Source organism: Martes martes (assembly GCF_963455335.1).
Source record: "Martes martes genome assembly, chromosome: 11".
Lineage (NCBI taxonomy): Eukaryota > Metazoa > Chordata > Mammalia > Carnivora > Mustelidae > Martes > Martes martes.
In genome coordinates this window covers 1,264,504-1,330,081 of record NC_137899.1, presented here as the reverse complement: position 1 = coordinate 1,330,081, position 65,578 = coordinate 1,264,504, and the positions used below count along the sequence as shown (strand labels likewise).

At 57.0% G+C, this 65,578-nt stretch overlaps 1 protein-coding gene across 2 annotated transcripts; it reads right to left on the bottom strand.

The window, feature by feature from the left end:
* Positions 1-5,264: 5,264 nt before the first annotated feature.
* Positions 5,265-57,855, bottom strand: OGDH (oxoglutarate dehydrogenase). 2 transcript variants are annotated; one of them, XM_080819038.1, is made up of 23 exons: positions 57,779-57,855; positions 47,556-47,804; positions 37,385-37,576; positions 35,758-35,860; positions 22,148-22,263; positions 17,870-18,024; positions 17,617-17,763; positions 17,446-17,536; positions 16,963-17,142; positions 15,132-15,260; positions 13,216-13,395; positions 12,707-12,859; positions 12,386-12,488; positions 12,160-12,288; positions 11,884-12,034; positions 11,537-11,664; positions 11,255-11,433; positions 10,815-10,886; positions 10,293-10,421; positions 9,813-9,885; positions 6,719-6,882; positions 6,454-6,608; positions 5,265-6,321 (listed from the first exon to the last, which is right to left on the bottom strand). In XM_080819038.1, exons 2-23 carry the CDS (start codon positions 47,775-47,777, stop codon positions 6,201-6,203), a joined length of 3,072 nt encoding a protein of 1,023 aa, XP_080675164.1. In that variant the 5' UTR covers positions 47,778-47,804; positions 57,779-57,855; the 3' UTR covers positions 5,265-6,200. The 2 variants fall into 2 exon arrangements, with proteins under 2 accessions (XP_080675164.1, XP_080675165.1); XM_080819039.1 differs by lacking the exons at positions 35,758-35,860; positions 37,385-37,576; positions 47,556-47,804; positions 57,779-57,855 and adding an exon at positions 35,979-35,988.
* Between the last annotated feature and the right edge of the window lie 7,723 nt (positions 57,856-65,578).

Genomic DNA, 65,578 nt, shown 5'->3' with positions numbered 1-65,578 from the left:
GCTTCAGGTTCCGGGAGGCCGCGCTCGGCCGGTGTGGTCTCTGGTCTCGGGCGCGGGACGGGGCGCGTCTCGGGCGCACCGGGGCCGCGGCACCGGCCGCCCTCACCGCCGTCTGGGTCGCGGGCAGACGCCGCCGGCGCCGCGCCTCGGGCCTGTGCCTTCGGGCTCGGCTCCCAGCCGGGGGTCCCGCGGCGCTCGTCCTGGGACGGCCCGTGTCCTCGAGGTCCGCGCACGTGCGGCGGGGCCGGGGCTGCGTCCTCCTCCAGGCCGCCGACACTGCCCTGCGGGTGGGCCGCACCTGCTGCTTCCGCTGTCCTTTCGGGGCCCGCCAGGGTTTTCCATGCTGCGGACATGTCTCCCCTAAGGCCGGCTGGACCGGTGCTCTGTTGCCCCGAGAGCCGTCCGCTCGTGGGTATGGGGGCCTGCTGTGTGCCAGGCTCTGGTCTGGGCTCTGAGCCCTGCTCTGGGCCTCGGCCCCAGCGGAGGCACCAGAAGTTGCAGTTTGTCCTTGGGGGACAGGGTTAGGACGACAAAGAAAGCAAGGCCGGAGGGTGGGGCGGGTGTAGGCTGGGGGAAGGCGCTATGGGGAGCTGGCCCGCATGAAGGGGGGAGCGGGTACCGCGGGACCCTGACGCTCTTCTGCCTCCGGGAGGCCAGGAGTGGGTTCGTGAGGTTCCAGGGCCTGGGACTGGCAGGCGGCTCTGCCCTCTCCCCAGTGTGATGGCCACCCCAGTGACCCTCCGAGATGCTGTTTGGTGTCAGCCTCTTCTACAGTATTTTCATCTTTGACCACACGGACTGTTAGAAAAGTCTCCCCTATTTACTGGGGAAATATGCCTTCCTAAAGCCTTTCTTCTAGGACTGCACAGAATGGGGATCCTCCCTTTGCTATCTGACAGCTGCTTCTGCAAGCACCCTTTGAACCGCCCGCTGGAGACACACGGGCCACTCCCTTAAGTGCCAACAGACGCGTGAGCACGGGACCCTGTTCCAGTAGGCCATTTCCTGGTGCACGGCAGCGGGACAAAATCCTTTTTTTTTTTTTTTTTTTAGATTTTATTTACTTATTTGACAGAGAGAGAGATCACAAGTAGGCAGAGAGGCAGACACAGAGAGAGGGGGGAAGCAGGCTCCCCGCTGAGCAGAGAGCTCGATCCCGGGACCCTGGGATCATGACCTGAGCCGAAGGCAGAGGCTTTAACCAGCGGAGCCACCCAGGCGCCCCCAAAATCCTTTTTAAAATGTGACACCAGAGGGGACATGATACTCTGAACGTGACCAAAACCTGCACTTGGTTGTCACCTCAGACGCTCAGTTATTACGAATGGCTGCTAAGCACCCAGTTTTCTCGCTTCTTGACTTGCAAAACTAGCTTGGGAAAGAGAAAGCTGCCGCTTCTCTGCCTACAGGTGTTCTTCTGTGGAAAATATGGAGGAACTTTCATAATCAGTCACGACCTTTCATTATCCAAGTGTTCAGTGTTAATGCCTGTGTTTGTTCCTTCAAACTCTTTGTCGAGCTTCTGCCAGATACTGTTGTCTGGAAAACACGGCAGCCGGCAAAACAGCACAGAAGTCCTGGCGGCCCAGAGCTTCACCAGTAGCTCCTAGCTCGACCCTCGTGGGTAACACACCAGTCACACACCTCCGCAGGCTGGAAGGCCAGTCAGATCGCGTCTGGGGAGGTATTTAATGGTATGAGAAGACTTTCCCCACTTGCTAAGTGAAAAGCAGGATACAAAGTTGCATGATGCCAACATAGTTTCTTTTTTTAAAAAAATATTTTATTTATTTGAGAGAAATCATGAGAGAGAGAGATGATGAGCTGGGGAGAGGGGCAGGGAGGGGGAAGCAGGTCCCCCTCTGAGCAGGGAGCCCGACGTGGGGCTCAATCCCAGGACCCTGAGATCATGACCTGAGCCGAAGGCAGAGGCTTTAGCCCACGGAGCCCCCCAGGCGCCCCACAATGTAAAATTCTTTGCAACACTGTAGGTCATCGCCTCCTTCACAGGCGTGTTATGATCCACGCTGTAGGCGACAGGGAGCCCAGCAGGGCCTTCACGGGCCTGCAAGGCTGTGCCCAGGGGCCACGCCAGGAGCCCCTGTCAGATGCAAGCTGACCCACCCCAGGCCCCACCCACCCAGGCCTCACCCCAGACCCTACCCCCAGGTTTAGTAAATTGTATTAGCTCTTATTTTTATTTTTAAAAAGCTTTTATTTATTTATTTGAGAGAGACAGAGAGAGAGAAAGCGTGAGTGGGGAGGAGGGGCAGAGGGAGAGGGATGCTGACCTGAGCCAAAGGCAGTAGCTTAACTGACCGAGCCATCCAGGTGCCCCTGTATTAGTTTTTATTTTTATTTTTTTAAAAGATTTTATTTATTTATTTGACAGAGAGAGACACAGCGAGAGCGGGAACACAAGCAGGGGAGTGGGAGAGGGGGAAGCAGGCTTCTACTGAGCAGGGGGCCCAACTCGGGGCTCAATCCCAGGACCCTGAGATCATGACCCGAGCCCAAGGCAGACGCTTCACCGACGGAGCCACCCGGGCGTCCCTGTGTTAATTTTTGAATAAGGAGTGTAAATGACGGGTCCAACTTCATTTTTTCTTACTGTTATCAGTTGTCCCAGCACCATTCGTTGAAAACACTCTTCTTCCCTCCTTGAATGGTCTTGATGCCCAGCGGAAAATCACTGGAGCGACAAGCAAAGGTGTATTTCTGGGCTGTCAGTCCTATTCCATCGGTCTCCGTGTCGGTCCTCACGCCGGCACGCACTGACCTCACTGTTGCTGCACTGTAGGTTTTGAAACGGGGAAATGTGAGCCTCCAACTGTGTTTTCCTTCCGCAAGGTTGGTTTGGGTATTCTGGATCTCTTGAAGTTCTGTGTGAATTTTAGAATCAACTTGCCAGTTTTTACAGAAAAGTGTGGGACTTTGATGGGGGTTATGTTGAATCTGTAGATCAGGTTTTTTTTTTTTTTTTTTTAGAGATTTTATTCATTTATTTGACAGAGATCACAAGTAGGCAGGCAGAGAGAGAGTGGGGGAAGCAGGCTCCCCGCTCAGCAGAGAGCCCGATGTGGGGCTCGATCCCAGGACCCAGAGATCATGACCTGAGCCGAAGGCAGAGGCTTAACCCACTGAGCCACCCAGGCACCCCCTGTAGATGTTTTGAGAGTGATGCCGTGTTAACGATATTAAGCCTCCTGATCCATGAACGTGGGATGTCTTTCACGTGATTAGGTGTTCTTTGTCTTCAACAATAGTAGTTTTCAGAGTATACGTTTCACAGGTTGTTGGTAATTACTGTGGAGCACTTTCTCTGACGCTGTTGTACGTGGAATCTTAACTTCGTTTTCATTCTGTCTGTTGCCACGGTCTAGAAATACATAGATTCATACATAATGACCTTGTACACTGCAACCCAGCTTGCTTCATTTTGTAATTCTAATAGTTTTGAAAATCTATTCTGTAGGATATTTTTTTAATAAAGATTTTTATTTATTTATTTGACAGACAGAGATCACAAGTGGGCAGAGAGGCAGGCAGAGAGAGAGGGGGAAGCAGGCTCCCTGCCGAGCAGAGAGCCCGATGCGGGGCTCCATCCCAGGACCCTGGAATCATGACCCGAGCCAAAAGCAGAGATTCAACCCGTTGAGCCACCCAAGCGCCCCTGTAGGATTTTCTTTGTATGAGATGGTATCATCTGCAGATGGAGGTAGTTTTACTTTTCCCCTTCCCATCTGGCTGTCTTTCATTTTCTTGCCCAGTCACCCTGGCTAGGACTCCCACACAGTGCTGGGCGGAAGTGGTGACCAGTGCCTCGCCGGGCGAGGGTCACCCATCCTTGCCTCTCCCTCCCTGGGCCAGCAGAGGGCGCCCTTTGAAGCGTTGCTCAGCGTGGGATGCACCACTTCTCAGAGCCCATGGACGCATGCTCTGCCCAGGGAACCCCCACCTTCACCTCGGGGACTCTCCGTGCTCGGCCCATGCTGGGCCACCTGCTGACCCCCAAACCTCTCCAACTCCTTGTCTTTTCACACCTTTGCTCCCTTCCCAGATTTCCACATGACTTTTCCCTTATTTCCTTTGGGTCGGTGGCTCCCACGTTTTGGGCTCAGGACAAGTCTGTACTCTTAGTGATGGAGACCCCACGTCTGGCAAGATGGGGGAGATATACTCTTCTTATTCGTCCTGCTAAGCACAACCCAAACCTTAGATGTTATATATAAATACAACGTAAGAAGTCTCTGGAGACCGGGCACCTGGGCAGCTCAGAAGTTAAGCCTCTGCCTTCGGCTCAGGTCATGATCCCAGGATCCTGGGATCGAGCCCCGCATCGGGCTCTCTGCTCAGCGGGGAGCCTGCTTCCCCCTCTCTCTCTGCCTGCCTCTCTGCCTACTTGTGATCTCTGTCTGTCAAACAAATAAATAAAATCTTTTTTCTTTTTAAAGATTTTCTCTGTCAAACAAATAAAAATCTTTTTTTTAAAGATTTTCTCTGTCAAATATATAAATAAAATCTTTTTTTAAAAAAAGATTTTATTTATTTGTTTGACAGACAGAGATCACAAGTGGGCAGAGAGGCAGGCAGAGAGAGAGGGGGAAGCAGGCTCCCTGCCGAGCAGAGAGCCCGATGCGGGGCTCGATCCCAGGACCCCGAGATCATGACCTGAGCCGAAGGCAGAGGCTTAACCCGCTGAGCCACCCAGGCGCCCCAATAAATAGAATCTTAAATAAAATACTGAGGCGTGAGCCTGGGTGGTCCCCATGCCCAGCTCCGCCTGTGCATGGCCATCGTCCTACCAGAGCTGGAGGACCCCTGGGTAAGCTGCAGGGAGCACGAAGAACATAACAGAGATTCCAAACAGGCTCCAAGGACAAGGGATCCAGGTGTGGCCTAGAGGATGAGGTGGTCGCCAGCCCCTATGTCCACACCCAGGCCTTTCCCTGAGCGTCCCCCCAGGCCAAGGATGGTGTGCTGCGGGCCCAAGATGGCGAGGCTCGTCAAGAGGGGACACTGGGCCCCCAGGGGCCCTGCTGGCATGGCTGGTGCCTGGCAGAGTCCGAGGAGCTGTGTGGGCTTCCGGGGGCGCAGAGCGACCGGGGAGCAGGGCAGCTCAGGACTGGGGTGCACCAGACACCACCCGCACCCATGGCACAGGGCCGAGCAGCAAGGGGCGGCCTCCCAGACAGGGTGGGGAGGCCTGGGCCAGCTCCTCCGGGGGGACAGGGGCGGGGTGGGCAGAAAGAAGGACGCGCAGACAAGCCTGAGGGTAACTTCGTTTATGGGTCAAGCCAAATGCAACGCACAGTTGTTTTTGTTCTTTTTTTAACCAAAATAAATAAATCAGATCTGTCCCTGTGATGGGTGAGGGAAGGACCCCTCTCCTCCGGCTGCCCCTCAGCCCAGCCCTCCTCTCCCGCTCCTGCCGGCTGCGGCACGGCGGCACAGAGAAGAGCGCTTCTCTCTCCACAGTGTCGGGGTGGGAGGAATGGGCAGGTGGGAGGCAGGCCATGAGCCCCGAGCCCCACACACCCTGTGGCTCCGGTGCCGCCCGGCCCCAGGTGGGTGAAGCGGGCACGGCCCCCACACGTGGCCCGGGACCCTCTCGAGCGGCGGGAGTGGACACCGCAGAGAGCGGACCTGCCCTCTCTGTGCCGGGCCGGGTGCAGGCCCCCTCCTGCCAGCTGCCCCAAGCACTGCCACGGTTCCCCGCGCAGGGAGAGCCCCACCGGAGCCCAGCCCACCCCACGAAGTCTGGACAGCAACGGCTCCCTCTGAGGGGCCTGGGGCTCAGGGTGGGAAGAGGCGGCCACCTTGTCCAGATGCAGCAGCCGCCATGTTGGGTGACCAGGACGGCTGGTACCTGCGAGGCCACGTGAGGCTGGTCCTATGGGGGCAGCGGGAGGGCGGGGGCACAGCTGACCCTCCCAGGACACCTGCAGGGGCCTCCTTTCCTCCTCCTGCTCCCCGTGGCCTCCACGAAGGATGCCCAGCTGGATGGAGGTCACAGCGCTGGGGGGCCTCTGGCCTCGGGGGGCAGCCAAGCACACGGGGACAGCAGCCTAACTGGTAAGCGAGAGAGGGGGAGCGTGGTGCAGCGGACGGGCAGAGGCGTGGGCAGCGCTGAGGCACTATTCTTTAGTTGAGAAGCGAGGGGTGGCCGTGGCTGTGGAGGGCAGTGGCCCACGCGGCGTCTACGAGAAGTTCTTGAAGGCGTCCAGGTCGAAGGCTGTGTCCAGGAGGCGCTGCAGCTCCGTGAGGTGCGTCTTCTTGTTGCCAGTGGCCGGAGCGGCAGCGGGGTCCCGGCCAGCATACCTAAGGGTGAGAGCAGGTGAGGGCCTAGCCATGGAGGGCCCGGCCCCGCGGCTCTCCCGGCTCCCGTGGCTCTCCCGGGCCCCGCGGCTTTCCCAGCCCTGCTGCTCTCCCGGCCACCCCGGGCGCACGCACCACACGGGCTTGGCGCGGCTGATGGTGGTGCGCAGCCTGGGCTTCACGTAGTCGTAGTAGCCCTGGTTCTTGTGCTCCTCCTGGCACCAGGCCAGCTCGGCGTTGGGGTACTTCTGCACCTCCCGCAGCAGGAGGTCGAAGGGGAATGGAGACAGCTGCGGAGAGAGCCAAGGCTGCGGTCAGGAGGGGTGTGCAGGGAGCCCGGGAGGAGGCCCCGGAAGCGGAGGGGTGTCGGGGGCCTGCGCCGCGCCCCGCCCAGCCTCACCTGCTCGATGCGCGTGATGGCCACCTGCTCCGCCATGCCCCGCGCCTTCCGTTCCCGGGTGAGGTCGTAGTACACCTTGCCCGTACAGAACAGAAGCCGCTTGACGTTTTCCGGGTTCTGGGCGGCAAGGCCGTCTTCTGGGATGACCCGCTGGAAGTGTGTTCCTGCGAGACAATCCCCGCGGCCGGGGCTTCACTCAGGACTTGGCGGAGGACACCCAGGGCCCTCCCGCTGCTGCCGTGCACGGGCAGGGCCCCCGAGGCAGGGCTGGGACCCGGGCTGATGCCATGACATGCAGCTGCCCGTGCGCACCAGCCCCAGATGCCCTCGAATCCGCCCAGACCAAGAGCCTGGAGAAGCACATCGTGCACAGTGCAGAGCAGGCCAGGCCAGCCTTGGACCGCAAGTGGCACCAGTTCCTTCCTCCCCAACAGCTCATCCCGGAAGGCCCGGCCGCCGACCACTCAGACTCCCCACGAGTTCGCAAACACCGACGCCTTCCGCACAGCCAGACAAGTACTTGAGTCCTGCCATCGGGGCCGGGCCCCGCGAGGGGAACAAGCTGCATTCCACAAGTGACACCCGGGAAAGGGTCTCCCTGGTGATGGGTGCGCACACGCACGTCTGTGCCGCGGAGGGACCCTGCCCCCACGGGATGAGGGCCAGATACGCAGGCCCCAGCGGATGTCCTACTCAGCGGCTGAGCTTCTCCCCTAGGATCGGCAGAGACGGGGAGGCCCCCATCACCGCCCCCATCCAGCCTCGTACTGGAAGTCCCAGCCGGAGCCGCTGGGGGAGAAGACAAAAGGCCTCTGAATTGGAAAGGAAGAGATAAAATTATCTGTGTGTGGATGACATGATGTAGTGTGTAGAAACCCCCCAAATTAGAATAAACGAACTCAGCAAAGTTGCGAGATAGAGAAGTCAACACTCAGAGATCAGACACATTCCCGTGCGCCGGCAAAGACCGACCCGAACACAAGTAAGGAACTCCACTTGCCGCAGTGTCGGAAGGAACAAATGCCGAAGAATAAATGAAGACAGGGGAGACCCCGTTCCCGCCGCCCGGTGGCGCTGAAGAAATGAAAGACACGAGCACAGAGAGCGGCGTCTGTGCTCCCCCTGCGGCAGCCACGACGTCCGCTGCGCCCAGAGCGAGCTGGGGATTCAGTCTGACCCAAAGCCCAGTGACGTATCGTGCAGACACAGAGAAATCCACCCTAAAATGTGTGGAATCTCGAAGAACCCGGAACAGCCAGAGCGGTCCTAGAACACGAGAGTGAAGCTGCGGGCCTGGTTCCGGACTTCAGAACCCGGCCCGGAGCCACAGCGCCTGCGGCCACGAGGCGCCAGCACCGAGACATGCAGACCGCGGACACGGGGCCCAGGCCCCTCGGTGGGGAAGGAGGGAGACCTTCCTGTGAATGCTGGGAAACCTGGACGTCCATCTGCAGAGGAGGGACCCTCACACCACACAGAAATTAACCCAACATGTGCTAACGACTCCAACACACGAGCTGCCATGCTCAAACGCTTAGAAGAAAATACGGCAAACGCGTTGTGACAGTGGAAGTCGCGGCGATTTCCTGGAAGTGATGCCGATGGCACCAGCAACAAAAGAGAAAAGTAGATTTCAGGAAATTTTAAACATTTCGTGCACCAAAAAGACAACACAGGGGTTGTGGGAAGGCACCCGGTGGCTCAGAAGGTGAAGCCTCTGCCTTTGGCTCAGGTCATGGTCCCAGAGGTCCTGGGATCGAGTCCCGCATCAGGCTCCCTGCTCGCCAGGAAGCCTGTTTTTCCCTCTCCCTCTGCCTTTCCCTGTCACTCGGTCTCTCTCATAAAGCAAGGAAAGGAGCCGGCACACAGAATGGGAGAAAGCAGCTGCAAGTCATCCACCCGATGTCAGGTTCGGATCCGGCATATAGAAAGAACTCCTAAAACTCAACAACAACGCAAACAACCTGGCTGAAAATCAGGCAAAGGACTAACAGACACTTCTCCAAAGCAGACTCAGGAGAAGAGGCTCCCCAGCGCTCGTCAGCAGGTAAACACAAATCGAAACCCCCGCAAGGTATGATTTCTGAGGCAGGAGGACGGCCGTTAGAAACAAAAACCAAGCGCCGACACGGACATGGAGCTGGAACCCTCGTGAGTGCAGGTGGGGAGACAGAAAGGCACGGCTGCTGGGGAAAATACTACAGAAGTTCATCAAAACCCTAAACCCAGAATCACCACACGAGCCCGCAGGTCCACCTCTGGGCGTCCACCCGAACGAACCGAATGTGGCTTCTCGAAGGGACGCCGCGCACCCACGCTCACAGCAGCAGCGTTCACCGGCCCAAAGTGGAGGTGACCAACGTCCTCCGACGGACACAGACACAAGCGGCTCATCCGCACGCTGGACTCTGGTTCAGGCTTAAAGTAGGAGGGCGTCCTGACAGCTGCTGTGACGTGGGTGGCCCTGGAGGACGTGATGTGGCTGCATGAGCAGACCCGGGGACACCTGCTGCACGTACACCTGGGACCTCGGAGCACAGAGAGTGGGAGCTCTGGAGACGGCCGCACAGCTGTGTGGGCACGCGTCACGCGCACGGGCTGCACACGCAGAAACACTGACGTTTTAATTTTCTGTGATTCGACCACAATAACGATAAACCAACCAAGGAGCGCTTCACTGTGACTGATGACTAAGGGGGCTCCATGGCCGGGAGGAGGTGGGTTCCCCTGGCCCAGGGAGCCCAGGGACGTAGGGCCGCTCCGTGCCATGTCCGCTGCCCGCCGTCCAGGTGGGGTCTCAACGCTGCGGGCCTCAGGGAATGCCCTCTGGGAGCAGCGGCCGGGCAGCCGGGGCACCCTGAGCTCAGGCTGGCTTCCCTGCCTCTAAACGAGGCCTGGGGCATGCCCGGGTGAAGGCTGCAGAGCCACGGGGGCACAAGACGCAGCTTCTGAGCAACTCATAAGCAAGCCCCGACTTGTGAGCCGTGGTGTTCACTGGTCTTCACCCAGTGACCAGGAAGGCGGCAAGAGCCACGGTGAGACCCTCGGGTGCAGGCCCTGAGCCCCACGGAGTGGCAGCCTGCCCCACACCCACCTGAGAGCATCTCGTCGAAGCTGGTTCTGGCCTCGGGGTGCCGCAGCAAGGACTTGGGGGTGAAGATGATCAGCTGGAACGAAGAAGCACAGGCCCGCGATGGACCCGGAGACCCAACAGCACGGCGAGGACGGCCCCTGCGCGTGTCCAGGCTGGGGACCTGGTACTGTGCCTCCAGCTCCGCGGGCGGGAGGGGCCCGAACGACACTGCTTCCCGCTCGGCTGCACGCGCACTCCTCCAGGACACGTCCCAGGCCGCGGAGCCCCGGGGCCCCTACCCTGTGCCCGGGAGAGAGCCCGCAGCCTCTCCGTGGGGTCCCCACCCAGGGCCAGGACCCTTCACACAGCGTCCTACTCACCACTCAACACCCTGCCCGGGAGCCTACTGGCCGGGACCCTGAGCGCCCCTCCTCGTGACCGGAGCGCCACCACCCACCACCCGCTCCCGTCCCCCGCGGGGCAGGGGCGCCCCACACTGACCGGCTTCCGGAAGGGCAGGAGGATCTGGCGCCGCAGCACGTGGAAGAAGTTGCCCGGGGTGGAGCAGTTGACCACCACCCAGTTGCAGTCGTACAGCTGGTTGATGTCGAAGTTGGCCTCCTCCAGGTTCTATGGCTCGAGGGAGGGGCCGGAGGCCGGCACACTGAGCCCCTGCCGCGGGGCTACCCCGGGGACCCTGCCAGGAGCTCACGCGCCGGGTTCTCTGTCCCATTCCATCCCGCCCCTTCTCGGCAGGCCGGGGCCACACCTGCACCCGGGTTCTACCACGGGCCAGTCGGATTTGCTATAGAAACAGATCCCCAATCGCTGTGCCCAGTCGTACAGCTCCACCGACACCAGCCCAGTCCTGCTCGAGCGCCTTCCTCTAAGGCGTCTGCCTGAACCCAGCGCAGACACCTGCTCGTCACGCGGCGGCAGGAGGGGGACTCTCACTTCGGGGGCCGGCAGGAGCCACCCACATGTCACCCTGAGGCCCAGGGGCACTGCCGCCACCCCGCTCACCGGTAGGACGTCCGGATCGTCATTGCACATCTGCAGGAACCGCTCTGGCCGGGCGGAGGAATGTTCTGGGCCCTGGAACCACACACAAAAATTACGTCTCGGGAGCTCTGCAGAATGGGAGCTGCACTTGCCACGTCTCTTCCTTAACGGACTCGGGTCACTTCTGGTCTGAAAAACTCTTACACTGACCCGCTGGCTCCTCCACCCCGTCCCCTCCCCCAGAGCACGGAGGGGCCCACACCCCGGCTCTGCAGGGTTTCCAACGCCTTGTTCTGGGATGGTCTCCCACAGGGCCTCCACAGTGAGGAGAGCAGGGGCATGGGAGCCGGCACCCCTGCTTCTCGGCAGAGGTGCAGCAGGACCTGACACTGGCCCTCAGGGACGGGGCGCACCGCAACGGCCACGCCAGCTTCCGGGACCCGCGGGGCGGGGGGGCTCACCATGCCCTCCATGCCGTGCGGCAGCAGTAGCACGATGCCGTTCTGCCGCACCCACTTGGCCTGTCCTGGGCAGATGAACTGGTCGATGATGCACTGGGCCGTGTTGTGGAAGTCACCAAACTGGGCCTCCCAGAGGACCAGGGCGTTAGGGCTGGCCATGGCAAAGCCCAGCTCAAAGCCTGCAGAGCGAGGCGGCGGGATGAGAGCAGACTAAGTCGGGGGAGGGGGGGACAGGCTGCGGGCAGGGTGGCGGGAGGAGGGCCCGCGGGCCGGGGCACTCACCCAGGACCCCGTACTCAGACAGTGAACTGTTGCACACGGTGTAGGGAGCCTGGTTGGGCCAGAGGTGGTTCATGGGGATGCAGGTCTTCTTGTCCACGTTCTGGTCGTGGAGCACGTGGTGGCGGTGGCTGAGGCACGACAGAGATTGGGGGGCAGTGCGGCTGTGCCCCGCCCCGACATGCAGACCCAAAATGTGGCCACGTGCCCCACAGAAGGGCCCGCGTCAGAGCAGGGGAAGGCTGCTTCCGGGCCAACAGGAGTTTCTTCCCGAGAAACCCCGGAGCCCTCCTTTCCGTCTGCCGCACTCAGCGCTGCCACGGGAACCCCGAGGGGGTTAAGGGTGTTACCTGAAGGTGCCGCGCTCCACGTCCTGGCCGCTCAGGCGGATGTGGATGCCCTCCTTCAGGAGCGAGCCGAAGGCCATGTACTCCGCCAGAGCCCAGTCCACGGTCCTGTTCTTCACCAGCTCCCCACGGGTCTTGAGGATCCGGCTCAGCCCTGCGCAGGCGCGGCGCTCACCAGCCGCCCTTTTGCGACCACAGCAGCACTGCCGGCGGCCCGGCCGGCCACCCCGTCCTCCCCGGCAGGGCCCAACACCTCCGCGGGTCAGTGGGCATCCTCACCTCCGTGAATGGTGAAGTTCTCCACGGGCACGGAACTGGCCACGTTCCCGATGTGCGTCAGGATGTCCTCCGTCAGGCCCGTGGACGGGCAGGTCATGCTCCTCGGCTGCCCGTCCAGGGTGAAAAAGCCTAGGACAGGGGGTGAGCTGACACATGGCTGCCACGTGGGGCCCACGGGCTGGCAGTGGGGGCGGGGAGAGGGGCACAGGTGAGGCCCCTCGCTCACCGGGCCAGGGGGAGTCCAGCCAGTGCTTGATGTGCAAGATCTTCTCGTCCTTGGACCTGGTGAAGGCCTCCTCGCAGATCTTGTCGTATTTGGAGATCTCCTCCTGGAGGGTCAGGCACGGCGCAGCCGTCAGGGGAGCCCTGCATAGCGCCCCCATGTGCACGACAGCTCCGAGACCCGGGAACAGCCTGCCGTGTCACTGTCTTTGGCCCGGGCGGCTGCGTCTGCCAGCCGTGGTCCTGCTCGGAGTCAGAGCCCCGTCCCCGCTAGCCTGTCCCCACCCCCACCCCCCACCCCCGGTGAGCCAGAGCCGGGGCACACCTCGTACTCGGGCTGGTTGACCACGCCCTGCGACACCAGCAGCTCGGCGTACTTCTGCAGCACGGGCTTCTGCTTGCGGATCTGCTTATACATGAGCGGCTGCGTGAACATGGGCTCGTCCATCTCGTTGTGGCCGTTCCGCCGGTAACACACCTGCACACGGCGCAGACACGCCGGCATCAGCGGCCCGCCGGCACCTGGCCGCTCTCCTGCACGGCGCCCCAGCATACCTCCCCTACAGTCTAGACTTTCACAGCGGAGTCGCTGTCACAGATGAAACGAGGTACCCGGGGACACCCGGCACAAGACCCCAGCTTCCTTCTTTCCCGGCCCAGCTCACCAAGGCTGGGGCCTCAGGAGGCCTGGGGAAGGGCGGCCAGGGGACCGCAGGAAGGCCCTTGGATGCTGGCAGGTCCGTGGCGTGTGGGAGCCCATGTGGGGAGCAGCACAGTGAGTCAGCCTGCAGGAGGCCGCCCCTCTTCTCCCGCACATAGACAGAGGCCGCTCACCAGGTCCACCACCACGTCCTTGTGGAAGGTGCTCCGCCACTCGGCCGCCACCTTGCACACGTACATGACGGCCTCCGGGTCATCCGAGTTCACGTGGAAAATGGGGGCATTCACGACGCGGGCCACGTCAGTCGGGTAGGGCGAGGAGCGGGCCATGCGTGGGTCTGTGGTGAAGCCGATCTGCAAAGGACACATGCTGGGTAGGGCTGGGTGCAGCGCCACTAGCTGGCGGCCACTTGGCCGTGCCTGCCCTCCTGAGTCCCCAAGCGGCCATTCGGGTCTTTGTTCTTGTATTGTTTTGTTGTTTCCTATTCTGCAAACAAACTTCATACACGTCCAACCCACAGTTTGGGAGTATAAAAAAATTATAATTTAGGGGCGCCTGGGTGGCTCAGTGGGTTACGCCTCCGCCTCGGCTCAGGTCATGATCTCAGGGTCCTGGGATTGAGCCCCGTATCGGGCTCTCTGCTCAGTGGGGAGCCTGCTTCCCCCCCACCTCTGCCTCTCTGCCTGCTTGTGATCTGTTAAATAAATAAATAAAATCTTTTAAAAAACTGTAATTTAAACAAAGTTACGTATCTTTCTGCCAGCTGCAGCGTAAATATTTTGATGTTTTCTTTGCCCATGTACATGTAACACATATTTAAAACTTCCGACGCCCTTCGTAACTCAGCAGTTTGCTCACTTAACGTGAGGAGCTAACGTTACGAGCACCGTTTCTTAGAAAGGAAAAGTTAAAGCCTTCACAATAGTCCTTCCTTTGCCAAGGTACTACAAATTCTGTATTCATAATTTAATAACCTGCACTTCCTACCGACTTCTATGAAACGCCTCAGACACACGCAGTGTGATAATACCACAGCGGTCATGCCTGAGCTCCACGAACGTGACCCCCTCTTCTACAGCGGGGCCTTCCCAGCCTGGACAATACCCACTGTCTTCTCACGCTTGTCCCCACTTCACAGTGTTGGTTTAAAAAAAAAAAAAAAATTATTTATTTATTTATTTATTTGACAGAGAGAGATCACAAGTAGGCAGAGAGGCAGGCAGAGAGAGAGGGGGAAGCAGGCTCCCCGCTGAGCAGAGAGCCCGATGCGGGGCTCGATCCCAGGACCCCAGGACCATGACCTGAGCCGAAGGCAGAGGCTTAACCCACTGAGCCACCCAGGCGCCCCTAAAATTAGTATTTTAAGGTGCATCTGGGGGGCTCAGTCGGTGAAGCGTCTGCCTTTGGCTCAGGCCATGATCTCAGGGTCCTGGGATCGAGCCCCGCTGCTTCTCTGTCGGGCCCCCAGACCCGTTCATGTGCATGTGCACGCACTCTCCCTCAGATAAAGAAAAATATATATATAATCTTTAAATTTAGTATTTTAAGAGCATATAAGGCCCTGAGAAAATAACGAGAGGAGTAAAAAACAGGTAGAACACGGTGTATAAGACCAGGGTTCCTTAAAGAAGGACAGCCACCTCTTCGCTTGTGGGGCTGGAAGACAACACACCAAGGTCACATCGCTGTCTCAGTAACACGGTCAAAATCTCTCTTCTGTTTTATGTTTTTTAAAATATTTATTTATTTGAGAGAGAGAGAGAGAGACAGAGATCACAAGTAGGCAGAGAGGCAGGTAGAGAGAGGGGGAAGCAGGCTCCCCGCTGAGCAGAGAGCCCGATGTGGGGCTCCATCCAGGACCCTGAGATCATGACCTGAGCCGAAGGCAGAGGTTTGACCCACTGAGCCACCCAGGTGCCCCCAAATCTCTCCTTTTTAAAAACACATTTCTGGCGCTGTCCCCGTTTTTTATAAAAGAGGCACTTTTAGAGCCCGAGAACTGTCCTAAATAACTGAGACGCGTCAGACGGCCGCAGAGCACAGAGTCCTCAGGAGGTCTGCGGCCCCCTGGCCCCGGGGCCCCCGTTACCTGGTTGTTGACGACCACGTGGACAGTGCCGTGAGTCGTGTAGGAGGGCAGGTCACTCAGGTGGAAGGTCTCATACACGATGCCCTGGCCAGCAAAGGCGGCGTCTCCGTGCAGAAGGATGGACATGACCTGCGGGCACGCGAAGGAGCCCCCAGATGCAACACAGCCCGGCTCACCACGGCCACAAGGCACACTGAAGCTGAGTCACAATTTGCTTTTCCAAAAGTAACGCATTTTGAGATCACTTCCAACTTATAAATAATAACGAAGTGGCAGGAAAACACAAGACCCCCCCGGCCCCGCCCGGGCCCTGCCCCGCTTCCGCGGCACACCGGCCCGTCCACCACCGTCTGCTGCGGAGCCCACGGATGCCGCGCCGGGCACAGCCCGTGGGACCCTCCCAGCAGGAGAGCAGCGCTGGCCGGGCTCCAACCAGGAGCAGCTCATTCCCTCTCCTGCCTCCACGGCCCGGACAGGCCTTCGTGACCAGACTCAGGAAAGGTGCGCTCCACACCGGGAGACGCCCAGCTGGCCTGCCCCTTGCTGGCGGGCATCCCTGTGCTCGCCTGGACAATGTCCCCCTTCCACTCACTGTTCCCCCTCGGTCATGAGAACCTCTGGGTCCCACTCCTCACTGACCCCTGCTCGGTGGCCGCAGCAGCCTCTCCTGGGCACTGCCAGGTGTCCCTCCTACGTGGATCTGCTGGCGTTCTGCCAGAGCCTGCCCCTCTCGCCTGTTACTCGAACTCCCGTGTGCTCGCGCTCCCATCTCATTCACCCCCCCGGACCTGACTCTCATCACTGTGCGGCTCCCACTGTCCCACGGTCGGCGCGCAGGCCCCCGCACAGCCTGGAAGGAGTCGGTTCTCCAGGAGCCTGGTGCCCCCAGCAGGGAAGGCCGGGGCTGCTCAGCGTCTGCGTTTGCGGGAGGACTCAATGCTGCCGTGTGCAACCCGACTCTGTGCCGTGCCGTCCTCCCTCCATGTGCACAGGCACATCCTAGACCGCGAGACCCCGCTCCCGCAGCCCCTGCTAGGAGGAGAAAGCCTCCCCTGTCCTCTCCAGGGACAGAACCTGGATCTCGTGAACGGAACCCTGCGTGTCCTGCCTCTGGCTGCGGGGATGCGCCCTGGGACGGGTGTGCGCAGGGGCCTCCACGGAGGGGTGGGTAGGAACGCCACGAGAGTCCTGCCAGAGCCGCCTCCGCACACGCTCGGCCTCCTGCTGTCGGGCGCTCCGGGGAGCCTCCCGCCTGGATCGCCCGGGGAAGCCACACTGGGGCCCTCGCCAGGCAGCACGGCCGTCCCCGAGGCTCCCTCAGTGCGGTACTGGGTGCCGACACCACAGGGCCCGGCGCTCCTTGCGTCTCATGGCGCCGCAGTGGGCTGACCGTCCTGCTGCACCGGGGCTGCTTCCCCACAAACACCCCAGAGCCCACCTGGGTCAGGCCCTGTCTTCTCCCAGGTCCCAGAACCAACCCGGTCACGTGCACAGAGGGAACACAAGCTTCCTGAGATGCGGAAGGTCGTGGAACAGACTCCAGCTCCCTGAGCTCTGGGCTGAGCAGAAACCAGCTAACTGCCGGGCTTCTGGACGAGCGGTGAGGACAGGCATGAAGGGTCTGGATCCACGGCGGGGGGCGGGCGAGGGTCGGGGCGGCTCCCACACAGAGCTGGGCGCTCAAGGGGCGGGCTGTCTGCACCGAGCAAGAGCCCTCCCAGAAACACGAGCCTGACGAGCACGCGGGCTCCCCGGCCTCTCCTGGCCACACGTCTCACGGCAGGCCCGAGGGCTGCCACCATCTGGAGGGTTCAGTGTCCTTGGACCTTACCTTCTTCCCCTCGGTGTCCCCGCAGTAGAACTGCTCGGCCTTCGTCTTGCCCATCACCACGGGGTCGGCGGCCTCCAGGTGGGACGGGTTCGCCACCAGCGACAGGGTGATGTTCCTGTCGGTCACGCGGTTGATCCGCCGGTGGTACATGCCCAGGTGGTACTTCACGTCCCCAGAGCCCTGGCACACAAACACGGGGCTTTACTCTCAGGGGGAGGGGGACGCTCCGGCCTTCGACCCCTCTGCTCTGTGCTATTTCTATTCCCAGATCCCCCACTCCTGAAGGGTTCTCCCCGGGGCTCCCACCCATGGCCCCAGGAGAAGGGCCTTGCCCCCAGCGGGAGGACCGGGACCCGGGGGCCGCCACCCATGTGACGGAGTGGAGGCAGCCAGCTCCTGCCGGGGGGCGGCTGTCCTGAGTAACGGTGGGGCTGAGGGTCTTGGTGGGGGGGGGGGTCCTTGAGAAGAAACCGGGTGCCTCACCTCGTCAGCGGCTTCCAGCTTGGAATCGAACTGGCAGAAGATCTGCTCCAGCTCCTTCCGGATGACGTTGGCAAGCACGTTGAGCCGCCCCCTGGGACACAGAGACGGGTGAGCCCGAGGCCAGGGTGCTGGGGGCCGGCAGGCACGGTCACCGGGGCGGCGGGCGCGCACCTGTGGGGCATCCCCATGATCACGTAGTCCACCCCATTCTCGCTGGACTTGTCGATGATGGTCTTGAGCGCGGGGATCAGCACCTCGCACCCTTCCAGACCGAAGCGCTTCTCGGACGACCACTTCCGCTGCAGGAAATCCTCAAACCTGGCCAGGGACCGCCATGTCACCTGGGCCGGCGCCGCTGCCCGCCCTTCCGGGGAGAGACCGAACAGCGCACGGCCCAGCCCCGCCCTGCGCGCGCCGCCCGCACCTGGTGGACCGCACGAGCCGGGCCAGCAGGGTCCGCTTCTCCTCGTTGGTGAACTGCATGATGCCGGGCGTCTCGAACTTCTGCCGGATCCACTGGCACTGCTCCAGGTCGTTGATGAACATGAACTCCACCCCGATGTGCTGACAGTAGGCCATCTGCGCGACACACACCCCTCCCCGTCAAGGGCTGCTCGCTCCGGGGTGTTGTCTGCCCACCCAGCCCAAAAGCTGGCGGGAACAGCGTCCTCCCTTCCAAAGGCAACGGGGCCAGCTGTGGCCCAGGTCACAGCCTAGGTCCTGCGGGTCATGCTGAGCCCGGCGAGCAGGGAGGGGACGGTAAGAACCGTGGGGCCAAGGTTTTCTTTTGTGGCAGGAAGATGGAGGCACCAGCCAGAGGATGGACGATCTGGGAGGCCAGCTTCCTTGACCTCAAGGTTAGACCGTGGCCAACGCCACAACCCGGAAGGGACCCGTGCTGCCCGCAGTTCACAGAACCCAATGGCCACTCAAGATTCCCAGGTGTTTAGATTTTAAATTCTGCTTTTAATAAGTGGCCCCTCCTGGGAGGCCTGGGTCCCACAGAAGTGTGAGTGCACCCATTACAAAACAGAGGACCCTGAGCAGGGCAGCTGTGTCCCACCCATGGCGCTCGCGTGACAGCTGGGAAGGCGGCCGCGTGTCCTGTGGGACGCGTGGGCTCAGTGCAAAGGAAGCCGGAGTGGGAGAGGACAGGAAGGCCACAGGAGCGCCCGGCCTCAGGGTGGGGCCTTCGCAGGGGCCCGCGCCTTCCTGAGACAGGTGACCGGGGCCCCTTGCCCTCCTTCACCCACAGCGGTCCAGGGTGACAGCAAACCCCACATCAGCTCCGGAGTTAAAGAAGGACACACCCTGGTGTGGCAGAGGGAGGCTTTAGAGACTCCCCAAACCATCTCCGGCAGCCGCACGGTCCGTGCACTCAGACCACCAGGCTCTGCTCGGAGGGTGCGTCTGTACTCCGCTGGTTTTCACAACAGACGTGGAGCCGGCTCGCCAGGTGCAGGACGGGGATGTGCCCCGGACCCCTCACTCGGGTCTTCGGAGAAGGGGCGGGCATCTCTGCAGGTGGCTCCATGATTGTGAAACAAAGGAAGGTCTGCCTGAGCTCACAGTACCCACCGAGCACTATACGCGCCAGCATCCCGGCCAAGAGAGGACGATCGCGTCTAAGGATGACGAGAAGTGGGGCTGGGAAGGGCCCTGGTGCCTCTCTGAAGACATCTCGGTGACAAACCGGGAGTGCAGGAAGCCTGGGGGCCTGTGGGCTGTCCTCCCTGACTTCCTGACTTCCCAGTCAGCACCAGCTCCTGCTGCCAGAGCTTCACGGTCCCATGTCCACTGGGCCACAGGGCAAGTCACACGGCCCAGCCAGAGGGCCTGTGAACAGGAACCCTCCTCCTCTGCCAGCCCGAAAAGGTTTTCCTGGGGCCCAACTCTGCGCTGCAGGATGGAGGGGAGTGGAGGGGATTGAGAGGAGGAAGCAGAGGGAGCTGGAGGGAGGGAGGGTCGGAGGGGGAAGGAAAGAGAAAGAGAGGAGGAAAGGTAGGGGGAGAGAAGGGGAGGGGAATGGGGAGGGAAGGAGGAGGAGAAGGGGGATGGAGAGATGAAGGGGGAAGGGGAGAGAGGCAAGGGGATGGGGGGGAGGAGCGTGGGGTGGGGGTGCAGGGTGCAGGGGATGGAGGGGAAAAGCAGAGGACAGGGGAGGGGAGGCAGGGAGGGAAGAGAATGGGTGAGGGAAGGGGGGGGAGGAAGGGAAGGGAGCAGAGGGAAAGGAAGCGAGAGGACAGGGAGAGGGAGGGAAAGGTGAGGAAGGGGAGGAGGGAAGGGAGAGGCCAGCCAGGGAAGGAGGAAAGAAGACATGGGGGAGGGAGAGGACAGGGGGAGGGAGGGAGGGAAGATGGGGGAGGGAGGGAAGTAGGGAAGAGGGGAGGGAGGGGAAAGGACGGGGGAGGGAGGGAGGGGAGGATGGGGCAGGGAGAGAAGTAGGGAAGAGGGGAGGGAGGGGAGGTCTCTGCAGACAAATGGGGAGGGAGAAGAGGGCTGCTTGCACCCCAGGGGCCGGACTTCCCCGACGTGAACAACTTAGGGGATGGCAGGAAACTAGGAGGTAGAAGGTGCGTCCACCACCAGGAGCATGAGTTTAGCTGTTGCCCTGGACTCGCGGTTACAGGGCCCTGGGTCACGTGTTGTTTTTCTTGTTCTTGGCTCAGTCCCCAGGAGAAAAGGCCGTGCCTTTCCAGGGGCGGACACTTAGCTTCTCTGTCTAGCGAGACACAGCGTGAGGGCAACACGAAGCCGCACCTGCCCCAGCTAGGCTCCCAGTGGCCCGAGCCGGCCCGCGGTCCCAGCGGCTCACACCAGCAACCTGGTGTGCACACACGTGTGTTAACGCACACACCACGGTCAGCAACTTTGCCCAAATACCTGGAAGCCGTGAGCATAGCACACGGGCTGGGACGCGGGCACCCTGGGGTCGGGGGAGCTACGGCCAAGGTCCCCCAGCCAGAGCCCGACTCCTGGGCTGAAAGTGAGAGCCATCGGGCTCTGGCCCTCCAAACGCCGGGCTCGGGGCCACGGGGACCAAGGCCGAGGAGGTCAAGCACGGGGCTCTGCACAGCCCCGCTCCACTCTGCGGGAAGGAAGGTGCTGAAGGTGCCCGAGGAGGGGGCCAGAATGCCCACAAGGTTTCTGGCTTGGGAGAAGGGCTGAGCTCCCCACTGGAGACCGTGCAGGGGTAGGGAAGGAGGGGCAAGCGCACTGTGCCAGCTCTCATGCAGACCAGTCCAAGCTCTGCTTTCCACACAACACCAGCCCCAGATGCCTGGGACACCGTGGGTGGGACTTAGACCCCTGGGAACGTGACACAGACAGGCTCATCCGGAGAAGGACTGGTCTACAAGGGGTGCCATTTCTGGGGTCCAGACGAGGGGAACCCGTAGTTCATTACTGTCCCAGGGAAACGACATGACCATGGGGGGAGTTTACATTTTTCTAATATGAATGAACGAACTCTCAGACTGTATTTGGTCAATGTATCAAAACATTCTCTCTCTGGTACTTAACTCACTCGGATATTCTGCATGCTTCCAGAACTCAGCGGCCCCACGGGGCTGCTGGCCACGCTGGACAGAGCGGGTCTAGACACTGCTGTCAGTGGTGAGGCCAGCACAAAAGGAGGAAAAGGATGACGCTGGTCCTGGGTAGGTCCACTGGGTAATCCTGCCCACCCCTCTCCAGCCCTTCCCAAAGTCGACACCCTTCCCTGGCCCTCCCCCACACCCCCACTCCTCCCCATCCCTCCCCGAGGCCCACCCCTCCCCATGTCCACACCCTCATGTTGGCATGAGGTCTCCGAGTGTCCTCATTTCCCCAATAGCCCGTGGGGAAGTGATGAGGGCCAAGCTGAAATACTGACACCATGGGACGTCTTGTCACAAGTTAAAGACAATGTCCCCAACAGACACTCAGACTTTTCTAGGCCACCACAGCCACGAGCGACGCCAGCAATGGGGGCATTCTGACCTGACCCCACTGGCTGCAGCAGGTCCCCCTTCATCAACCCCCAAGTCCCGGATTGGGGTGTGAGCAGCAGTGCTGGTGCCCGCCTCGGAGAGCCCCACTACTGGGAGTCGTGCAGCTGGGGCTTGCCAGGAACGCCAGGCGCGGCCCGCGATCCAGAGTGTGGGTGCCCCGCAGCGCGCCGGGCGACGGCACGATCCCTTCTGGGGAGCCCCGTCCCAGAGTTCTTGTTTCCTCCGTGTGTGTTACTGGGCAGCGTGGGCACCAAACCCCCACCCTCTACGGACGAGGGGCCGGACAAGGTGGCCGGCAACGGAGCCCCGTGACACGGCTCCACGCAAACCAGGTCCCGAAAGGAGAAGGGAAAGAAGAAAACAGCGGAAGGACGGGCGAGCAGACAGACCTTTGTCTGGAGTGGGGAGCCCCGCTCCAGCCGCGGCCCAAGGCGCCCGGTCCCGGCTGGCAGAGCACGGGCGCCGGGAACCTCCAAGCCAGAAATAAGCTCCCACGGGACCCAAACGCACAGAGACATGTTTCCTCCTCTGTGGTGGATGGTAAAAATAAAAAGCATGAACGTTTAACTACAAGAGAGCAAAAAAGCTTCCCTTTCGTACACTTTCAAACGAGAGAGTCCCAAGAGAAATGACCACCCCGTTGGGAGGCCCCGTCAACACCAGGCTCCAGCAAGCGCACGCCACCGCCGTGCACGCCGCCGCGTGCTCACCTCTAGCCGCCGGATGATCTCCCGCAGAGGAAGCGCCGACTCCTGCCCCCCGATGAACGTGGTGGTGGGCAGGTGGAAAACCTTGTCCAGGTCGGACTCGTCCAGGCCGTAGAACCCTGCAGGGGGGAGGAGAGACGGGCACAGCCACACGGAGGCCACAGTTTATGGAAAGGGCAAGGGATTCCCCAGAGGAGAGAAAAGAGAAGAGAAAAAAATGCATAAAAATCTCTGATATACGAAAATAAGTAATAGTTTACAGCCAGAAACACACACTTGAACAACAAACAGAAGCTGAGAATATTGCCAGCACCGTAGCTAAACAAGAGTAAATCCGTGTTACGCGTGTGTCAGTCCTGAGCACCGCAATCCTAATTCAGAAACAGATGCACCGCGAGGTCCCAGACACACGGATTCGACTTGGAAGGCGCTGGTAAGTGGATCGGAAAGCAAAGGAGAAGTAGTTCAGGAAGGAGCGCAGGCAGAGACAGCAGCTGGCGTGGGGGAGCCCTGCGTCCTGTGTGAGGACGGGACAGCAGCCGGGGGACGGAGGCAGGGGTGACGGCCGCCCCCTCTCCCAGCTGCCCATCTGCACCCGTCCTGCACGGGGTACTCGGCAGGCCCCCCGGCCCCCGCGAACACACATCCACGGACTAGTCACCAGCATTTCCTACGGTGCCCGCTACGCAGGCACCTCCTCGGACAGCGGATCTTGAACTGACCCAAACGTGGGCGAAGGGCTCCTTCTCGGGCACGATGGTTTTGTTTCCTGTCACGGTGACTGTCACGGGGAAGAGGCTTAGAGGACTGCCGGGCGACAGAGCAGACTGGGCTCCCGCCAACCCTGAGAGCTCATGCCGGCGGGGGTCACACCAATGTGCCGGGCGCCAGCAGGCCGCGGCCCGGGACATCCAGCTGCCAAGGTCACACTCTGTCCTGGTTTTGGCCTAAAAGGCGATGGCACAGAAGGGCCGGAGCCGGCCTCAGGCTGTGGCAGACAGAACCCAGGAGGTCTGGTATCTGCAGGCCCCACCCCCGGGCTGACACCCCTATCAAGGTCACTGGTCACAGGGGGACCAGGAAAGTCCAGGTGTTCCCATCCAAGCTGCCATGGGGACCACAGCCCTAAGGCATTTAACACTTTAGCACACATTTCTTAGGTCTTAAAAGCAAATTCTATTTCCCAAACCCTTTTGGCTTTCTTGAAACAAATGCAACCCGGCTGGCTTTTTCACGTGGGGGCAGTGTCAGCAGCAGTGGCTTGGGGAAAGGCACGCACCCCTTTCCTGTTATTCTATCCAGAATGAGGACAGGCCGCCACACAGGTCTGCTGAGGCTCCGGGCGCTCACTGGCCGGCTGGCGGTATTTACAGAGGACAGCCAGGATCACGTGGGGGGCATTTTTCCCAGATGATGAGAACAGGCACGCATATTCTGTTGGGAATGCGCTGATCCAGAGAGCCTCAGCGTGGCAGGAACCCCCCCAGCATGTGCGTGGCTCCCTGCCCTGTCGGTCTGCACTGACCAGTCCCGGGCTGTCCCGGTGAGGCTCTGAACGGCCAGCCCTGCGGCTACGTTCTTCAGTCACAGAAGAAACTGACTTTTGGACACCTGCTTTCGGGAAGGTGGAGCAGACGTACCCCTAACTGTGCCCCCCGAACTGCAACTACAAAGCCCAGACACGAGGTAAAGCAAACACGGTGCAGAAGAAGGCTGACCAGCCGACGAGGCCCCCAGATCTCCTTCTGGGCTCCCAGACCCCAAACTTGGGGCAAAGAACAAGCAACCTGAGAACTCTTCCAGATACAGACAAAAAGAGCCCCGGTGAAAGCCACTCTCTCTAAAGGGTCAGGAGAGGGGCAGCCGAGCCGAGCAGGGCCGAGAATTCAGAAAATGACCGCTCTATTCTGCCCAAACGCGCGGTACACGCTGCAGCCCAGTCACACCCCTGCAGGCTGCAAGGTGCTCCGGCGTGCAGCTCCATCCCGGGGTTCCAGGGAAGACCCGACAGGGAGCCCAGACTTTGCTCCCTCCAGGAGGGGACACACCAGCCCACTCCCCCATCCCAGCATCAGCGGCGTCTGTGGGCGCCGGGGCCCCTCGCTGCCATGGCAGTGTTTAGACGGGCCCTGCTGTAACAGACATCGGGGTACGATTCCAAGTCTGATAATACCCAAACATCCCGGTTTCCATAAAAGAATCCCTCACAACAAGAACCAGGAATCACTCAGACTGAATGGGGGAAAACGACCAACAGACCCAGCCCCCAGCAGCACGGGCACCGGAACGACCCGCTCGGGGCCCTCCAGGAGCCGTCCTCAGACACTTCCATGAGCACTCAGAACGCGACAGGAACAGCGGGCAACCGAGTATCTACAAAACCCGAAGATGCAGAAAGGACCAAATGGGAAAGTCTGAAACTGCAAAACGTAATCACCCGAATTAAAGCGGGCAGGTGGGGTCGAGGGCAGAGGCAGGGGTCAGAGGACCAAGGACCCTGAAGACAGAACAAGAGAGATGAACCAATCTGAACAACAGAGAGAAATGAAGAAAGCCTTGGGGAATGGAACGTAAAACAAAAGCCTTCATGTTCGTGCACAAGAATCCCAGAAGGGGAGGAGGGAGAGGGAAGATGAAAAAAGGGACCTGGAAAATAATGGCTGAAATGCCTAAAATATGGCTGGAGACTTCAACCCACAGATCAAAGCAGCAGGGTGAACCCCCAGGAGAAACCCAAAGAAAACCACGCCAAAACACGGCATAATTACACTGCTCAAAACGAAAGACAAAGAAAAAATCTTGAAAGCAGCGGGAGTACAAGGAGGGAGAACCCACTTGAAGGCAGAGGGTTTCTCATCAGGAGCCGGGGTGCAGGGGAACACGGGGGCGCACTTCTCCAGAGCCCCGGGTCCGGAGATGATGCCCTTTAGGAACGAAGGGGACATGGAGGCGTTCTCGGTTGCAGGGAATGGAAAGAGTCTGTCACTTACAGGATTGGCCACAGGAAATTCTCTACAGAGAAAGGAAGTGACATCAAAAGGGATCTTAGACATTAGGGAGGAGGAATATGGAATAAGAAGGACAGGGTACTGAAGCGGACTTCCCTCCCTCCTGGGTCTTCGAATGTAGGGCTGCTGGTTGAGGCCAAACTTGTGCCACTGTCTGATGTGGTTCTAAACATGTAGAAAAAATATTGAAGACATTTCTATTTTAAATGAAGACAGTAAAGGGATAGAGAGGGAGGTACACTGTCTACACTTCATTTGAACTCATAAAACAGCGATACCAGTAGATTGTGATGAAATGTAGATAAAGAATATCATACCTAGACAAGCACAAGAAAGGCTGAAAACAACTACTAAAAACACAAAAATATGACCAAAAATACTATATAAAAATAAAAATGAAAGGGCGCCTGGGTGGCGCAGTGGGTTAAGCCTCTGCCTTCGGCCCAGGTCACGATCTCAGGGTCCTGGGATTGAGCCCCACATCAGGCTCTCTGCTCAGCGGGAGCCTGCTTCCCCCTCTCTCTCTGCCTGCCTCTCTGCCTACTTGTCATCTCTCTCTCTCAAATAAATAAATAAATAAATAAAAGAAAAAGAAATTCTAAAATATAGGCTTAAAAACCCCATCTAAAGTCAGGAAAAGAGGGCAGAAAAATGAAAAAGAGAATAAACAGAAAATAAAGAACAAGATGTTAGACTTAAGCCCCAGCATATCAATAATTACATTAAATATAAGTGATCTAAATATACCAACTAGAAGACAAAGACTGGCAAAATGGATTAAAAAAAATTAAAAAGGACCCCACTAGATGCTTGTCTACAAGAAACCCACTTCAAATATAATGACATAGACAGATTAAAAGTAAAATAGAAAAAAATAAAAATGTAAACACAACCAAAAGCAGAGGTAGCTGTATTATTATCAGATACAGTAGACAACAGAGCAAAGAAAATTACTAAACACAGGGAATAGCATTACAGGACGACAGGTCAATCCACCCGGAAAACAAGAATCCTAGCTGTGCATGCACCCAATGATGGAACTACAAATGACATGAACCAAAAACTGAGGACAGGAAGGAGAAACACACGGGGGTGCCTGGGGGGCTCAGATGGTTAAGTGTCTGCCTTTGGCTCAGGTCATGATCCCAGGGGCCTGAGATTGGGGCCCCGCATCAGGCTCCCTGCTCAGTGGGGAGTCTGCTTCTACTTTTCCTTCTGCTTGTATGCTCTGGCTCTATCTCTCTGTCAAATACATAAGTAAAACCTTAAAAAAAGGGGGGGAAAAGGAGAAATAGAGAAACCCACAGGTGTAGTTGGAGACTTCAACTTTTCTCTCTTGAGAATTCATTGAAAGAGTAAACAGAAACTCGCCAAGGATACAGGAGTCAACAACCACCGACCAGCAAGCTCTAACGGGCATTTACAGAACACCGGACCCAACCACAGCAGAGTACACCTTCTTCCCAAGTGCCCCTGGTGCATATGCGAAGACAGACAATTCCTGGGCCATAAAAACTCCCTGACAAGTTTAGCCGGACTGAAATCAAACAGAGCGCATTCTCTAGCCAAAATGGAATTAGACTAGAGATCAGTAAGACAGATAAAAGGAAAATCTCCAAGTTACTGGAAATGAAACCACACACTCCTGAACGATCCATAAATGACGGAAGAAGTATCACAGGGTGTCACCACGCTGCACTGAACGAAAGTGAAAATATGATACCAAATTCTGTGTCACAGCTACAGCAGTTCCCAGAGAGCAATCTCAGCTGTAAACACACACACATTACAGAAGAGGCAAAGTCTCCGGGTGCCCGAGTGGCTCACGTAAATGGCTGACTCTTGGCTTCAGCTCAGGCCATGCTCCCGAGGTCGTGAGACCAGCTCTGGGTCAGGCTCCATGCTCATCACGGAGTCCACTCGGAAGTCGCCTTCTCCCTCTGCCCCTCCCCCCACACACGCAACAGACATGCGGGCTCGCTCTCTCCCTCTTTCTAAATAAAATCTTAAACAAAACAAAACACTGACAGAGACACAAATTATAAGTATCAGGAACAAAACAGGATAGCAATACAGACCACGCAGATATCAACAAGATACTAAGGGAATCCTATGAACCACTCTCTGTAAGCACACTTGACAAGTCAGATGAAACACAGCATTCGGAGAACAATACAAACGGCCCTTACTCGACCCAGTACGAAACAATTTGCAATAGCTCTGCAACCATTAAGGACATTGAATTTCTAAATAAAAAGCTTCTGAAAAAGAAACATCCGTGTGGTCTTGTTGAAGAAGTCTACCAAATGCTTCAAGAATAATTAACACCAGCTCCACATAATCTTTTTCAACACAGAAAACAAAGAAGGAAAAAAAAAACCCAACCACAATAACTCATTTTATGAGGCTAGAACTACCTTGACATGAATGGCAAAGACAGATGAAAAAAGAAAATTACAGAGCAACGTCCCTCATTAATATAGATGCAGGAAATATGTAGTTGCAGCAATATTTAAAAAGAATTCAGTACCATGACCAAGTGAAGTTTATTCCAGTGATACAAGGTTGGTTCAATATTTGAAAATCAATCCGTGTAATCCGCCATACTATCACATTAAAGAAAAATCATCTGTGTCAACAGATGCAGAACATTTTCACACTTCTTCAAAATAAAAAACAGCAAAAAAATATGAATGAAGGGAACTTTGTCAACTTGATAAAGAACATCTATAAAAAAAACCTATAGCTAATACTAAATTGGTGATGAAAGACTGAGAAGTTTCCCCCTAAGACCAGAAACAAGGTAAAGATGTGCATTCTCAGCACTCTTACTCAACAGTGTTCAAGATTCTCGCCAGGGCAATTAGGGATGCAAAGGGAATGACAGGAACACAGGTTAAAAAGGAAGAAGTAATTGTTCCTCTTGTTCGATGACATGATTGTCTACACAGAAAATTCTACAGAACCTACCAAAAAAAAAAAAAAAAAAGTCCTAGAGTAGTGAGCTCAGTAAGGCCACAGGATACAACATGAACACAAAAATCCACTGTATTTCTAGATATTAGTAATGATATGTAGACACTAAAATTAAAAAGAAAAAGAATCTTGGGTATAAATCTAACATGACACTTTCAGGACTTACACATTGAAAACTACAAAAAACTGGTGAAAGAAATAAAAAACGATCTAAATAAACAGAGAGGCATACTACGTTCATGGACTGGGAGGCAATGGAGTAAACACGCCAGTTCTCTTAAAAGGATCTGTAGATTTAGCACTGCTGTCACCAAAATGTCAGCAACTTGTTGTGTGAACAGACAAGCCTTCTCTCAAACTCGTCGGAAAGAGAAAGGCCCTAGAACAGCCACAACAGTTCCGAAGCAGGAAAATAAAGCTCAGCAGTTACGGAACCAAGAGAGTTATAGTGGTTGGGGAACAGATACAGAGACTATAGGAAAGGATCGAGAATCCAGGAACAGATTGGTGCGAGTCAATCCAACTGACTCTTGACAAAAACGCAAAAGCAATTCGACAGAGGGAAGACAAAGTTTCCAGGTGTTGGGGCAACTGGACATCCACAGCCAAAAAAACTCCCCCCAAACCAATAAAAAACCCCCCTCGACCTCAAATTCAGGTTTTATACAGAAATTAACTCAAAATGGATCATAGATTTAAATGTAAAATGCAAAACTGGAGAACCATTAGAAAAATACATAGAGGGGTGCCTGGGTGGCTGAGAAGGGTAAGTGGACAGCGGGATTTCAGCTGAGGTCACGATCTCCGAGTTGTGAGACGGAGTCCGCCGTCGGGCTATGGGCTCTGCACTCAGTGTGGATCTTCTCTCTCCCTCTGCCCCTCCCCCCACGTACACTCTCCCTCTAAAATAAATAAATACATCTTAAAAAAAAGAAGAAGAAAAATACGTAGACGAAAATCATTGGATTCTTAGGTTTGGCAACAAAAGCACAATCCATAAAAGGGAAAACTGACAAACCAGACTCCATCAGAATTTAGAATTTTGCCCAGCAAAAGACCCTATTAGCCAAAGAATGGGAACAATGCCAAGGTCCTTGAGTGAACAGCGACGGGTGGGACACCCACGGAGAGGATTCTGCTCAGCAAGAAGGGACAAACTAGTGTTACAAACCCACCTGGCTTGAACCCCAGAAAAATTGGGTTGATGGAAAACTGCCAATTCCCAAATGTTACACACTGTGGTCCCATCTGCATAACGTCCTTGCACTGCCAAAAATGCTCCAGAAACAGAGCCCAGGATCGTGCTTGCCGGGGCTGACCGGGAGGAGGATGGAGGGGAGGCGGGTGTGGCTAAGGAAGGCTACAGGAAGGCCCGACCCGCCTGGCTAGCACCCCGGTGGGATGCGCTATGGTTTACAAGATGTCACCACCATGGGACCGGCCTCAAGGCACGAGGATCCCTGCGAATTCTCACAACTGCATATGAATCCACAATGATCGCGAAACAAAAAGTGTCATCAGAACTGGGGTCTCACAGCGATGGTGAGATGGAGGGAAAAGAGGCCGCCTGGCTCAGGGCCGCCTGGCATGGAAGACTGGCCACCGGGGCGTGACAACAGGCACATGGACCCCAGCCCTCACTCTGGATTCTTCAAAGTGTTTTGCCCAGAACCACGGGTCACTGAGGATTCCTTACTTCATAAAGTAAGTTTCTATCCGTACTTCCTTCAAACATGGGAAGAGCAACAGAGAATCTCGGCCCAAATGCCCCGGAAACAGAACCAGAAAGAATCCAGAGCCCCGTCGAAGGCACAGCACGGAAGGTGGAGGAAAGGGTGTGCCCACATGCAGACACCGTGTGGCCTCCGCCCCCGCCGGCTGGGCAGGAGCTCCAGGCGGCCTGCACCGGAGATAAGCTCAGCAAAGCAGCGGCGAGACACACGGGAGGTGAGAATGGACGGGAACAGAAATGACACGGAAGTGGCGCCCCCTGCTGGGTGACAGCGGAGTGACAGGACAACGCACGTGAGGACAATTAACAGTCAACTTTCCCCAAATGGCATGCTGGGAAAAGTTGCACATCCTGCTCAAATGAGGTCCTCGGCTCCGGAAAGGTGAAGGGCGCGTTATTTTCCTACCTCCTACGGTTAGCATTCGGAGTCGTTCCTTGAACACTGCAAGGTCTGAGAGGCAGAGTGAGGTGGCATGGGTGAGCGCAGAAGGAAAAAGACAGCGAGAGTTAGTTCAAGACCCGGACATCCCAACCCTGCACCGTCACCGTGGTCACGGGGGGGGGGGGGGGGACAGACACCGCCACACAGACAGACACTGCAGGGGAACAGGGTGGGGCTTGGGGGGCCGACAGCGACTGGGTACATGTGGGAGCTGCTCAGAAACAGCTGGAATGAGGTGAGCCCAAAGGAGGGAAAGGCCGCTTCCTGCACGGGGAACACCTCCTTGCCTCCCCGTCCTGAAGAAAGGGCTGACACAGCGCTCTCCTGGGGAATCGAACCCACCCCACCTAGCCCACTTCGGGGTGACAAAACCAGGGGACAAAAACGGAAAGGCCTAATTTCTAGCAGACCGTCCTCAGAATCAAAGCGGCGGGTATGGACTAGACCCTAACCCCGTCTGGATTCTCATGGGTTCCGAAGGACAGAGCTGGGTCCTTAGTACCCCCTCAGTGACAAGGCAGAACCAGGAGAGAGCTCAGCTCAGCAGGACCGCCCGAGGGCTGCCCGTGGTCCTCCTGCGGCAGACGTTTCAGGGCCCTGTACCATTCCTGGATGCCTTCTGGGTCACGGGTGAAAGCCAGGGTGTCCATCTGGGCACACAAAGCACTTTCCTTCTCCTGTCCCTGGTGCCTCGGCAGCACGAGCCCGGGGGCTGGGGTCGGAGAGGGGCGTGGTGGCAGGGCACGCAAGGACTGGCGGCTGAGCGGTGGGGGGCACGCTCATGGCCGCCAGGAGTGCAGAGTCCCCTGCTCTGTGTGGGCAAGCCCGCCCCCTCTCCCGTGGGGACAGCAGCACACAGCAAGGACCGCAGAGCGGGTGGCTCTTAAGACGACAGATCATCCAAGTTCTGCACAGAAGTCTGGACGCTTTGCTTAAGAGCAAGAAGAAAGAATGTTCCTTTTTCTCCTTCAATCCTCAGAGCCAAGACAAAGGACCGCGCCCCGCCCCAACAGGAACCTCCAGCAAGCCCGTTAGAGAGTCTCCAGGCCACCCGTGGATTGTCTTGAAATGCTGACGTCCGTTCACTCCGGGTACTGGCGGATGCTTTCATTCTCATCTGTACTTCCTGGCAGAACTAACAGGAGACGGGAACAACCAGTGCGCGTGTGTCGTCTGCAGAGAGGACACGGGGGTCCCCACAACCCCCACGTTCCTTCCTGATGTGCACACGACACTGCGGGAGACACGAGCGGGTAGGATTCGACCACAGTGGCCCCGGGCTGCCTAGGCGTCAGGGAGGACGCCTCCGCACGACATGACCCCTGTGACCTTAGCTCAGCACGAGCCTGACCCCCAGCACACGGCAGCTCACAGATGCCAAGTGAACTGCTCCGTGTTGCTCCAAAATTAGGAAAGCTAACGATCAACTCTATTTTCGGTTATTCTCCCCAGACGTCAAGGGAGCAGAAGTGGCTGTGGCGGACACGGAGTGCTCTAGAAGGACAGCAGGACAGCACAGCCCTGGCCGTGCCGGAACAAGCTAACCCACAGACGTGGTCAGAGCGGTGCTGGGATTTTTGGCTTCTGAATCAGCCCCGTGCCACAGGCACACCTTGTTCTATTGTGCTTCACAGATACGGAGCTTTTCTGCTTTTTTCCTGTTCAGTTTTTTGTTTTTTAACGAGTTTTAGGTATTTACAACTTTGTGGCAGCCCTGTGCCCAGCACACCCATTGGCCCCATTTCTCCAACAGTACTTGCTCACTTCCTGTCTCTGCGTCTTGTTTTGGTAACTCTCACCACATTCCGGACTCCTCACTCTTAAAGGTTAACCGCCACGGTGCTGCAATGGGACGACGGCCCGACAGCTCAGAGGACAGTGAGCGTGAAGGTGTGCACGCCGTCGTTACCCAGACACGGCACTCACAGTGACAGAGGTGCCTCGGGAAGTGAACTTGACCAGGAGCCCCAGACCAGCAAAGGAGAGCCAGCGTGGCCACAGAGCGAGCTCCTGGAGCTCCTCGGTGTCCCGGGGCACCCGGGTTTCCTCCCTGTGATCTACAGAATTTGTTCCAGGCTCCCCTGTGTGTGGAAACCTCACATCACACTAAAGGGCCGTGACCTCTGTCACCGTGGTGCAGCACGCATCTACCCAGACCGCAAACGCCGGGACATCAAAGCTGGAGTCTAATTCACGTGCCACACGTGAATGCGGGACACGGACGGCAGGTCAATGGGACCTTTCTGCACGTCCCAGACCAGTGAAGGGTGGTGGTGGCTCAGCTCCCTCCCATGCGAGCAAAACGAGTGTGCCTGCCTGCACACGACACAGGAATGATTACATCCAGTCTGTGGTGAATACAGCAATGACCCCGACCCTGCAGGACTCTGTCTGGAGCTTTCCATCGAGACCCATACCCTGACCCTAATTTAGGGCCAACCAGGTAGGCCTTGCTAGGAAACCCGAACCTGTCTGGACCTCCTGAGGGATGCAAGGAGGAATGTGTGCCCAGGCATCTCGAGTCCGTGCTCCCCACCCCCCTCCACGGGTGCGGGTTTGACAGGAAAACAGGGTACAGATCCGAGGCCGCGTGTCTGGGGCCCAGTCGGAACCTGGCTACTGACAACACACATCCTGGGAAAAAGGCGCCCCATTGCTAGTGATCATCCACCCAATCATGGGCCAGTTGAGAAACTGTACAAACGCTGGTTTAAACTTAAAATCTCAACTACAGTCATCAGTCCTCGAGGTTTCTGCCACACTGGCGGCAGGCGGGATCTCTGCGTGTGCATCTGCTGGTGACCCCAGCATCCCACCCTGTACACCCGCCGAGTCTGCTGTGACAGGTAAGAGCCTGCCCGTGAGTTCTCTCTCCATCCATTACTTCGGGGGCCAGGAGGACGCGTGTGACGTCAGGGTAGGGACTCTAGGTCTGCAATTCCCAACCCTCTCCAAACCAGTGAAAGGCCGAGAACTTAACGGTAACTACTTCACACAACCTACTTCACATAAACAGCTGGGAGCGCACAGCCCTGCTCGCACTGCAGACCAGCATCCGCGGCCCTGGAGACAGCCGGCCGCCTAGCCCTGGGCTCACACGCCTGCCCACTGCTGACCCCCACCCACATGCTTCTCCAGCAGCACATGCATGCTTTCGGACGTGTGCGGAGCGAGCACCTCCTGAGCCTGGGCTCCCCACAAGAGGATGGAGAAACTGTGCCTGCACCCGCAGGGAGAAGGGGAGGTCAGCCCAGAGGAGGCACGAGGGGGACCCAGGCTCCACGCAGACACACAGGCTACCCTGCTCTAGCCCCAGCTCCGGGGCTCCCTCACCAAAACCAACTCTGGGTGGCCCCAGGCTGCTTGCTCCGTCCCTCGGTTTCTGAATTCACCTCGTTACCAGACGACCTGGCAGCCACCTAGCTCAAAAGACTGTTCATAATCGCACTAGCTCACAGCTCTGTGGAGCTTGGGAAGCTCCAGGCCCTGTTCTAAGGAGTTCAATTCTCAAACAGCCTTACAGACGAGGAAGCGCGACACATCCTGAGCCAGGGTTCCTGCCAGGGAGCTGGCTCTGAGGCCAGGCCCGTGGCCTGGAGGAGGAAAGGGGCATGGAAGCACCCAGAAGTGCCCATATGCACGAGCAGCGGGCGCGCCGGGCCAGCTGTTTTCCTGAAGACGTGCATGCACCAAAGGTGACACAACTCAAGCTAACTTTCCTGCAGGTTCACTAGTTCCATTTTTTACACCTCAAGAAAGAACTCATCGCAACCATGTCAAATTCTCAGGACGAAACTAACTGCACTTTCCTCTGCAGAGCAGGGGCTGCCCCCTGACTTGCTCCTGGCGGTTCTGAAGGGCTCCTGGCCAGGAGAGGCAGCATCTCTTCCTCAAAGGAGCCCAGGGGGCTCTGGGGCCACGTCCGTGTGGCTGTCTGGGTGCACCACAAACGCTCGGGGACACTACTCTACGAGAGTGAGGCCGCGGTGGCCGGGAGCGAAGTGGGAAGCATGACAGAGGCCCTGCTCCCACTCCTGCCTCTGCCCTTGACCAGCGCCGGGACAGGGACACTGGCGCACGGCCGGGCATCCCAGCCTGCACGAGCTGGGAGCGTCGGGGGACCTCTGAGCAACTCTGCCGGCGCCTGCGGGCTGCGGGTCTGTCCTGCCCTGACTAGTCTCAACGTGGGACAGAGCAGAGCTTCATACCCCGCTCCCTGGAGTTCAAGTGAGAGCGCAGGACCACCAGAGCGGCGCCCACCACAGTGGCGCTGCAGTTCGGGGCAGGACAGGCCGCCCCCTACCTGCTGTGCCCCCCCCTTCCTGTCGGAATGCCTCGCGGTGTCGTGGTGCCGGAGGCCCTCACCCCTCTCTGGAGAGAGGCCCCAAGCGTCAACACCTGGGGGGGCGCCGAGGGGCTTCAGGACAGGCGAGCACAGGTCGCGTGGGGCTGGGGTGCTGCTGGGGCTGCGCAGGGAGGAGGAAGCGAGGGGACGCAGCCCCGGCAGCCCCCGGCAGTGTTCCTCTAGTGAAGATGGCAGGGACAGACCGCTAGCTAACACGGACCCTGGAGCCGACGCTGTCTGAAACCTCGCCTTACCTGGCTGGAGCCTGACCCCCCATACCACAGCCCAGCAACGTCTACGGGGTGCTGGGGTGTCACAGAAGGTTAGAGACCAGTGCTCGAGGAGGCGAGTTCTGTCCCCTCCCAGAGAGCAGCATTAGGCAGGTAGGCAATCGTGAGTTTTATTAGCATGCACGGTGCGTCTGGTGGACACCTGGCCATTTCCGGATCAGTCATCTCAGCACAGGTTAGCGGCACGGTGACCGAGAGCAGATTAACTTGAGAAAGCAACAGCAGGGTGAGCCCAGCCGCGCCTGTATGTGCTTCGCGGTGGCAGAGGAGGTAGCGGGGACGCGGGGCAGCAACTGCCCGAGCGCCACACACCTCCCCGCGCGCCGGGATGCCTTCCAAAGTTTCCTTCCTCAGTGTGATCACCAGCGTTTGGGAATCGACACCCAGTGCACAGTGCACTCTGGAACTCGCCCATTAAAGGCAGGCCGTGCCGTGCGCCAAGAGCACCTCACGCAACGACAGTCTGGAGCGAGGCCGCGTCGGGCAGAGGCCGTGCCACACTGGGATTTGGAAACCGAGCCAGCAAAGCCGGCCTCTGGCACATCACGTGACCCACCTGCCCGGGAGGTCATCTCTCAGTGCCACAAACCAGGTCTGCCCCGAATCGTACTCTCCAATTTTGAGACTTAGACAATTGAGCTCACAGAGTCTGGGTGAAAAGCTGGGATAAAAGTAACTTGCCCCAAACCCGCTAAATTTCAAGTGATCAGAATGAAGGAAACTTAAGAGCCTCTCCCTTCCGTCTGAGGACGTCCTGGCCGTCACAGCTGTGACTTGGTGCAGCTAAGCAGCGCGGCGCTGGCCGCTCCCAGACCCTCACCAAGTTTGTCTGTGGAGGAGATAATGTCAGCGGGCACGGACGAGTCCAGATCGGCGTCCAAAATCCCCAGGGGGTCCAGCTGCGCTACATGGTGCCCTCGTATCTACGGACGGGCCAGCGAGGGAGGGGGACACACACAAAAGGACAGGAGAAAAAAAAGAGGGAAGGGGTAAAAAAAAGTAAAATTACATTAAAATTAGCGTTTACAGATCAATTCTCACCCACGTTTGAAGAAACAGTTACCGGAGCATCATCAAAATTTACACAACTAATTCCGAGAGGATCAAGTTTTGCAATGTGGTGACCCCTGACCTGGAAGCAATAACACAAGCAGTGGTTAAGCAGGACCCGCGGGCTGTGGGGGGGGAAAAGTCACACTTGGTCAAAACTTAACCCAAAATAACAAAATCAGTTAAAAAAAAGCCTCGGATATTTTATCGTGAAAGTGCTCTTGTGCTTGTACACAGAGATAAACTCGGGTCACAGTGAACTTGGCAGTTCGGGGGATCCTTGAGTTTCCCTGGATAAACCAAGCGGGGCCCGCTGGGGGCTGACGCCGGCCTGAGTGGGGCCACGCAGCTCGCACACCAGTGCCCCCAAGGACGGGAGCGCAGGCCGCGCTGAGGGGCACAGAGGCTTCAGCACCTGATCTGAACTAAGAAAAAAGAGGGAGACAACCCCGCCCAAGTCAAGCGTCGGCCACCCGACCCGGGACTCCGCTGGCAGCGTGAGAGCGGGTGGCTGCTGAGGGGGACCTGGGACTGCGGGACGTTAACGAGGCTACACGAGCCAGGCAACGGTCAGAAGCCACCAAATGCGCCTCCTTCCTCCAGAAACGCCCACTGAACAACACTCCAGAGCACAGGGCCGTGCCGGCCACGTGGCTCGGGGTGTCTGTCGACTCACCAGGACCCACTGCCCGGCCCCGTGCCACCTGCCCTGATCCGTGGAGTCTCCTGGAAGTGCGCCCAGAAGAGACAAGAACTCCATGTGATCCACGGAAGAGGTGGCGGCAGGGGAGCCCAGGTGCCCCGGGGCCCTGGAAGGGACCCCCCAGGCCTGTTTTCTCCTCCTGTCCTCAGAGCTTCTCTCAGAACCGGCGTTCCGGTCTGAATTCTGGGCTCTTCCCTGCCGGGTGGAGAGAGGTCGGGGGGGCCCCGCGTGTCCTGCCCTCTAGCCTCTGATGGCACGGACTGCTAACTGCAAGGCTCCGGGCACCAGCCTGCCCCTCACCCCTGCTCACGCACCCACGGGCTCTGCTTCTGTCCCAAACTCCACAGGTTCGTTTCCTCTTGTCGTATGTGGGCGCTGGCGACTGAGAAGGGGGCGCACCCCTGCCAGTCCCTGCTCCCTCCCGGTGAGCAGCAGCCCCCTCGAGACCCTGGCAAGGACCGCTTTTCCCTGCCCACGAATTTTTCTTGTCAACTTATGGAAAGAAACGGGAGCTATCTGCAGGGCAGGGGCTACGGGTGGCAAGGACGTGCTCGAGCAGGGGCAGGCTGGCTGTCCCTGGCTCCTCGACTCCGGGCATGGTCTGTTTCTGCCTCCCTGGGCTCCCGGGCAGGGACAGCACGCTGGCTCCAGGACACGCCACTGGGGCACTGATAGCCGGCAGGCGCAGCCTTACCTGGTAGGCTCTGATGAGAGACTGCACGGCCAGGTGGTCCTCCACCAGCTTGTCCACGTTGGGCTGTGCGTCCACCAGCGGCTGCGCTCGCGCCATGGCAGACAGGGAGCCCGGGCTCAGGGGGAGCGGGCTCTGGTAGGCGGTGCCCGGCGGCGCTCCAGCATTGGTGTTTCGGAAAAAAATGTCCCACGACTAAAGACAAAGAAGGAACTCGCGTTACCCCAGGGCTCACCTAGGATGTAGGAGTCATTTTTAGCCCCAAAGAGCAGTGTTCCTGGCAGGCAAGCCCCGTCCCGGTTACATCCGCCCACCGGCAGGCTGGCTGGGCCGACTCACTCCTAATCGGACAGCCTGACTGCACCCCTGCAGGGTGGGGCCCCCGGGATGCCCCCTTTCCCCCGGCCCTAAAATGCACACGATGCGAGGCGGCCCTGCCATTGAAACCCCACAGGCCCAAGGCCGCAGCACTCCGGTGCCATACCGACTGCTTGCGCGGTGGGCAGCCGGGGTGCAGGGGAACAGAGACCTTCCTAGCCCATTTGCCCCGGCCCAGCTATCTGGAAGCCCGGCACTCCTGGCCCTTGTCTGCGGGTCTGCAGCTGCCCCGACAGGACTGCCTGAGGGGGACCAAGCCTTCCAAGTGTCTCTCCAAACCCAGAGGCTGGGCGCAGTGTCGGGGGGCCTGGGCTGGCCTTGCTCGTGCTTGTGTTCCCAAGCGCAAAACAGAATGAGGCCCCTGGAAGGCGTGCAGGGCTCGAATGTGGGAGGCTGCCGTGCTCCCTCACTGGCCGCTGGGGAGGTAGCCTCGCCCCTAACTCAGGAGGGCCCCTTCGGAGCCACCGGGGGCACGTGCTCGGGGATAGAACTTGGGATCTCAGCTCCGACACGTGGGTGAGTCACTCAACTTCCTGTGCTCCGTCCCGTGAGGGGAGGACAGCCCCGAATAACCCTCACAGGTCTGCCGTCAAGATCGAAACACCCGGTTAAGGACACCCAGACCGTAACCCGTCGGCAGTGAGAGCATCCCCGGGGTGACCGCTGCTCCCAACTGCCACATGCTATCATGATCCTGGTTCCGTCTGTCCTTCTGTCCTCGGTATTCCGTGCTCGGAAGGTCCCATTTGCGATTTACAGAAACACCGCGAACTACGGCAGTTTGTCACCTCATGCAAAGATGTGAGGTCTCAAAAATGTGTTTCTGAGCTCAGACAGATGAAGGCTGAGGAACTTTCCTCCAGGAAGAGCACTACGGGAAACCAGCAAGTTTGGACACAGGAAGACGTGTCTTCCCTCAGTGTCTGAGGTTCCTCCAAGAGTACGATTTAGACCCGGGACCAACCTTGCTGACTTCTGCGCTCGCCGTCCCAGGACGAGCCACCGGGACGCCATCCGGAGCAGCTGGGCAGGGGCTCGGTGGGCACCGCACCGGTGGACCGGATGCGACTGACGCCACGGCGCGGGTCCTCACCGCCTTCTCGCTTTCTCAGGCGGGCTCTGTTCAGCTGTTCGGGGCCCGAGTGATGGGTCACAAGCCTGTCACCAGCACAGGCCTGGCACACTGCCTCCCGTGGGGCAGTCTGGTCTCTCCCCATAACTGCTTTGGAGGGAGCCGGGAAAAACGTTTAGATCATTCTACGAGAAGAACTTCCTCCTTTTGTATTCAGAAAAGGTCGTTCTCAAAAATCAAACCATTAGTGGGATGACCGTCCAATACTGAGTTGCACACTTTATGTGCCTTTGTGTCCGGATAACAATTGTAAAACGTTTTAACTCGTTAGTCAAGCTTTCGCTGCTTTTACTTTTCCAGCTCATTTGCAGCGTGTCAGCTGATGGTAGACGGGCCGCGGGGCTCTCTCCTGGCACCTGCCTTCATGCCGACGTACAGCCCCCTGTGCCGCACGAAACTTGACAGCTGGGGCACCCACTACGATCCAGGACCCGGGGGCCCAGGCCATCCCCGCCCCCCTCCCCCGCCAGCCTGGCCTGCCTGTGACACGGGTGAAAGCGTGTCCACCCGGGAAGACAGCTGCCGTCGTTACTGGAGGGAAAGAGAGGCCTCCTGAATGGGGGAAGGGAAGGGAAGGCTGCCCCCCAGCTCCCACCTGGTTCAGGACAAGCACACAACGAGCTAACACACTGGACCCCCACATCCTTTTGACCCTGTGGGGCTTGTGCAGCACATCTGAGTGAGCCCCTGCATCTGGGGAGTGGCTCTGGCCCAGGGCTCTCCCTGGCCTCCGTCCAGGCCTCCAGTGACCAAGGGCTTGGTCCAGAAGGAGCCCCTCCGAGGTGGTAGTGAGGCTTAAAAGCCAGTGGCGTGCTGCCCAGGGCGCTGGGACAGCCAGGCCACAAGGATGGCCACAGGGACACGGGACAGTGGGCAGCCCTACCATTAACAGCATGGCTCACCCGCCCACCCTGCCGAGGAAATGCAGAAATGAAAGGCCTCTCCAGCAGACGTGGAGGGCACCGCCAGGAGACAACAGCTGCAGGGGCCCCATCCAGCCCGCCCTGGAAAGTGAGGGTGGGGGGGGCAATCGCCACCATCGGGCCTCCTCCCTCTGACCTTCTTTTGTGCTCGGAATAAAACTCCAGGTGATTTTCAATTGGCTGAGGACAAACACACACAGCTGGTGCTGGAGGCAGAAGAAACTGGTTCACACCAGTCCTGCAGAGGAGGGAGTCAGCAGGAGGACAGCGGCAGGAATGCGGCGCCCGCTTCTGTCACTCAACCCCACCCCCGGCCAGGCTGGGCACCTGCCCTCGGTGAGCTGTCCCCACAGAAGCAGCGAGCCCCCTGCCACCAAGACCCGGGAGGCTTTCACACGCAGATCTCTGCAAGCAGGGTCCGGGGCGGCTTATCTGTTCGCTTGCACACCCACCGCCCCGCAACCTGAGATGGGCACATTTCAACGTCCGTCAGCCCTCACCAGAGCTGGCTGGAAAGTCTCTGCAAGCCGGTCACGTTTTGGCGGCGGCCTCTCCACCCCACACACCCGCTCCCATCCTTCCGGCGGTTTCCGCTCCCCAAGGAGCCTCTGTCTCCCTGCCTCCCTCTGTCCCTCACCCCTGGCCCCACAACACGGGGGAACACGGGGCCTCGGCACCGCCCGGAGAGGGCTTCCTGTCGGAGCAGCGCAGCCCTCGCCGGCACACACCTCGGCAGCAGGTTCTCAGACCTGCCTGCTCGCCGCTGCCGCACTCAGTGGAGTGGTGACCGCGAGGGGCCAGTCAGGGGAGCCCCTCCCTCTGAGAGGAGGAAGCTTCCAGAAGACGACGGCTATCCCTGCCCGTCTGCTCCTTGAGCCTGGCAATGTGAGGCCGTTGTACCATCGCGGTGAGTGGCCCCGGGTGTCTCACTGAGAAAAACCCTGCGTGCACGTGTGCATGTGCAAGCGGCCCACGTGCCTTCCTCTCTGAGCCAAACTCGCTCCTCTTCTCTGGACACCTCAACCCTGTGGCGTGATGACCTGTGCTTGAGCAGTAACTGCGGCGACAAAGCAGACAGGGAAGGAAGCCCAGGGACCGGCCGGCGGGGTGACCTCTCAGCGCAGATGCCAGCAGCACGTCCGGCCCCGTCTCTGGAACGCGCTCGACCAACAAGGCACCGCCGACCCTGGCTGCGGTCTGGGGCTGCAGTACTTGGGCCCAGAGGGTGGCCTTCTGTGTCAGACCCAGCCCCGCCACACAGCCGTGCGACACAAGCCCCGAGCCATCAGACTCACGCCGAGGGTCCAGACACCCCGTCGCCAACCTCTCTATCTGCCGCTGGTGCACAACTAACCCACCAAGGAAATGCTCTGTCCCGCTGCCTGCCCTTGAACCTAGCAGTGGCTATTAACGGACACTCCGTCTTCTGTCCACCGCTGCGCTGGAGAGGGAGCGGTGGCCTGAAGGGAGGACGAGAGAAGGCACCTGCCCTGGGGAGTCTAGCAGGACGGGAGGCTTCCAGTGACGTTCTGCCCGCACGGGAACGATCTTCCCAAAAGCACCCACGATGTACCCCGGCAGTGCTCTTGGACAGTTCAGTCCCAGGGAAACCCGCTTGAGGCCGCCTCCATGCAGCTGGCTTTCAGGTTTGGGGACAGGTGGACAACCACCAGGAGCCCCTCTCTCCGGAAAGGCAGGGACATGAGCGAGCGTGGGACTTTGGAGCAGCATGCGGCGGACGTGGAAGAAGATGGCACCTCAGGGGCAGCCAGTGCCGTGAGCCCTGCAGGACAGGGTGACTTGGTAGAGACAGGACTGGAGAGCTGGCCGCAGCCAGGCCACAGGCTACACGGGAAGAGCGGACAGCCATCAGCGGAGGTGGGGGCCTGCCACCCCCTCCCACGAGGGAGGCCGAGACCATCACTTGTTGCTGAAATGACCTCACCAAAACACAGTAGGTTTTGAGTATAAACAGGTAGAGTATTCTGGTCCAAAACACACCAGAAAACAAAAACAAAAACAAAAACAAAAACAACCCCCCCCCAAAAGACACCAGAATTCTTACTATGAATTTCAGATAAACAAAAACATCCACCTATAGTCTGCAAAGCTCTGTTTCCAAAGCCATCACCCTCACACCCCCAGACCTCCCGCAACCACAAGGGGCTCTCCTGGCCGTCACACCCTGTCTCCACTCTAAGCAGAGGAACCCCTTCGAAAGCCACACACACGTCCCTTAGGAAGCTACTCCAGGCTTTGCACACAGCAGGTGCTCAGCACACCCGAGTCAAATCCGGACAGGTTCCGGCTCCGCCACAGGGCGAAGAGCCCGACAAGTCTGCTGTGGTGCCCGGGCAGGGGGTCGGGGGTGGGAGGCAGGTGCTGTGTCGGGCGTGGTGCCAGGTGGGGTGTCAGCTGTAGACACCCGCGGCCTCCGGAATGCAGAGGCGGGTCCCCACCTGGAAAGGGCGCTGGCGCTGGTGAGCGCGGCGGACGTGGGAGCGGGCGGGGAGGCAAACGCACTCTGCCCTCAGTTACTCACTGTCAGCAGGTCACGGCGCCTCAGGGCCAGGTTCCCGGCCGTTCACGGAGCGCTTCAGTGTCAGAGGGGCGGCAGACACGCCACCCCGAGCCCTGTCACCCTCCTGAAGGCCCTGGGTGTGTCTGACGTGGCGGCCAGCCGGAGTGCGCGGCCTCAGGGCCCAGGCACACGAGCGCACAGCGGCGACGAGCCTGCCTCCTGCGGGCTGGGCAGGGCCGGGGAAGCCGCTCCAGCCGCGTGTGTACCAGATCCTCGCAACAAGTGGAGGGACACACCCCTGTACCCGCACACCTCACCGTACCCAGCAGCCGCAGGGCATGTGGAGCTGCTCTAGGAGCTGAGGGTCAACGCTCCACCCCGGGCCACTGAGCTCTACTCCAGCCACCGACTCCACACCGCTGGCTTCTGGGCTGACCACCCCGTCTCCTGTCCACCGGGCCCTACCTGCCCTCGTGGAGCACCTCGGCCTGGCAGGTCACCCGATGCCACCACCGCCCTCTGGCGGCACCCTGCCAAGGGCCCTGACCTAAAGCCAGCCTGGGGGGTGGGTAAGGCAGCCTCTGGACCGGACCAATCCCTGGGCGCAAAGGCTGGCGCAAGGCCGAGGGAGTGCGGGTTTGGGTCGGACCCCAGCACCTAACGAACGACCGCATGGTTAAGTCCTGGTACTGACAGTGCTTCCTCGCCGCCACCAGCACAAGCGCCAGGGCGGGAAGCGGCCCGCGGCCATCCTGGAGTGAGGGTTCGGCTGCTTCAGGCTAATTCAGTCGAACAGACCGACGGGGGCAGCTTCTCAAGCGGAGGGTGGTCACTGGTGGCTCGCGGGCCGCCGGGGGCCGCTTTGAGGCTCCTGTCCTTCCCAGCCTCCCCCCCAACACACGGGCTCCTCCCGCGTAGAAGGTGTGCTAGAAGCTCTGCGCTGCGTTCAGGTCACTGAGCCCAGCGGCCCAGCCACGGTGCGCGGCTCTGCGTCCCGTGTCCCTGCTGCACACGAGAGGGGTGCATTGGACGGTCCCCACACCCGCCCGATGTGCCCTCATTGTGCCAACTGCTGGGTCGCGGCCTTCCCTGAAAACGCCGTGTGTGCCCGCCCCGATGTCCCACCGTGTGACTCTGACCCCTCCGTCCGCTGGCAGGGCTGCGACTGGCCCAGCGCCGTGTCTGGGAGGCAGGGACTGGCAGGGCCCTGGGGCCTGGGCCTGCCTGACTTGTTGCCGCGGAGCCGTCTCTACCGCAAGCAGTTAAAATTGGAGGTTCTGCCTGGGTACCCCTCGCTCACAGCAACACTGTCGTGTTGAAGGCCCAGCACCGCACAGGGGAGGGAACAACTTCAGACGACCTGTCACCTTCCCTCCGTGCGGGCGCACGAGCGGAACCTTAGTGCCCCTCAACACGAGCAAAGGAAAGCTGCCTCGGCTCTGCCCTGTGCGACCTGACCGTGACCGCTGCTCCCAGCCTCTGCTCGAGATGAAGGCTGGCGGCCCCTTCACACCTTGCCAGAGAGGACCTCGGGGGGCTGTCCCCGCACAGCACAGTCCCCGCAGGTGCCAAGAGAATCTGACCCTGGGAGTCACAACAACGTGGCGTAGAGGCCTTCTTCCCAACCCTCAAGGGCAGCAGAGCCAAGAGCCCGCAGACCTTCAGACGGCTCCGGGCTTGGCTCATCACAGCCCCCTCCAGGAGAGGCAGACCTGCGGCCCCGGGGCTGAGAGGTGGCGGCCAGGCCAGTGTGCACAAGGCCCCTGCCCCAGCACATCTCCCCGCAGCCCCTTGCCCCTGCGCTCCGACCGCACAGCCTTGGGCTGCAAACCGCCTCCTGTTCCCTGCACCCTGCGGCTGTGTGAACTCCGGCTCCCTACCGGCACCCTGCCGCCGCTAGGGAAGGTACCCCGCCTACTGGGTGCCTCCACACACACCGGTCACCGCGGCTGAGGTACTGCTGATGGGGGAAGCCAAGCGCCCCCGAGGGACGACATCACCGAAATCCCACCATGTACCTGTGGGCCTGCACTATGCGAGTGTCTGTCGCTGAGGCCGGCACGGAGGTCTCCGGGCACAGCCAGGGCAGCTTCAAAACTGCACGGCGACGGGGAAAAGGCACGTGTCACCGTGAACTGGGGATGATGAGCTTTTTCTTCGCCCGTCTGGCTCTCTTACACGGAACGGGGGTGGGGGTTGTCTCTCACGAGCATGGAGCGGAGAGGCAGAGCGGCCCAGGCCGCAGGACGCGGGACTGAGTCTGGAGACCGTCCGGGTGCAGGGAGCACACGGGGCCAGAGCTGTCCCTGCGCTTGGAGCAGCCCGGATGGCACAGAAACGGGTGTGGTTAACGAGAAGAGGAAGACGCTATTTCGGAAGAGGGCTGAGGCCACTAAGAAGGCCTGAGGGGAAGCAAGCTCTGCGGCTCCGGGGACAGCCAGAGGCAGAGAGGGCCTCTCTCCAGCTCCAGCACCGCGAGCAAGCCAGGGTCTTCCCTCGCAGGGCTGACACCACACTCCGCCGGGGTGTACGTGGCCGGGGGGTGGGGGGACGTGCCTCTGCACACAAATGGGGCCCGGCAGTGCGCAACGTCTGAAATACGGACGGGGCGATGTGGCTTTCATTCTAAGTGTTTCTAAGACTTAAACAAAAATAAGCTGCTCGGGCGCCTGGGAGGCTCAGCTGGCTGGGTGTCCGCCTTTGGCTCAGGTCATGATCTCGGGGTCCTAGGATCGAGCCCCGCATTGGCAGGGAGTGCACTTCTCCCTCTCCCTCCCCTGTTCACGCGCATGCTTTCTCTCACTTACTCTCTCTCTAATAAATAAGTAAATAAATAAAAATCTTAAAACCAAACCAAACCAGCACATATGCTTCTAAGAGAGGCACAGCTGGCTGAGGCTGAGAAGTAGATGCCAGAGAGTTATCTTGTGAACTGTTAGGTGTGGTAAAGACCACATTCCTGCTGGTGAGAGTCGTGCAGAAATGACGCAGGTCTGGATTGGCTTCAAAGACTCCCCCGGGCCCCCACCCAAGTGAACCAACAAGCAAAAAAACAGCGGGGCGGGAGGAGGTTCTGGAAACTGGCACACTGTGGAGTGCTGTTGAGGCTGGACGTGAGTCTCCTCGCAGAGGCTCATTTTATTCTCTTCCCTCTACTGTTTGAAAATATCATAAAAAACTAAAATAACTGGAAAGCTGAGTGTAGCAGGGCAGCGAGGGGAGATGCTAAAATTGTTCTGCTTCTGCCGGATATGAGTAAGTTCTGTGCCGAAAGAGGAGGGAAAGGACAGGACCAGACCTCAGGGCATGGAATCCACACCGCACCATAACGCACACACGGGGGGTCTGAAAGCTAAACGATCTCCATCTTCAAATCTAGTGCATCATTTCTGCTTGGACTATGTGTTCTAAAACACAAGTACAAACAAAGCATTCTTAGTAAAGTCAAGATTTCTGAGGACTTCCCCGCGTCATGGAGGCCTCCGCGATCCGACACAAGCTCGGGACTGTGTCTCTGAAGAGTCACGGACACATTGGGTAGGAGGCCTATCCCAGCTTGGAGAGGAAATCGACTCCCTGTGACTGGGACAGTGGAGAGGCACATCCCCTGACTTATGCCGCCTTGCCCCCATCTCTTTCTAGAAGACGGGTTGTCCCCTGGAGAATCCCCGCCACAGCACACAAAATCTGGCCTAAGAATGGCGGCCCACGCGGATTCTCGTATCTATCTGGCAAGTCCTTTCCTGAGAGCCTGCACAGTTGCTCTGCAGCGTCTCTGAGTGCTCACTCTGACGGCAGCGCCCAGGGACCCATTCCGCGCAGCCCACACTCCTCCCCAGCCTGTCAGTGGAGCTGTCCCCATGCTGTGCTCTCTGGGAGCAGGAATGAAGTCCGGATGCTGCAAAGGCACACGTTACCGTGCCCGGAGTCCACGCACTACTACAGCCCAGAGGACAGAAGCCGTGGCTGGTTCCACAGGCTGGTGTGGGGAGAAGAAGGCCGAGGGACAGGCCCAGCGAGCTTTAGCCCAGAGCCCAGTGCACAATGCCGGTGTTCAGAGCGGCCAACGGCCAGTACTGCTGGCAGGGCCGTTTTCTCGGGACACCTCTGGACGGTCCCTTTGTTTACAGACCAGGGAAACAGCTACTCTCACAGGAAACCAAGTCTCACCTTGCTCAGGGAGCCACGTGGCCTCCAGGTTGCCAAGGGAACGGGGAAGGACCCGGCTGGATGCCCTCCTTTGCCGAGCAATGAGGCTCAGACCAGGATGAGACAGGCCAGTGGCTCCAGCAGCCACACGAACGTATCCAACCTTAAATGTCACGAACATTTCAGGGTAAAGTCACTCTCAGAGGCCCAGCGGAAGCAGCTGCCTTTTGACAACGAAACCCCGAGATTCACAAGGAAGGAAGAGGCTGAGGCAACAGCTGCCGCCGGCCAGCCTCCGTCGGGCGCTCCTCTGTGCAGACCCTGGGCACCTCACATGTACCGTCTCCTCCAAACCTCCCACGGCCTGCAAACGGGGCACAGACCGAAACTGGGGGACCCACCCACCAGTTCCTGTAACCGGGCCAGCTGCCCGGCCTGAAAACCCACCAACATCACCGGCCAGAATGCTAGGAAGAAACTCGGCCAACAGGCACGCCCTGTATCAAGCAAACGTGTGCACACAGGGGCTCTGGCAGACGTGCCTTACAGGCGACAGAGGGGAATGAGAAAGAAGCGCGCACGGAATTTACTTTCAAATACAGAAGCACACTGATTGAAAATGCCATTTGCGCAGTATTCGCCCACGATGGTTTTAAGATTTCTCAGGAAGATGGGACAGAAGAGCATCCTGCAGGGTCGTCACTTCTGTCTGCCTCGTGTCTTCGGAGTCTGTACCCACGGCATCCTCAGGGAGGCCCCGGAAACGGTGCGTGAGCCTCTTCAAGACGCTTGCAGGTCAAACAGGCCTTCTGTTCCAGGGAGCAGGTCTCCAGTGTGCGGTGCGCCAAGGGAGAGGGGAGCGCTGCTCCAGAGGGGCGGTCGCTGGGGGCCCGGGCTGACGGCCAAGCTGCCGATGCAGAGGACTCCGCTCGGTGGGATTTTGTGCCACCTGCCGGCTGGCCTGCCTACCTTCCAGAAGGCTCCTCAGGACACAGGCACTTACCTGGATGGCCGGCCAACATCAGGCCAAGACTCCAAACACATGAAGACATCCGCTCCCGGGAGCCTTACCTTGTGTACGCTTTTGGGGTTTTCCAACCAAGCATAGTACATTTCTTCCACATAGTTGGAGCTAGTCCCGCTGAGGAAGGGCTCAGCAGCAACGGGGGCGGTGAAACACCGAATCTGCCCCAACGTCCTGGCTGCTGGCGGTCTGTTCTGTGAAAATGTCTTCACAGTCTGTGAGGCCGTCAACGGCCTCAACTTAGCAGCACAAGTCCTTAAGTGAAACATCCTTGTCCTGACGTCTCTCACGACTATCTGCACAAAAAAAAGAAGAAAAGTTAGAAAGGGCGATTTATCAGGCAGGGAAAACCGGCGCAGGCTGTGGCAGGCCGTGAGCTCCGCGGCAGGGCCCGGGTCCGGGTGCAGAGGACCCGCCCGAGCGAGCGGCCACCCACACCTTCTCCGCACCAGCCAAGCACACGGCACGGCGGGGAGGACGCGGCCGCGGATGCGCTGGAGGGCTGTGAGGCCCGCGACACTGATAGGATGCTCTTTGAGTTTACGTGTGTGTACGACAATCCAGAAAAGGCAGCCAGGATCATCTCATGAGGATCAGATTAGGTTTAACCATAAAATCAGAAAGATCTCTCTAACCTATCCTGGAACGACTGAGCAGTTATGGGACCTGTGCTGTTCTGGAACATACAGAGAAACTGGAAAATATTTTGGTCACCCTCAAATAATTATCATCAGGCAGAAGAGAGAAAGAATTAAAAAAAAAAATTGCAGAGAGAACACGGAGCACTTGAGAAGTACCAACAATGCCAACAGAACTCCTGGAAAGGCCCGTCCCTTCCAAGCGGGAGGAAAGAGCCCAGGGGAGCTTCGGGAAAGCCGCGGTTTCCAGGCCTCGAGGCGGCCGTTAGCTGTGAAGGGGAAGAGGCCTTCTAAGCCAGAGGGTCCGTCAGGGGAAAGACAGAGGGGCAGGGAAGTGTGGAAGAACAGAGAGGAGCAAGCATCGTGGGTCAGAGACAGGGAGGCAGGCCGGGCTGGGCAGCACCCCGCGGAGCGGCAGACACGGCCCTGCAGCACGGCCACGCTTCGTAAGCACTGAGCTCGGGCCAGGGGCTGCGCTCTAAACAGGTTCCGAGGGGACGTCCACACAGCGACCGGAACAGAAGCGTTTACCTGCCCTGCGACGCGTCAGGACTCCTCACGGACCCCGCAAACCCCCAGAAGGCAGGCACGAGCTCTTCTGTTCACAGACTGCCCTTCTGAGTCTTACTTTCCTTCTTGAAAGAAAGCCCGTAAGGTCCCAGGGCCGTCAAGTGCAGGGCCAGGATGCAACTCCCGCCCTCCTGTTCCGCCCGGCCCTGCAGCAGCTGGAGAGGAGGGGAGAGGCCAGGGTGAGAGGGAAAGGGTGGCGGCGGGGAGGGCGCGCGGGTCCTTATTGCTTCTGAGTGGACCTTGGTCACAATCTCACTGAATTGCACACGTACCTCTGTCAAGCACAGCTGTGCCCTAGAACGAGCGGCTGCAGCCACCAGACCGTGCAGAGTTCAGCCTGTTCCAGAGCACCGGGAACCAATTCCAGCCACGCCCGCGACCCCAGCACGCCTGCGGGCAGGGCCCCTGTCGGCCGAGACAGGGACATGGTGCCGCTCCCCCCAGCCCCGCAAGAATCCTGGCTGCCTAGGGGCCGGGGAGGGGAGCGAGGCCCACGCCACAGCCCCCGCCGCAGGTGGCCAGGCGAGCTGGCCTAACGCCTCGCTCACGCCCGTGCCTCGAAGTGGGCACCCACGTCCACACCTCCTGAAGGAGATCCAAGCCCTGAATCTGCCGAGGACGCCCCCGAAATCACTGAGGTGCAACCCCCCCCCCGGGTGCTGTTTATGGGGCTCTCCCTCTTGGCCCGAATCTGCTCAGAGTCCGCGCGAGGCCTCAGACACGGAGGGCGCCGGCCCATCCTGCCGCTTGGAGACCGGCCGCGGAAGGAACAGCAAGGGGGGGGGCGCTCCGGAGCCAACTGAGCCACCAACTCGATCTCACCCGGCAGAGGGTGAAGACTGGCCGGCCGCGGGTCTCGAATGTGACTGCGGCCTGCGACCTTCTCCCCTCAGGAGTCACAGGCCATCTGTCCCGGCCCCTCTCCCCCGCCCTCAGCGCGCGGCTGTCCACCGAGCACCTGCCAACACAGGGACGGTGGAAACCACCACTGCCGCTCTTTGGGACGGAGGTCCCAAGGGAAACGCTCGTGTCTCCCCTCCAGCATCACTGTCATCCAGGCCTCCTGAGCCACACCATGATCTCTGCGTTGGGCTCCCCCCAAGGACGCAGGAGTCTCACCTCCACTAACTGTCATTACTGAGGCGCTGTGATGCCCAGTGACACAGGTACCACACTGACAACCACAAAACCCCTCATTCCTTCGGTTCTGCCAAAGGCAGTCCTTTCGACACGATGCTGCAAACAGCCCGTGTTATCTCGCCGCTGTTTGCAGTCACTGAATTCAACACGCAGCTCAGGGCTGCCCAGTCACTGGGATACAGGGCCACCGTCAAAGCCCCTTAACATGACTCATCAGAAAGACTGCTCGCCAGTGGATGGCTCCACCCAAGGACGCCCACGATCGGATGGACCTGAGCAGACACTGGGTTTACATTCCAGATTTTGGAAGAACCAGATTCGGTCTTTCTAATTCCGGAGTCCTTGTAAGAACAGAGCATCATTTGGTAGAGATGCTCAATTGTTCAAACACTTTCATGAAAACCGTGAGTTTTCAAAAGTCCAAATGTTCTGACTTTGGTTTGGATGAAGATTTTTATTCAACAAAGATGCCAAAAAGTAGTCCTTTCAACAGATGTGATGGGACAACCGCAGTTCCACAAAAGAAGAGCATAAAATTAGGCCCTATCTCACACCATATAGAAAATTAACTCAAAATGGATCAAAGACCTGAATGCAAGAGCTGAGGGACGGTAAGACTCTTAGAATCTCATAACTTCAAAGTTACGGTGGAGTAAGCCTTTGTGGCCCTAAGTCAGGTAATGGGTTCCTAGTTAGGATACCAAAAATATAAGCGAACGAATAACAGATAAATTGGACTGCAGTGATATCAAAACCTTTGAACATCATCGCAGACACCGTCGAGAAACAGAAAACACAAACATAAAATAGGGAGAAACATTTACAAGTCACATGATTATACATGGAATACATTAAAAAAACCCTCTTACCGTTCAACAGTAAAGAAAAAGTAACCACGTCAAACGACCAGCACAGGACAGGAGTAGCTGTCTCTCCAAAGAAGATCCACAAATGGCCAACACACACATTAAAAGATGGTTAAAATCATTATTCATTTGGGAACTTCAAATTAAAACTCTAAGATACCACTTGACGCCTACTAGATGAGACACGATCCAAGAGAAAACAGGTGTTGTGGAGGACGCGGAGGAACGGGCGCCCTCGCGCACCGCTGGTGGGAACACAGCTGGCGCAGCCACCCGGAATGCGGTGTGGCAGGTCCTCAGAAAGTCACACACATGGCTACCGCGTGACTCAGCACTTCGTTCCCAGGTACTAACCAAGAGGAATAAACATCTGTGTATACAAACCTGTGCATGTGGATGTTCACGTGCACATTCATAGTTGCCAGAACACGGTACCAACCCAAATGCCCACCAACTGATGGAAGGGGGTACGGCCAGTGACGCGGCAGCGGCCGGCAGTAAGAAGGGGCGGGGTGGCCGATGCTGCTGTGACATAGACGAGCCTCGAGAGCCTTCTGTGAAGATAGTCGGCCACGAGAAACAACAGGTTATATGACTTCACTCACGTGAAACGAGCAGTACGGACAGAGAGCCTGCTGGTGGCTGCATGGGGTGAGGGCAGAGGGGACACCTGCCTGCTAATGGGGGTGGGTCTTCTCTGGAGGGGGAGGGAGACGCTCTACAGCTAGGTCAGGCCGCTGGCCGCACGACCTCCCAATGTACTGCGAAACGCCAACTGTGAAATGGCAGTGGGTGAACTGGACGCGCTGCTTAAGGAAAAAAACACCACGTCTAAGGAAAAACGTGAGTGGATCTACTGGTCTGAGTGAAGAACACAAAATGACAGCATTTGTACCTCATTAATTTCAAGATGCAGGTAGAGACCTGTGCCTTTGGGAAAAAGAACACTTAAGATAAGCAAAAACCAAGGGAAAATTTCTGACTAAGGATTCTGTATACCGCCCTTACGCAACCGCATGCTGCCCCAGAGCAGGCCTTTATCGTGCCTGGACCTTCCCCCGGCGGACACACGCTCCCCAAGGCCACCTCCCCATGCACAGAATGCAGAGATAAACTGATCCTGACGCTATCGAAGCCACGAAGCCACGTCAGCAGGGCAGAGGCGGGGCAGAGACAAGGTCCAGCCAAGACAGCCCGGCGGCTCCTCGGGAAATGGGTCTGAGGAAAAGAGCCCGCACCGTTAAGGGACTGTTTCCCATGCGTCTTGCCCGGCAATCACTTAAAAAGCACAACTGATCTTGAAGACATTTTTTCTTTTTCTTTCATGGTTTCTAACTCGTTGAGATGCTTGTGATGAGCCAAGAAGACCGCGTCTGCCCCACGCCCGCAGCTGTTGCTCCCGGGCGACGCATCCCGCACTCGGGCAGTGATGCGCGGACGTGCGCACAAAGGGCGCGGATAGGAACTCGGCCCGGCCCGGCGGAAACTCTCCAAGAATTCCATGTGTTTCACTTGTGACGCCTCACCACGTGCGAACTGGAGGACAGGGAGGTGGTGACGATCACTTTCAAACTGCACAGGTGTCGCGCCATTACTAGGTGGCAATGACGGTCAAGCCTGCAGGGCAAACAGGCAAAGGGACTCCCCCGGGCTGCGTGAGCCTCAAAACACGCCACCGGCTCTGCGTTCAGGCTCCTTTGCCAGAACGTGGAGGCAGCGATCACCCCCACTCCTGCCCACCCGCTTTTTGCGACACGGTCCGAATGTGAGAGCACCGTGCACACTCTGAGAGCGTTCTAGGACTACAGAATTACTGCTTACCAGCAGGAAAAAACCAACTAATGAAAACTCTTAAAAAGCTTGAGTTCCCAAGGTAAGCCTAACCACAGATTAACGTGGAGCGGGTCACTGACTGATCACTGAGAGCGCTTCCACCGCCGAAGTCGGAGCGTCCCACAAGCTTCAGTGCGTGGGTCTGAAAGCTGACCTGTCCTCACTCAGACCGCCGCGGTGCGGTGATCTGGGGTGGAGCTGGATAGGCATTCTTCAAGGGTGGTGGCAAATTATTAGGTATTAATAAATAAATAATATGATAAATTATTAGGTATTAATGGAAAACAAGGCCATTTGTCACTATTTATTAAAAATTTAAAGACACATGCAGTGGGTGCCTGGGCGGCATAGTCAGTTAAGCATCCAACTCTCCGTTTTCACGCAGGTCCTGATATCAGGGTCATGAGATCAAGCCCCACATCGGGCTCTGCACTCAGCATGGCGTCTGCTTGGGTTTCTCTCTTCCCCTCCCTCTGCCCCTCCCTGCTGAAGTAAATAAATCTTAAAAAACAACAACAACAAAAACCAACAAAGGAGGACACATAAAGAACTTCTGTTTCCCACTAAATGCAGCTGAAGAAATAAGATGTTACATTTAAACCAAACAAAACATAAGACTCCGAAAGGTGGAAGGGAGGCGGCCAACTGGGAAGCGATCTGGGCGCCCCGAAAGACACAGCATCAAGTCCTCAATTTTCTTTCTGCTTCATACATCCCAGACTAGGTGCTGAGGAAGCTGGCAACCCGGAAATGCCACCTGGCGTGGAAAAAGCTGCGAACGAAGCCTGCCCCCTCTGGCCAAAGGACCAGAAAAGGGCTGCAGAGCAGGACAGAACATTTGTAGACAATCATCGCTGGGCTGCAGCCTGCAGCCAGCTGTACAGAAAACACTGTGCCCACCGCTACCCCAGCGGGTGGTGTCCGAGAAGATCAGGGACTTCCATCCCCACCAGGTGACCCCCGCAAGGGCAGCGGAGGCCAGGAAGAAGACTGCATTCCGCCTGTGCCCAGCAGTAACAGGGCAGCACCCTGCCCTTCCCAGGCAGGGCTGAATCACAAAGGCTTAATGGGGAACTTACACCCACACAGCAATAACAAGGAGTCCCTCCCCACAGATACCAAGGAGGCTGGGTGGGGAGCCTACATTCCACCCCTGCCCAGTAGCAACCAGGCAGCACCCACGGACCTGCAGCAGTGTCAGCAGAAACCCGTTCTCTGTGTTCAGACACTTAAGATTCAAGTCTCAAAATGTCCCACGCCAAACGTCCAAGACATAACCAAAGATCACCTCGCCACAACAAGAACCAGGATGATCTCAACCAACCCCCCCGCCAAAAGACAATCTTACAGACACCAAGAAGATAGAAATGTTAGAATCATCTAACAAAAAGTTTAAGGGAGCCAGCTTCAAAATGTTTCCTTGAGCAACTATGAACATGCTTACAAACAAAACCAAAACAAAACAAAAATTAAAAGCCCCAACAAAGAAATGAAGGACGTGAAGAGGAACCAATGGGAAATTTAGAACTGAAAAAATACAACCACCAAAATTTTAAAAAATGATGGGTTAAACTACAGATTGAAAGGGATCGAAAAAACTCAGTGAACAAAGATAGAACAAAAAATTTACTCAAGTTGAACAACAGGGAATAGACACTGGAAGAAAAATGAACAGGGCCTCAGGGACATGTGGGACCGTAACACAGACTTCATGATGAACACGAATGCCGTCTACTACTGACGACATGGAAATGTCATCAGAATCTTAAGAGGAGAAGAAAGATGGAGAGGCTGAAAAGGTGTTCAAAATAATAATGACAAAACCCTACAGATTTGAGCTTAGTGAACCTCAAAAGAGTAAACAAAGAAATCCACTGCAAGACACACCAAAATCGAACCTGAAAACTACAACTCGAAGAGCGGATGTCTCACCAGAAACTGCGGAGGCCGAGAGAAAGTGGCACGACACTGCTCAAGGGCAGGAGAATCACCGTGAACGCAGAATCCTACCTCCAGCGAAACACTCCCGAGGAATGAAAGGACGAAGGAACATGAAGAGACTACGCCACCAGCAGACCCGCCTTGAACGAGCGGCTAAGCGAAATTCTCCGAACGGAAATGAAGTGACAAAACAAGGGATCCCTCAACATCATGAAACAAGAAAGAACACACGGGTAAATAGAATTTCCTTCTCTTGACTCTTCTCATTATGGGTGACAGATTACACAAAAATTGCAACATGTCTGATGTGGTTCTAAACATACAGAGGTAATAGTTAAGGGCATCTGAAATGAGGGAGAGTAAAGAGATGTAAAGGGAGGTACGGTTTCTACACTTGCCTTAAACTGATATAAAGGTGATACCTAGAGACTATGAAAAATCACATTTGTATAACGTAATACCCAGACAACCACGGAAAAGGCTATTCAGAGAAAAACACTCAAAACCACAGACGGCAGATAAGCACGTGAAAATGTGTCCAGTATCAGCAGCCGTCAGGGAAATGCAAACCGGAACCACAAGGACATACCACTACATAGCTATTAGAACGGCTTAAAAAAAAAAAAAAAGATGACACCATGAAGTGCTGGCGAGGATGTGGAGAAAGTTACTAATCAAATACATCACCAGTGGGAAGATAAAATGGCACAGCCGCTATGGAAAAGTCTGGTTATTTCTTAAAGTACTGGACATGCAACCACCATATGACCTCGTAACTGCACTCCTAGGGATCTATCCCAGAAAGACAAAAACTTACGTTCACATAAAAACCTGCATATGAATGCTTCTAGGACCCTTATTCATAACAGCTGAAGAATGGAAACGACTCAGATGTCCTTTAATGGGGTTGCATCCAAGACCCGGAGGCATAAAAAGGAGCTAAATGAAGGCAACAGGGTGCGTTCGTCGTCAGAGAACTGAGCGCAAAACGCCAATCCCAAAAGGTTACAGGCCTTATGATTCTCTTTATATAACATGCTTCGTTTGCCAAATTCATAGAAATGGAGAGCAGATTAGTGGCTGCCAGGAGGTAAGGAGATGGAGGCAGGAAGAAAGAGGCGTGGCTACGAAGGCAAGAGGAGGGATCCCTGTGATGAGGGAAATGTTCTGCGTCTTGGCTATTACCATTGCCAGTACCTGCTTGGGATAACATACTCTAGTGTCTGCAAAATGTTATCATGTGAGGAAACCAGGCAAAGGGACACCGGCATCTCTCCGTACAATTTGCTGTAACTGCATATGACAAATTTATGTGTACAGTTATCAAAATAAGTCTCAATAATGGCAGTTATGCCCAAATAAAAAAAAAACTATCTAAAAGTTTAAAAGGTAGAGAGCACAGTATTTTTTCTTCAAATGGGGCAGTGGGGAGCGTGATCAGTTAGAAGCAGATCTGATATGTACATGTAGGTGTGACAGACATACAATAAATACAATGTTTGGTATTTAATAAACTGTGCAAATTTAAATGAAACCTACAGAAATTCATGGCTCTGACATTAGTTTTTGAAAGTAACTAAACTGGTGATGGCTGCGTAACCGAACACAAGACAAATCATTTAATTGTGTACTTTAAGTGAGTGAATGATACGGCACACGAACTGTATCTCAAAAGTGCTGCAAAGGAAAAAAAAACCCCTGAAATCTGGAACGTGCTCTCAATCATCAGGAAACTCTGATCTTGCTCCAACTTTCCCAGATCCAGTCCTTGTCCACTCTGCAAAACTAGAAGAGTACTGCGTGTCTTCCTATGAAATGTGCCTGCACAAAAACACTGAGGTTTGACTGTCACAGCTCCTGCCACTGTACAAACGAGGCTCCATTCCAGGCCACATGTCCTGAGGCCGCTCAGAGCAGCGGGCCTGGAAGCACGCCCCCAGTCCCGGCTGCACAGCCCAGGACCGCAGAACAAGGCACAGGGGAACGCCACTCAGAGGTGACCCCTCGGGCCCAGGAGTCATCTCTCCTCCGTTCTGCAAACTCAGTTTTCTGCTGAGTCTCGCACACAGCTCACACCTCTGACCGGCAGCTCCGCCAAGCGAAGAGGTGCATGAGTAGGCTACCGCCCCAAGAATGCGCTTCGTCTGCACCCGGGCTACCCCGGCTCCGAAGAGCGACCAGTAGGGTGGGGTGCTGCAGGGTGGTCTGCCAAGGCCGTCCCCCGAGCACGGGGAGGAGGATGGCAAAGCGGGGTGCCGAGTCCGAAGAGGGTACTGAGTACTCAGGGGCTGCAGGGTGGTCCACTCAAGGGTGTCTCCCCAGGAGCTCAAGGAGGATGGGTAAGGCGGGGTGCTGAGTCCGGAGGAGTACTGAGTACTGGGTGCTGGGGAGATTCAATAACGCTTAGGGGCATCGCCCCAGGAGTGCAGGGAGAAGGATGGGGAGATGGGCTATTCGGTCTAGAGGGGTACTGAGGGTGGTCCGCTCAAGGGCATCCCCCCAGGAGTGCGGGGAGGATGGGCATGCGGGCTGCTGACTCCGGAGGAGTACTGATCCACTGGGTGCTGGGGACGGTCCAGTCAAGGGCGTCCCCCCAGGAGCGCAGGGAAGACGGGTAAGGCGGGGTACTCAGTCCCGAGGGGTACTGGGTCCACAGGGTGCTGGGGGCGGTCCTCTCAAAGGCGTCCCCCCGGGAGCGCAGGGAGGACGGGTAAGGCGGGTGCTGGGTCCAGAGGGGCACTGCGCACGGGGTGCTGCGGGCGGTCCGCGCAAGGGCGTCTCCCAGGCGCGCAGCCCCGGCAGGCGCGGGTGGAGCACGGCCTACGGCCCGCAGCCCGCGGCCGCTCCATCAAGGGCGCGCCACCCTTCCGACCCGGCAGAGGACAGCGCCGGGCGGCTCCCTCGTGACGCCTCCTCGACCTTGGGGGTCACCCCGGCCGCGGAGCCCGTTCCCTCACATCCGCCGAGCCGCCCGCCCCACGCCCGCCCCAGCCAATAGCGCGCCGCGGCGCGCCCCCCGCGACGTCCGCGCGCGCCCGCACCCGCCAATCTCCGCCCGTCAGGCGGCGCTCGCCGTGCCACTGGCTGTCAAGCCCGTCCGTCAAGCCCTGTCCCACCCACCTCCCTCCGTCAGCCCCGCTCCATCCGGCTTCACTCCCTGTCACCGCGGCGCCAGCGACAACGAGGACGCGGCGCCCTCGCCCTCTGCCGCAACCCCCGCCCCCTGCCCGAGGGCGCGGGTCTTCCCGCACCGGGCCAGGCCCGGCGGCAGCACGCGCTTACCTGTCCCCGGCTCAGCTCCACCCGAATGAGGCGCCGACACCCCACTCCGGGGCACCAAACTCTTGACCCCGCCCCGGCGTGTGGCGTCAGCACGCAGCCCCGCCCCCGAGGAAGAAGGCCCGCCCTGCCTTGTGGGCGTGGCCTTGCGTCATAGAGCCGCGCCGGCGGTGCGGCGGCGGGTCCTTGTGGTCGGCCGTGGGCCGGCGGGGCGGGTCGGCTGGGGTGCGCCGGGCTTCTGCGCGTGCCGTTGGTGTCGCCGGCGGGGGGCTCGGCGGACCCGACCCGCGGGGCCGGAGCGGAAGAAGCCGTTCGGACCGCAGGCCTCGGCGCATGGCGAGTGCGTGTGGAGGCCGGCGCGGACGCCGGGGCTTCGCACGGGCGGCGGGGCGGCGGGCGGGCGCTGGACGCTGCCCTGCGCGCCCCGACTACGCGGGCGGCGGCTTCTAGAGGCCGCTTCCCTGAGGAGGGGCGCTGTGCGAGGACTCCGGGGCGGCCGTGGGGGGCCCCGTGGGGACAGTGGGCGCCGCCGGCCGGGTCTGCGGCTGCGCCCTGTCCGCGGCCCCGTGATGACCGGCCGCTCGGCGGGCGGTCCCGGAGCCGGAACCGGAGCCGCTCCGTCTTCCTGATGCCCAACAGCGAATCTGCGGTGCTTCCGGCGGGGCGGGTGCCGCGTTCACGGCCACGATGAGGAGCTTCTGCAGCAGACCGTAGCGCTTCGAGGCTGGGAGCGGGAGGGCGGGAGGGCGGTGTCCGGGTGACCGGCGTCCCGGAGACGCTGGGCCGCGCCGCCTTCTTTTCCTTGAATGTGTCCAAGTCTCGAAGGCAGCGACTGTTCTGTGACACGGCGTAGGCCACGGGGTGACCCGGGCCAGCCCGCTGACCTGCAGAGCTCCATCAGGGACCCAGATACCTGAATGTGCCCGGGATTCAGGGCGAGCGCTGTGCCCCCCCTCGCGGCTGCGGCGTGGCCTCGGAGCCGAGTTTGGAAGGGAGGGCTGCGTGCGCGGTGGGCTTTTGTTGTGGTTTGTTTTGAGCAGGAGCGTAAGTGCTGGTGAGAGCGAAGTTGGACAGGCGCGTGGGGTAAGGGTCCAGAGACCAAATCTCAGGATGCTTTTATCTCCCTCTTTTTAAATTTTAGATTTTATTTATCTTGGGGGGAAGGGATCAAGGGAGAGAGAGTCCTAAGCCAACACCAGGATGCGTGCAGGACCCTAGGATCAGGGACCTGAGCCAAAGTCAAGAGTCAGACCCTTAACCACCTGAGCTACCCAGGCACCCCTTTAACCCCTCATTTTTAAATAAATTGTGGTAAAATGTGCATAAGGAAAAAATGCTGCCCTTTTAAAGAGTACACTCAGCGTTAATTACGTCCCCAGATGGAGCCGCCACCGCCCTGTTTGTGCGGCTGCTTCACGGCTCCGGCAGAAACTCTGTGCCCTTTCTGTAATAACCCCCCATCCCGTGAGCTGCCTTCCCCTCGTCCTTCTCCCTTGGAAATCTCTGCTGTACCTTCTGTCGCTCTAAGGTGAGGACTCTGGCTTCCTCATTTAAGTGAGATCATACAGGATTTGTTCTTTTGGCCTTGCTTAGTGCACCGAGCATCACGTTTTCAAGGCTCCTGCGCGTTGTGGCAGGTGTCAGGGTTTCCCTCCTTGATGAGCAGATAATAGTCCCGGTGTGGCTACACCGCACCTCGTCTATCCCTTCCTCGTTTGCATTGTTCCCACATTTTGGCCCCTGTGACTCGCGCTGCAGTGGCCACTGGCTTGCAAGGATCTGTGGAGCACAGCACTTGTGGATGATCCTGTTGGGAGTGTACCTAGGAGTGGAACTGGGGGGTCAGGGGTAACCACGCCAGGTTTTCTGCGGCAGCCGCAGGGTTTTACATTCCCACCAGCAATATGCGAGGCTTTCATTTTTTTTTTTTTTTACATTTCTGGTTAATATTTATTTCCTTTTCAAAATTTTACTGTAGCCACTTTAGTATGTGTGAGGTGGTTTCCTCATCGTATCGCTCTGCATTTCGCTGACAACCAGTGATGAGAATCTTTCTGTGCGCTTATTGGCCCTTTATGTGTCTTTGTTGGAGAAAGGTCTGGTGGGGACTTTCCCTGTTACTGAATTGGGTTGTTGGCTCATTGTTTAGTTGGAGGATTTCTTTATGTATTCCAGATTATAATCCTTCATTAGATCCATGATTGACACATATTTTCTCCCATTCCATAGGTTGTCTTCGCTTTCTTTGTAATGTTCTTTGATGACCAAAAACTTCTAATTTTGAGGACGTGCATGTTGTCCGTGTTTGTTCTTTCTCCGAGCCCAGCTAAGAGCCTGTTGCCAACCCAAGATTGTGAAGGTTCAGCCTCCTGTCTCTTCTCTGTGTTACAGTTTTAGCTTTTTAAAAAATTGGATGATTTTTTTTTTTAATTGAAGTACAGTTGAGTTAAAATGTAGCATTGGTTTCAGGTGTACATCATAGTGATTTGATACTTTTATATGCTAAGAAATGATCCCCACAGGGACACCTGGGTGGGTTGGTCAGTGAAGCTTCTGTCTTCTGCTCAGGTCATGATTCCAGTGTCCGGGGATCGAGTTCCGCATTAGGGTCCCCCGCGTAGTGGGGAGTCAGCTTCTCCCTCTCCCTCTGTCCCTCCCCCAAACTCTTGCTCTCTCACTTGCTCTCTCCCAAATAAATAAAATCTTAAAAAAAAAACAAAAACAAAAACAAAAGAAACGGTCCCTGCGATAAGTCTAGTTACCCTCTGTCCTCGTGCTAAGTTATTAACGGCGCCGCTGCCTGTCCTCCCTGTGCTGTAACCCACCACTTGATTTATGGCTGAAAGTCTGTACCTCTTCATCCCCTTCACTTGTGCCCGCTCCCAACCCCTTTCAACAGTTTCCTGTGTCTTTGAGTCTGTTTCTATTTTGTTTTGTTCCTTTGTTTTTTTAGATTCCACACGGGAGTGAAATCCTACAGTATTCGTCTTTCTGTCTGACTGACTCCACTTAACATAATACCTGTAGATCTATCCATCTTGTTGCAGACAGGGGGATCTCATTCTTTTTAATTTAATAATATTCCTCTGTGTGCGCACAGGCGGGTCCCATGTCATCTTTATCCGTTCATCTATCCGTGGACACTTCGGTTGCTTCTGTATCTCGGCTGTTGTGAATAATATTGCAATGAATGTAGGGGGTGCCTATATCTCCTCAGATTGGTGTTTTGCTTTCTTTGGATAAATTCCCAGAATTGCTGTATCATAAGGTAGTTCTGTTTTTAATATTTTTAGGAACTTGCACACTGGCCTCCGCAGCGGCTGCACCAGCTTGCATTCCCACCAACAGAACACGAGGGTTTCCCTTTCTCCTCGCCAACACCTGTTCATTGACTTGGTGATGATGGCTAACTTGGCAGGTGTGAAGGGGCATTTCATGGTGGTGTTGACTCGAAATGCCTGGATCAGTGACGTTGAGCATCTTTTCATGTGTCCGTTGGCTGGTCTTCCCCTTTATACTTAGGTTGTTTATCCATATAGAGTTAGTTTTGGCGTTTGGTGTGTGGTAGGGGCTCGCCGTCATCTTTTGAGTGTAGAACTCCGGTCGTCCCCATGCCATCTCTTGAGGAAATGATTCTTCCCTGACCGAGCAGACCTGGCATTCTCTTTGAAATTCAGTTCACCATGGATGTTGGGTTTATTTCTGGACTCTCAATTCTAGTCCGTTGGTCTGTATGGCTTTATGCCAGTACCACACTGTTTTGATCACTGTAGCTTTGTAGTAAGTTTTGAAATCCATAACTGTGAGTTCTCCAACTTTGTTTTTTTTTTCAACATTGTTTTGGCTATTTGGGACCCCTTGTAATTCCGTATGAATTTAAGGACTAGCTTTTCCACTTTGCAAAAAAAAGAGTTGTTAAAATTTTGATAAGGACTGTGTTGAATCAGTAGACCACTTTGGGTAGTGTTGACATCCTAACTATACCAGGTCTTCCAGTCCGAGGATATCTTGCCCTTTATTTGTGTCTTCTTTAGTGTCCTTTGCCATTCTTTTTACTTTTCTGTGTACAAGCCATGTGCCTTGGTCAAAGTTATTACTAGTGTGTTTTGGGAAGCATCTGTAGGCAGAATTGGTCTCTTAATTTCTTTTCCTGATTGCTTATTCCTGGTATACTGATTTTTGTGTACTGATATCAGGCCCTGTAACTTCACTGAATCCTTTTTTTTTTTTTTTAATTTCGCACACAGAGGGAGCGCACAAGCAGGAGGAGGAGCAGGCAGAGGGCTAGAGAGAAGCAGGCTCCCCACTGAACAGGGAGCCCAATGTGGGGCTTGATCCCAGGACCCTGGGATCGTGACCTCACCTGAACGCAGCCACTTAACTGACTGAGCCAGGTGCCCCCACTGAATTCATTTATTAGTCCTGGCAGCTTTCTCTTAGATTCTTTGGGATTTTCTTTCATATATGGAATTATATCATGTGCGAATAGTTTTTCTCCCTTTCCAGTTTGGATGCCTTCTGTTTCTTGTCTAACTGATCTGGCTGGAACATCTGGACAGTCTGGAACGGCAGGGGTGGACATGGGTGGACATGGGCCTCCTTGGCTTGTACCTGATTTTAGGGGAAAACTTTAGCCTCTCATCACTGAGTCTGACGTTTGCTGTGGGATTTTTGTAGATGCTCTTTATCGTGTTGAGGAAGTCCCCTTTTATTTCTTGTTTTTGATAGTGAAAGGGTGTCTGATTTTGTTAAGTGCCTTTTCTTTATCAGCTGAGGTAATCATGTATTTTTCTGCCTTCCATTTTAATAATGTGATTTATTCCGTTGATTTTCTTGTTGAACCACCCTTACGTGCATGGGACGAATCCCCCCGGTCATGATGTACAGTCCTCTTAATGTGCTCTTGGATTTGCTAGTATTTTGTTGAGGTTTTTTTCATCTATATTCATAAGTGAAATTGGTCTAGTTTTCTTTGTTTTTTTTAAAGATTTTATTTATTTATTTGACGGACAGAGATCAATCACAAGTAGGCAGAGAGGCAGGCAGAGGGGGAGGGGGAAGCAGTCTCCCTGCTGAGCAGAGAGCTCTATGCGGGACTGGATCCCGAGACCCTGAGACCATGACCTGAGCAGACGCTTAACCCACCAAGCCACCCAGGCGCCCCTGGGTCTAGTTTTCTTTTATTGTGATAACTTTTGACTGGCCTCATAGAATGAATTAGGAAGTGTTCCCTCCTCCTTAGTTCGTTGGGGGAGTTTAAGTAGGATTGGTGATAAATCTGTAAACGTTTGTAGAATTCAACAGTAAAGCATCTGGTCCCGAGCCTTCCGCTTGGGTAGCCGTGTGTTTCTCGGGATTTCATCTAAGTTACCCTACTTGCTGGTGTGCAGGTCAGACTGCTTCCTTACCCTTATTATTTCCGTAAAGTGGGTGGTGGTGTCTCTACCTCCCATCTCTGATGTTAGTGATTTATGCCTTCTCTCTTTTTCCCTTTGTTAACCGAACTGCAGATTTATCAGTGCTGTTGATCTTTTCAAAGAACCAACTTTTGCTTCCATGAACTATTGTTTTTCGAGTCTGTTTTATTTATCTCAATTTAAATCTTCATTGTTCTTTCCTTCCTCTGGCTTTGGGTTTAGTTTGCTCTTCTTTTCTGTTTCCTTTTTAGTTTCTCAAAGTACACTTTGATGTGTAGGTTATTGATTTGCTCGCTCTCTTCTGCTTTAATGTAGACATTGGCAGCTGTACGTTTTCCTCCGCACACTGCCTTCACTGCATCATACGGCTTTTGCTCAGTGTGCTTTTTCATCAACTGTACATTCTGCCTTCATTCAAGAGTGTTTGTACCAGTTGGGCTGAGGTTCTGGGGGTAGAGGCAAACCTGGAAGATGGGCAGGATCTGTGTTGTCACGGAGCTGACATTCTAGGACAAACCAAGAAGCTAGCAATTGACAGCCACTGGAATCCAGAAAACAGAATGGTGAAAGCGCTACTTCAGGGTGTGAATTCTATGTTATGAAATAGGGGCCATATTCACATAGCTCAGAAATCAGTAGCGTATTACAAGGTCTACTTTGCAAGGTCTCCCTGGCCCCCTGTTACCATCCACTTCTTTATCTGCTGGCTGGCCAGACCCCATCGCTGCTGGGAGCAGCTCTGTTCGTTGGATTCAGGGGCAGTCAGGTGGGGTAGACAGCAGAGGTGGAGGGAGTCCAGGTACGTGGGGCACGGCCATGTAGCAACCAGGAAAGAATTATTTATTTAACCAGTACATCCATACTGCCGAATACTCGCGTTACTCTAAGTAACCGCTGACATTTTCCAGCTACTGCACACTTGCTTTCTTAACTTTGTAACGCATGCTGGATATCTTCCCGTAACCGAGCCTCATGTCTGCCGGGTTCCCAGGGAGGGAAAGTGGGGGCCCGCGCAGCTTCCCTGCACTGCCCTGAATTGGGTGAGCAAGCCACAGGGCCAGGCCAGGTTCCCGTGGAGGGGAGCGCCCTCCGCCTCCCCGGGAGGAGCAGAGCATGCAGACTCCGCGGCGGGAGGGGTGTGTGACGCGGGTCTTTGCAGTCATTCTGATGTAGGAAAGACTGTTAGTGTTTGAAGCCCATGGCCAAGAAAGAATTCTTGAGATGTCTTTGGTGCCAAAGGTGATTTTATTAAAGCAAGGGAGAGGACCCGTGGGCAGAAAGAGCTGCAGTGGGGTCAGAAGTAACCCGTTATATACTTCCAAGTTGGGAGGGGGTTAGGGACAGTGTGAGTCTCTAAGGAATTTAGAAGCAAGGTTTCCAGGACCTTGAGCGTCTAGTTATTGTTAGGAAAAGGTCCTTTATTACCATCTAATAAAACTGTAGTCATGAGACCCTTCAGATGCACATCCGTGGGCCATATGCTTGGGGGATGATTACTAACATGTATCTTGGGTTTAGAGATAAAGGGAAGTTTCCAAAGGAATTTTTTTTTTTAAAGATTTTGATTTATTTGACAGACAGAGATCACAAGTAGGCAGAGAGGCAGGCAGAGAGAGGGGGGGAAGCAGGCCTGCAGCTGAGCAGAGAGCCCTGTGTGGGGCTCAATCCCAGGACCCTGGGATCATGACCTGAGCTGAAGGCAGAGGCTTTAACCCACTGAGCCACCCAGGTGCCCCCCAAAGGAATTTTTATACGTTACAGTAGACTTTACAGGATTCTGGTCGTTGGACCTAAGGTTGCTTTTTGCCCTTAGAAAAGTGTCAGCACTGAGGCAGTTGAGTCCCTAGAGGAAGGTCACTCTGCCTGTTTCAAGGACTTGTCAGTGGGCTGTATGTAGTCAAGAGATTTAATAATTTTTCTTCTGCCTTTGTTTCCCACATCAGTTCTAGCACACCAAGACCCAGGGGCGGCTACATGCCTTGTGTAGTACTGCACCCCTCTGGTCCTTTCTCGCCAGCTCAGTTTTTACGTACATTTCCCCCACGTTTGTTTTTCTTCTTGACTTCAGTGTCTGGGAGGTAGACGCCAACTGCTCCATATTCTGGATTTGTCTTGTTATTCCCTCATGGCGCACTTGAACTTTTGAATTTCCTGTGAACTGCAAGATGGGACAAAAGACCTGATTTAGGCTGAACGTTACTGACAACAGCATTCTGATCCGTTGTTCCACTGATGATCCTGTTCTTTTACAGTGGTCATCCGCTGCCTGGACAGGATCCGAATTTTAAAATCTGAGTCAGACCACGTCATTCCTCATTCAGAATCTCCTAAGGGGTTCTCACTCGTTTGCCAAGGCCCTTAAAGTGCCCGAAGAGGCCCACCCAAC

Bases quoted from the DNA above. Each gene is read 5' to 3' on its own strand.
- OGDH (XM_080819038.1), bottom strand. From the start codon at position 47,777: ATGTTTCACTTAAGGACTTGTGCTGCTAAGTTGAGGCCGTTGACGGCC. The intron at 6,609-6,718 runs GTGAGGCTGGGC...CTCTCTCCGCAG, and splicing joins CCATCACGCGCATCGAGCAG to CTGTCTCCATTCCCCTTCGA. The intron at 6,322-6,453 runs GTGCGTGCGCCC...TCTCACCCTTAG, and splicing joins AGCCGCGCCAAGCCCGTGTG to GTATGCTGGCCGGGACCCCG.